The 72,089-nt window shown below is 37.9% G+C and overlaps 4 protein-coding genes and 1 long non-coding RNA gene across 5 annotated transcripts in view; all 5 read right to left on the bottom strand.

Annotated features, from left to right (window-relative positions):
• LOC139124462 (uncharacterized) overlaps nucleotides 1–3,217 on the bottom strand; it is a 3,853-nt gene extending 636 nt beyond the window's left edge. Inside the window, exons 1-3 of the mRNA XM_070690602.1 lie at nucleotides 3,105–3,217; nucleotides 1,326–1,433; nucleotides 1,008–1,121 (exon numbers count right to left, since the gene is read on the bottom strand). Of these exons, the coding sequence (XP_070546703.1) occupies nucleotides 1,008–1,121; nucleotides 1,326–1,433 (222 nt within the window). The 5' untranslated portion in view covers nucleotides 3,105–3,217. The remainder of the gene's footprint in view (nucleotides 1–1,007; nucleotides 1,122–1,325; nucleotides 1,434–3,104) is intronic.
• Nucleotides 3,218–3,716: 499 nt separating this feature from the next.
• LOC139125054 (uncharacterized) lies at nucleotides 3,717–6,505 on the bottom strand. The gene is made up of 4 exons (XR_011550136.1): nucleotides 6,471–6,505; nucleotides 5,369–5,468; nucleotides 4,764–4,853; nucleotides 3,717–3,815 (listed from the first exon to the last, which is right to left on the bottom strand). It is a non-coding gene; the product is annotated as an uncharacterized lncRNA (long non-coding RNA).
• Nucleotides 6,506–18,164: 11,659 nt separating this feature from the next.
• Nucleotides 18,165–25,458, bottom strand: LOC139124496 (death-associated protein kinase 1-like). The gene is made up of 6 exons (XM_070690634.1): nucleotides 25,235–25,458; nucleotides 24,107–24,254; nucleotides 22,863–23,005; nucleotides 22,138–22,320; nucleotides 19,561–21,406; nucleotides 18,165–19,487 (listed from the first exon to the last, which is right to left on the bottom strand). The coding sequence occupies exons 1-5, from the start codon at nucleotides 25,334–25,336 to the stop codon at nucleotides 20,162–20,164; spliced, it is 1,821 nt and encodes a 606-aa protein (XP_070546735.1). The 5' UTR covers nucleotides 25,337–25,458; the 3' UTR covers nucleotides 18,165–19,487; nucleotides 19,561–20,161.
• Nucleotides 25,459–27,354: 1,896 nt separating this feature from the next.
• Nucleotides 27,355–31,989, bottom strand: LOC139125087 (ankyrin repeat domain-containing protein 1-like). Its single transcript, XM_070691196.1, has 7 exons — nucleotides 31,945–31,989; nucleotides 31,792–31,860; nucleotides 30,896–31,150; nucleotides 30,092–30,190; nucleotides 29,366–29,464; nucleotides 28,601–28,723; nucleotides 27,355–27,414 (listed from the first exon to the last, which is right to left on the bottom strand). Exons 3-7 carry the CDS (start codon nucleotides 30,923–30,925, stop codon nucleotides 27,355–27,357), a joined length of 411 nt encoding a protein of 136 aa, XP_070547297.1. The 5' UTR covers nucleotides 30,926–31,150; nucleotides 31,792–31,860; nucleotides 31,945–31,989.
• Nucleotides 31,990–38,589: 6,600 nt separating this feature from the next.
• LOC139124422 (uncharacterized) lies at nucleotides 38,590–69,690 on the bottom strand. Its single transcript, XM_070690555.1, has 11 exons — nucleotides 69,294–69,690; nucleotides 66,969–67,091; nucleotides 60,159–60,369; nucleotides 52,032–52,244; nucleotides 50,112–50,234; nucleotides 48,257–48,463; nucleotides 44,623–44,911; nucleotides 43,055–43,217; nucleotides 42,028–42,238; nucleotides 40,580–40,757; nucleotides 38,590–40,048 (listed from the first exon to the last, which is right to left on the bottom strand). Exons 1-11 carry the CDS (start codon nucleotides 69,567–69,569, stop codon nucleotides 39,592–39,594), a joined length of 2,451 nt encoding a protein of 816 aa, XP_070546656.1. The 5' UTR covers nucleotides 69,570–69,690; the 3' UTR covers nucleotides 38,590–39,591.
• Nucleotides 69,691–72,089: the final 2,399 nt, after the last annotated feature.

Below are 72,089 nucleotides of genomic sequence, written 5' to 3'. Positions count from 1 at the left end.
GGTCACAGTCTACAGACTGGTGTCACTGATCGATGCTATCAGTAATTATGTTTCTGACAGGAACATTATGCTTATCTCAAAGCCTATCTCATCTGCCAAAAGACCCGTTTGAATGTATAGACAAGCCTTTGTCTAGTGCAACCTTGATTCATTAATTAGTGAGAATATATGACTTTCTACAAGATTACAATGTGAAAGCGATATAGCACATCAGAATACCTTAAATGTTTGCTGGTTTCTCATCCGTTAATTGGCAAATGAGTCCCAACAGCAGATATTTAGACCCTCAATATATTGTCATCCTCTCTAACCCTGCGTTATGTTTACTAGTCTATAAACTTACTGGAAAAATGCACTTTGATCTTCTTCTCTAAGTCTATAAAGTAAAATTATTACCCCTCAGTAATAAAGACAATAACGGCCATTTTGGATTCTTTAATATCATTAGATGAGTTGCATTATATATAGATCATGGCTCAAAGCCTTTTTGCCTTTACTGTTAAAAAGTATTTGTTTCTTATTTTAAATTTGTACAAGCTACACGCAGATACCATTAAGAGTTGATAAGAAATCTCGAAGAAAACACAAAAGGCTCGTCAAATAAAATGCTGCTATCATGTGTGATATGTACTGTTGATTTTCAGATCAAATACCATTTCCTGACAATTTTACCATGATTGTGTGGAGCTTTTTTACGAATTAATATTAACTTGAAACAATTTTATAGGTCTAAAAATAGGGAGGTTTTAACGGATGCCTACAGTGGAAATCTTAACTTTTTTCGTCACAGACTATTTCTGGACCATTCTATCATCTTTTTTAGTTTCTAAAGTTTCTTTTGATTTTAATAATTTTATAAAACACTGATGGGGCCCTGTACTTTATTTTGTTTAAAAACCCAAAGACATAATAAAGCTGGGTGCATGTATACTACAAAATTAGAAAAAAGAATAGACTTTTCTAGAATAATCCGGCGGTCAATGACTTTATTAATTATTTAAACTTACCTTTTGAAGAGATTTACCCAACGTTGTCTTGCCCACTTTAGCGTAACCACAGAGAAATAATTTGCACACATCTTGCTCTTCAACCTCTTGCAGCAAGGCTACATATTGCTGATTCTGTAGCAAGTAAAATGATAATACTAATTAAATATAATATAATTTCACACTGTTATGTTGAAAGTCTTCCTGAATGTAATCACTTGTTACAAAAGAATAATCAGATCCTGCAATATATAATGTTTCCGGGCCGAAGACACATGCATGCATGTAAAAAACTACAAAATCTGCACAAGGGCTTGCTATAGCCAAAACTTTAATTACCTTTCTGTATTCTCGAAATACGGACTTCAGCGTTTTCCTCTCTTCTTCAGTCATAAGTGTATCAGCATGAACACCATTGCCAACAGTTTCTTCAGGTAGTTCATTCATCTTGAAATGAAAAGGGTACTATGGTTTAATACATGAAGCAATATTTCAGGAGTTTAAACATTTGCAAAATAATCAAGAAATCATCGCGTTTTCGAGTTTCCTTGTTATATTGTTCTTCAGATCTATGCTAATTTGAACTAAGGCGTCCATTGACAAATAATAAATATAGCTTAAAGACTTAGAAGACGCAAATGTTTAGAGGTTATAACGACAGGCAAGGGCAGATATAAGACCTCTTGGGTAAAAATAGCATATTTGGCGTGAAATAATAGCCGAACGAAGTGATGTGATTATTTCACCAAAGTATGCTAATGCTTTCCTAATACTTATTATTTATATACCACAACACAATATTTTCCCTGTCTACTAGCGAAGTCATTATGAATTACAAAGTACCTACGATTGATAAAGAAATAGTAGTCAAGGCTCATTCGCATGCCATTATTCAAATGTGCAAACTTATTCACATCAGGAACATCTTTAACCACCTGTCCACTGAGATAATCCCTACGCAACGAATATCTTGCATTGGGATTTTACTTTTTACCCATGCATTGATCTACGGTCAGTGTTTTTCACAAATATATAACAAAGGTTGTGAGCATAATAATAACTTCGAATGAACAATTACAGAGAAAGTAAAACATTTCAAATTATACCACTGTGAATTGTAAATCAAGTGTATACAATTGTTCAGCGAGACAAAGGTATACAGCTGTTGTTGCAGATAAATCCAGGAAGCGGCTCTAGACGGCCATAGTGGTAACTAACTACATACAAACATACAGACAGACAGACAGACAGACAGACAGACAGACAGACAGACAGACATACATACATACATGCATGCATGCATGCATGCATGCATGCATGCATGCATGCATGCATGCATGCATGCATACATACATACATACATACATACATACATACATACATACATACATACATACATACATACATACATACATACATACATACATACATACATACATACATACATACATACATACATACATACATACATACATACATACATACATACATACATACTCAGATAAAAGGGCTAACTATAATATAAGGTTATTCCAAAAATACCGGGATTTATGTCCGAGTACATCGTGCAGTGGAGAATTTGTCCGAGACGCGTAGCGAAGCCTACGATGTACGAGGACAAAAATCCCGGTATTTTGGGAATAACCTTATTATACACCTTTTTAGACCAATTTCACCTCGAAAAAGTCAAAATTAAAGCTTTTTTGGCATGTCCGTCCTGCAATGCACTGAGCGATCGCAAGCAAACTGAGAACGCGACCGCTCAGCGCACAGAACGAAATTTCAAACCCACGCAGCGCAGTGTACGTGATGTAAATGGAGGTCAGCAGCATAATTTCACTGAAATTCACAGGTTTTTGATTCATCACTACTAACGTTGTGAAGTACTGAATGCTAAGAAGTATATATTTTTGTGAAAAATGTAAAATTTTATCTTCCTTTTCCCCTAGTTGACGTAAAGGTGTTTTGAAGTCAAAGGTCAAATAGCGTCCATTAACACCTAAGGTTATTGTACTCCGCGTCAAAATTATTGGACTCCGCGTCCTCTGACACCGAAACTTACTGTACAACGAAACTCCATTGACGCAGGTGTAAAGTAATCAATCTTATGTTACTTACATTGTTCCTTGCATTGATGTCGGCTCTGTGAGCTAGAAGAACTTTCACTATATCGACTTCACCATACAGGCATGCCGTATGCAAAGGGGTATTATCAAACTGTTGGTCATAGAAACATTTATCTGAAGTATCGTTCGGGAAAGAATCAAAGGTCTAAACATTTCTTTCTTTAAAAGCAAATATTGAGGCCCAATGACAAGGCGTCCCGAAAATTCAAACACTGTACTTCTATAGAGGTACTTTGGCGATTGATAAAAGTTAACACGTTCATCATAATGTACATCGTAAGATTTAATTGTGGCAGCTATGTTGACGTGATGCATCCAGATATCGTAAATGAAATGCCCTGTTTATAATTAAGAAATCGCACATGTGCAGTTCTGACGAAACAATCTCTTTAAGATTCGACAATACTGACGTCACTATCTCTTTGAATAACCATGATACCGTGTGATTGCTGGACAAATTAAATAAATGTTTGTAATTTATGACTGCGTTGATTCGGTACATGCATAGTACGTGGGAGGAGGGCGCATGCTTGTTCTGACGTGAGTTACGTCAAAACACTATGACTAGACGCAGTAACAATGACTTGAACATAAATACTATTACCATGTCTCTCGCATTGATATCTGCTTTTTCTTTTATTAAAACGTTGACGATATCGACATTTTTGGTCATGACTGCATGGTGGAGAGGTGTCCATCTTTGCTGTGTAAACAAAGAAACGAACAGAAAGATGAACAAATGAAATCCTTCGTACTGAAGAAAAAGTTCATAAATGAATGAGCATAATTGATAAATAAGGAAATAAATAAATAAATAAATATACAGATTTATCAATGGTTTACGTACGTATATCTGTCTGTTTGTCTTTCTGTCTGTCTGTCTGCCTGTCTGTATGTATGTTTGTAAGTAGGTATGCATGCGTGCATGTATGGATGCATGTATTTATGTATGTATGATGGTTGCTTTCTACAAAAAGTATCAGGGGCTTCTTTTGGAAACGTTTTTTGAAACTGTTTTGCGAAGAATGCCATTAATAGGTCTCCTGAAATGACGCAAACACAATATAAGTGGCGGTACAGCATCGATATGGGTAAAAATGTCACTGTTAAAGTAGAATGCGCCCCGGGGACAGATATTTTGACTCTAAAACTTAAACAATTCTTTTCTGATCTACCACTTGTGAGGTCTCATTTTAAAGCTCCAGCTTGGTGTAAGAACAATTTTCACCGTCTTAGTTTTTTGAAAATATTTCTCCATAGACAGACACACAGAGATGCCGGCCATTTTAAATTTCAAATATCGGTAAATCTTGGATATTTTGTTTCTCTACTACCAAAATTTCCACGGCGACCCGATTTTTGTCTTAATTTGAAAGAGAATGTTTGAAAATACGACAAGTTTTCAATAGTTGTTAAGGAAAGTTTGAGCAAAATTTCTAATCTTTCATTTTTGAGGCGTGAACTACTTTAACAAATGAAACAACTCCAAGTATGTTATAGTATTCTTCTTTTTCACATATTTGGTTATACTTATTAACTACTTTGAACAAATATAACATTTGGCAGACATGTGAGTTAGATCACTAAGTTACAAAAGAATTCAAATAATAAGGTCTGGAGTGAAATGTTACAAAAATGGCGTTCGTATTACCTTATCAACAACGTTGACGTCACTTCCTTCTTTTATCAGACTTTTCACTTTATCCACATTGCCGCTATTTACCGCTGAAAACAGATCCTGCTACAAAAAATGTGTCACCAATGTATAAGCAATATATGACTCTCTCTCTCTCTCTCTCTCTCTCTCTCTCTCTCTCTCTCTCTCTCTCTCTCTCTCTCTCTCTCTCTCTCTCTCTCTCATACACACAGAGCCTTAGTGTACTTGTCTGGAATTCACTTATTCGTGACGTCAAGTTTCACAGTACTAGCAGCTGAATCATTTATTTCCTCCAATCAGTTTTTACTTTTCACTACGGCGACAAGAATCAACACAACAAAAGCATTTAGTATGGTTTTGCAAACATCGTATATGCGACAAATTCCAAACTGATTTATAAGCCCCACGCAGATGTTTCACAGCAGGCATATCTTTTGAATGCAAAGGCTTTATGTTTGCACATGCAAATTTACTTTCTGATTGGTATGTGGCTTATCTCATTTCATTGTAATGGTCGGCCTTCCCAACAAATTCACAATATAGTTATGTGTAACGGGAGAGGGGTCGTTGGCTCAAATAAAGGTAGATGTTTCACTTACTTTGGCGCCGCTGTCTCCGCCCTCTGCCATTTTCGTCTCCAGGGAAACGGTTATGGAGCTCCTAGTAGCTGCACTCAGATTTTGACCTCTGACATTATTGCTGTTGTAACAAATAATATGTGTCACAAGTGAAGGGTTATAAATGAAACACCATTCATGTATTGCTCTGTCTGTACATGACCACAGTGTAACCTATCGGAATAGTAGCAAGTGACGATCGATCGTAACGCCGTCTGTATTACTATTGGCGATAAAGAAGCACTCAATTTTTTTCCCAAACTTGCTAGAGACAAACATTTTGAAATATTTGCACGTCCTTCATATCTTACAGAGTGAAGAATGTGACATTCATGCATGACCGCTGAAGCTGAAACGCTTACAAAAGGGACATTCAACGCACTTGAATTAATTTAACAGCAATCACGATTTTCACCATTTGATGTAAATAAAGAAAAACACCATAGTTAAAACTGAAAACAAAGTTTTGGGAGAATAAGTACGTGGAAATGAGTCGCCAGAGTGTGGTCGGAGGTACGGAGGCCAAAGCGAAGAAATAGATTCTAGGCTACAAAGTTATTGATGCCTGGATTGAGAAAGATGGTCGTTTTATGGCTTGATATGCGACGCTGGTCGCAATAATAATCGTGACTCAACTGCTTGTTTAAGTTCAGAGTACGCAGCTGTACATCCAAGTGCACATCTTCAGAGCAGTCCACTAGGCCTGAGAGACCGAGTAATACAGTTTGGTACATAGACATTTATGATCCGGAGAAAAGTATTAAACGGCTGAAGGTGTTTTGAAAGTCGAAGGCGATAGAGGTACAGCCGATGACCAAATTGAGTCGAGTTCCCCTCAAGCGGATTGTTAGTTTGTCACTCATACGTGTAGCCTTTAAGACCAATCGCTACCGGAATACGTGGTCTTTGAAATGCCCTTACCAAGCTCAATGGTATATACAGCCGCTTCCCTCGCATTGTCAACAAGGTAGCTATACCATCCAGTCAAGAGGAATGGTATTTTCAGGAATTCATAGAATTTCAATGAAGAAATGGCGTAGTAAGATAAAAATTCCGATGATTAGAACTACGTATACTCACTCACCTGTTAACTTCCTTGTGGTCACCGGCAGTCCAGTGTAGCCGCATGCGCATGCGCACGACGATTGCGGAACATGAAGTTCGTAAAATAGTCTGACAATGACAGGTGTGTCAAGTTCTATCATACATGCATGCTTTGGTTATGACTGTTTTCCTACAGACGCTCTGAAATTAGCAACGAAATCAACTTGAAATCGACCTTGCTTCCTCCAGGCTGTACTTATAAAAGTTGGTTGCTAAGGAGTGATGACAACCGTATCACTTCTTGATATTTATTCCGCTATTGGGCCATTCCACTGCAAAGGAGGGTTTATGGAGCACTTTTACAGCAAACAATTTAAATATTACGATGTCGACACAGATTTTCACAATTTGAAGAAGATTTAGTTTTAGTTTAAAATGACGGTGGATGTAAAACATAGGCGGGAGTCCACAAAATGGGTGTGTTTTCGTGTTTTAATACATAACCTCATCCCTGCGTGAAAGTTATGAGGCCGCCAAAATCGGGTCAAAATACTCGCGCCACGCTCAAACTCTTATCGAGTATGAACAGCTAGCTGAGAGCACAGAGCAAGCAGCTCTGCGACATCTATGAATGCACATACAATGGATATAATACCCGTACCAGTCAGTTTATCTCGAAGAATATTATACATGTTCCGAGACGTCAAGTATGCCGAATTTACCATCTCAGTAAGCGGATTAGTGAAAACATGAAGTGAGTACACTGTAAGCTGTAGTGTCGTAACTCGTTCGTGATTTTGTTGCTGTACGAATAAAAGTACATTTCAAAGGTATTTCCGTCGTCTGCTCGTGTATTTTCCCTTCCTGGCTTGCCTAAATAGAACTAAACTTCCTTTAACAACCGAAGCGAAGTTTGACTTTCCGTAGATGGCACATTGTATCTGAAACCCGCACCGCATCGGTGCCACCAGACACGATCATGACCTGTGAACTGACAGGTACAAATCGGAATATCATGTGCACCTTCAACCTTGTCTGTCGCGAGTATTTTCAGTGCGCTTGGATTTTCGTGGCTCATTTACGACTGTAAACGATGTAATTCACCGCCCAGATACTTTAAGCTCATCAACAGGAAACTTGTCGTAAACCGATTCTATCATGATGCTCTGTCAACCGATATCTTTACGTGTAATGATACTTCCATGGTGTAAATATTCAGCAGCGTAGACGACACGAAAACACTGCATCGTGCACCGCCACGGGACCGGCCGTGAATTGACAGGTGTCGGCAAAATTATACAAATTTTCAATACGTTTGTTTGTATGTTTTTGGAACAACTGTACCAGCGCCCAAGGGCAATGCCCATGAAGTGACTGCAAACAACAGAATTTTGACAATAATCATAATGACGTTTCGGATTGTCATTTGTCTTATTCGCTCAGCTGTACATATACCAACGAAGGTCATGCATACAGCGAGGGTCACGCGTCCACGTCGCTGTAATTAGTTCGGTTACAGTGAAAATATAATTCGTATTTTCACTAGTTAAAATATGGGCTCATATCAGTACCGTCTGAACAATAGAAGAATGGCAATACAGGCATAGCATGTATGATAAAATCCATACGAAGCTCAGAAGTAAAGAATAGCATTTGGTATTAGACAAATGCAGATTATCTTATTAAGTTGGAGACTGGGCTCTTGACAATGATTTGTAGAATAAGGGAAACACTTTACAAAGACATATCGGACACTTGGGAAAGATATCAAACGTTGCTTCTAATCACACGTTTACTTCCGATTGTCTTTACACCTGATGGAGCTTCTTTCCTTTTGTTTTGATCTTTGAACGGCTTTGGTTTTATATATTTTCTTCCTCCACAATGTGTCAACCGCTGTAATATAAAACACTGTATATGTACTTTTGTAAATCACGTGCATTGTTTAATATTACGTTGGTCTTTAACTGCTTGGCTTTTACATTGTAAAGGAAAACTATGATAGCTGTATCTATAGTTAGCATATAAATATACACAAATTTGTTTATAGAAAATAGGGTTTAAGAATGGAATACTTTGGTTCAAAATATGTCAATACACTTTACAGTGCTTTTTTTGCGAAAACAAAGCGAAAAAATTGAGCGATATGTGTCTCACTTCTTTCTCCTTTGTCTCCTTCAACATCAGTGGTTTGTCGTTTTCATTGTCGACCATTCCGAAAACCAGCAAGAACACCGCGTTTCCTGATCCAAGAAACATATTGTGTGTGACGTAAATTCAGTCTGTCCTGCAAAGTCCCACAGACTGAATTTCCCGGCTGATGGAATAGCTGCCCGACTGACGTCAATCCCTGGTGTTGGTACATACTGTCCGTTGCTTTTGATCTGTAAAATGATTACATTCAGTCATTTGATTATGTATTCCTCAGTAATCTCTGTCGACGTTTTTTGCTATTTTCATGTAATTTACTACGGAGAGAGTGATATCTCATTCACGGAATATTGTACCACAAGCTTGCGATTTGTGGATGGGCCTTTTACCATAGAATTTCAACAACTGAAGTTTCAGGCTATCGGATTAAGTTCCCTTTCAAAAGAATTTAAAGCAATCATCAACATCAATTGTCCTAAAGTCATACACATAAAGGACGAACTATGTGTACAAGCACACATAACACAGTCAAAATCGTGAAAGTGAACCTCTGGTAAAACCAGTGTAAAACAACCAAGAGGGGTGAGTGCTTCCTGCTATAGATGTGGCACCCACCATGTACTAAACAGTAAGTCAAAATAGGAAGTGGTCACAGTCTACAGACTGGTGTCACTGATCGATGCTATCAGTAATTATGTTTCTGACAGGAACATTATGCTTATCTCAAAGCCTATCTCATCTGCCAAAAGACCCGTTTGAATGTTTAGACAAGCCTTTGTCTAGTGCAACCTTGATTCATTAATTAGTGAGAATATATGACTTTCTACAAGATTACAATGTGAAAGCGATATAGCACATCAGAATACCTTAAATGTTTGCTGGTTTCTCATCCGTTAATGGCAAATGAGTCCCAACAGCAGATATTTAGACCCTCAATATATTGTCATCCTCTCTAACCCTGCGTTATGTTTACTAGTCTATAAACTTACTGGAAAAATGCACTTTGATCTTCTTCTCTAAGTCTATAAAGTAAAATTATTACCCCTCAGTAATAAAGACAATAACGGCCATTTTGGATTCTTTAATATCATTAGATGAGTTGCATTATATATAGATCATGGCTCAAAGCCTTTTTGCCTTTACTGTTAAAAGTATTTGTTTCTTATTTTAATATTTGTACAAGCTACACGCAGATACCATTAAGAGTTGATAAGAAATCTCGAAGAAAACACAAAAGGCTCGTCAAATAATGCTGCTATCATGTGTGATACGTACTGTTGATTTTCAGATCAAATACCATTTCCTGACAATTTTACCATGATTGTGTGGAGCTTTTTTACGAATTTAATATTAACTTGAAACAATTTTATAGGTCTAAAAATAGGGAGGTCTTAACGGATGCCTACAGTGGAAATCTTAACTTTTTTCGTCACAGACTATTTCTGGACCATTCTATCATCTTTTTTAGTTTGTAAAGTTTCTTTTGATTTTAATAATTTTTATAAAACACTGATGGGGCCCTGTACTTTATTTTGTTTAAAAACCCAAAGACATAATAAAGCTGGGTGCATGTATACTACAAATTAGAAAAAAGAATAGACTTTTCTAGAATAATCCGGCGGTCAATGACTTTATTAATTATTTAAACTTACCTTTTGAAGAGATTTACCCAACGTTGTCTTGCCCACTTTAGCGTAACCACAGAGAAATAATTTGCACACATCTTGCTCTTCAACCTCTTGCAGCAAGGCTACATATTGCTGATTCTGTAGCAAGTAAAATGATAATACTAATTAAATATAATATAATTTCACACTGTTATGTTGAAAGTCTTCCTGAATGTAATCACTTGTTACAAAAGAATAATCAGATCCTGCAATATATATAATGTTTCCGGGCCGAAGACACATGCATGCATGTAAAAAACTACAAAATCTGCACAAGGGCTTGCTATAGCCAAAACTTTAATTACCTTTCTGTATTCTCGAAATACGGTCTTCAGCGTTTTCCTCTCATCTTCAGTCATAAGTATATCAGCATAAACACCACTGCCAACGGTTTCTTCAGGTAGTTCATTCATCTTGAAATGAAAAGGGTACTATGGTTTAATACATGAAGCAATATTTCAGGAGTTTAAACATTTGCAAAATAATCAAGAAATCATCGCGTTTTCGAGTTTCCTTGTTATATTGTTCTTCAGATCTATGCTAATTTGAACTAAGGCGTCCATTGACAAATAATAAATATAGCTTAAAGACTTAGAAGACGCCAATGTCTAGAGGTTATAACGACAGGCATCGGCAGATATGACCTCTTGGGTAAAAACTAGCATATTTGGCGTGAAATAATAGCCGAACGAAGTGATGTGATTATTTCACCAAAGTATGCTAATGCTTTCCTAATACTTATTATTTATATACCACAACACAATATTTTCCCTGTCTACTAGCGAAGTCATTATGAATTACAAAGTACCTACGATTGATAAAGAAATAGTAGTCAAGGCTCATTCGCATGCCATTATTCAAATGTGCAAACTTATTCACATCAGGAACATCTTTAACCACCTGTCCACTGAGATAATCCCTACGCAACGAATATCTTGCATTGGGATTTTACTTTTTTACCCCTGCATTGATCGGAAAAATTCTTCGGTCAGTGTTTTTCATGAATGTATACAAAGGTGGTGAGCATAATAATAACTTCGAATGAACAATTACAGAGAAAGTAAAACATTTCAAATTATACCACTGTGAATTGTAAATCAAGTGTATACAATTGTTCAGCGAGACAAAGGTATACAGCTGTTGTTGCAGATAAATCCAGGAAGCGGCTCTAGACGGCCATAGTGTTAACTACAGACAGACAGACAGACAGACAGACAGACAGACAGACAGACAGACAGACATACATACATACATACATACATACATACATACATACATACATACATACATACATACATACATACATACATACATACATACATACATACATACATACATACATACATACATACATACATACATACATACATACATACATACATACAGACATACAGACATACATACAGACATACATACAGACATACATACATACATACATACATACATACATACATACATACATACATACATACATACATACATACATACATACATACATACATACATACATACATACATACATACATACATACATACTCAGATAAAAGGGCTAACTATAATATAAGGTTATTCCAAAAATACCGGGATTTATGTCCGAGTACATCGTGCAGTGGAGATATTGTCCGAGACGGGTAGCGAAGCGTACGATGTACGATGACAAAATCCCGGTATTTTGGGAATAACCTTATTATTATACAGCTTTATAGACCATTTCACCTCGAAAAAGTCAAAATTAAAGCTTTTTTGGCATGTCCGTCCTGCAATGCACTGAGCGATCGCAAGCAAACTGAGAACGCGACCGCTCAGCGCACAGAACGAAATTTCAAACCCACGCAGCGCAGTGTACGTGATGTAAATGGAGGTCAGCAGCATAATTTCACTGAAATTCACAGGTTTTTGATTCATCACTACTAACGTTGTGAAGTACTGAATGCTAAGAAGTATATATTTTTGTGAAAAATGTAAAATTTTATCTTCCTTTTCCCCTAGTTGACGTAAAGGTGTTTTGAAGTCAAAGGTCAAATAGCGTCCATTAACACCTAAGGTTATTGTACTCCGCGTCAAAATTATTTGACTCCGCGTCCTCTGATACCGAAACTTACTGTACAACGAAACTCCATTGACGCAGGTGTATAATAATAAATCTTATGTTACTTACATTGTTCCTTGCATGATGTCGGCTCTGTGAGCTAGAAGAACTTTCACTATATCGACTGCACCATACCGGCATGCCATATGCAAAGGGGTATTATCAAACTGTTGGTCATAACAACATTTATCTGAAGTATCGTTAGGGAAAGAATAAAAGTTCTAAACATTTCTTTCTCGTAAAAGCAAAATGTTCAGGCCTAATGATCTGGCCGTTCCGAAATTTCAAACACTAGTACTTCTATAGAGGTACTTTGGCGATTGATGAAAGTTAACACGTTTGTCATAATGTACATAAGATTTAAATGTTGCAGTATATGTTTATGTTGTTGTTTATGTTGACTTGATATTGTATATGTTGACTTGATGCATCTAGATATCGTACATGGAATGCCTCGTTCATAAACAAAGAAGTCGCACTGACGCAGTTCCGACGAAACTCTCTCTTTAAGATACAACAATACTGACGTCACTATCTCCTTGAATAATCATGATACCATGTGATTGCTGGACAAATTAAATAAATGTTTGTAATGTATGACTGCGTTGATTAGGTACATGCATGGTACGTGGGAGGAGGGCGCATGCGTGTTCTAACTTGAGTTACGTCAAAAATACTATGACTAGACACAGTAACAATGACCTGAACATAAATACTATTACCATGTCTCTCGCATTGATATATGCTTTTGCTTTTATTAAAACGTTGACGATATCGACATTTTTGGTCATGACTGCATGGTGGAGAGGTGTCCATCTTTGCTGTGTAAACAAAGAAGCGAACAGAAACATGAATAAATGAAATCCTTCGTACTGAAGAAAAAGTTCATAAATGAATGAGCATAATTGATAAATAAAGTAAATAAATAAATAAATATACAGATTTATCAATGGTTTACGGACATATATCTGTCTGTTTGTCTTTCTGTCTGTCTGTCTCTTTGAATGTCTGTATGTATGCATGCATGCATGCATGCATTTATGTATGTATGATGGTTGCTTTCTACAAAAAGTATCAGAGGCTTATTTTGGAAACGTTTTTTTAAACTGTTTTGCGAAAGAATGCCATTAGTATGTGTCCTGAAATGATTCAAACACAAGATAAAATGGAATGCGCCTAGGGAACAGATATTTGGACTCTAAAACTTTTCCAATTATTTTCTAATCTACAACTTATGGGGGCTCATTTTGAAGCTCTAGCTTGTTGTAAGAAAAATTTTCATGTTATTAGTTTTTTGAAAATCGAAAATTTTATATTTCTCCACAGAGATATACACAGAGATGCCGGCCATTTTGAATTTCAAATATCAGTAAATCTTTGATATTTTGTGTTCTACTATCAAACGTGATTTTGTTTTCTACTACACGGCGACCCGATTTGTCTCTTAATTTTGAAAGAGAATGGTTGAAATAGTTGTTAAGGAAAGTTGGAACAAAATTTCTAATCTTTCATTTTTGAGGGGTGAACTACTTTAACAAATGAAACAACTCCAAGTATGTTATAGTACATTCTTCTTTTTCACATATTTGGTTATACTTATTAACTACTTTGAACAAATGTAACATTTGCCAGACATATGAGAATTCAAATAAAAATGTCTGGAGTGAAATTTGACAAAAATGGCGTTCGTATTACCTTATCAACAACGTTGACGTCACTTCCTTCTTTTATCAGACTGTTCACTTTATCCACATTGCCGCTATTTACAGCTGAAAACAGATCCTGCTACAAAAAATGTGTCACCAATGTATAAGCAATATATGAGAAAGATGTAGAAAATAGGTATATATGAATGTTTCAAAGCTCTCTCTCTCTCTCTCTCTCTCTCTCTCTCTCTCTCTCTCTCTCTCTCTCTCTCTCTCTCTCTCTCTCTCATACACACAGCCTTAGTGTACTTGTCTGGCATTCATTTATTCGTGGCGTCAAGTTTCACAGTACTAGTAGCTCAATCATTTATTTCCTCCAATCAGTTTTTACTTTTCACTACGGCGACAAGAATCAACACAACAAAAGCATTCAGTAAGGCTTTGCAAACATCGTATATGCGACAAATTCCAAACTGATTTATAAGCCCTACGCAGATGTTTCACAGCAAGTATACCATTTGAATGCAAAGGCTTTATGTTCGCACATGCAAATTTATTTTCAGATTGGTATGTTGCTGATCTCATTTTATCGTAATATCACGTCCGCCTTTATAACAATTTCACCATATATTTATGTACAATGGGAGAGGGGTCGTTTACTCCAATAAAAGTAGACATTTCACTCACTTTGGTGTCGCTCCTTTTGCACTCTGCCATTTTCGTCTCCAGGGAAACGGTTATTGAGCTCGTAATAGTTGCGATCAGATTTTGACCTCTGACAATATTGCTGTTAGGACAAATAATATGTGTCACAAGTGAAGGGTTATAAATGAAATACCATTCATGTATTGCTCTGTCTGTACATGACCACAGTGAAACCTATCGATATAGTACCAAGCGACGATCGATCGTAACGCCGTCTGTATTGTTATTGGCGATAAAGGAGTACTCAATTTAGTTCCCCAAACTTGCTAGAGATAGAGATTTTGAAATATTCGCAGGTCAATCATATCTTACAGAGTAAAGAATGTGACATTCATACATGAATTAATTTAACAGCAATCACGATTTTCACCATTTGATGTAAATAAAGAAAAACACCATAGTTAAAACTGAAAACAAAGTTTTGGGAGAATAAGTACGTGGAAATGAGTCGCCAGAGTGTGGTCGGAGGTACGGAGGCCAAAGCGAATGAATAGATTCTAGGCTACAAAGTTATTGATGCCTGGATTGAGAAAGATGGTCGCAATAATAATCGTTACTCAACTACTTGTTTAAGTTCAGAGTACGCTGCTGTACGCCCCCAATGTAAATCTTCCGAGCAGTCCACTAGGCCTACCAGGCCGAGCAATACAGCTTGGTATACAGACATTTTTTGATCCGGAGAAAAGTATTTAGCGGCTGAAGGGGTTTTTGAAGTCGAAGGCGATAGAGTTTCTGCTGATGACCAAATTTAGTCGAGTTTTCCCTCAAGCGAATGGTTGGTTTGTCACTGATACGTGTAGCCTTTAAGACCAATTGCTACCGGAGTACGTTGTCTTTGAAATGCCCTTACCAAGCTCAATGGTATAGACAGCCGCTTTCCTCGCATTGTCAACAAGTTTGCTATACCATCAAGTCAAGAGGAACTGTATTTTCAAGAATTTATACAATTTTAATGAAGACATGGCGTAGTAAGATAAAAATTCCGATGATTAAAACTATTATACTCACCGGTTAACTTCTTCGTGGTTACCAGCAGTGCGTCCCAGTGCAGCATCCTGTAGTCCGCGCATGCGCACGACGATTGTGGGACATGGAGTTCGTAAAATATTCTGACAATGACAGATTTGTCAAGTTCTAGTCACGATATACAAACACAGTTCTGTTTCTCTCCATCCGTCTAGCTATCCATTAACCAATCCACCCGTCCATCCACCAATCCGTCCATCCATTCTATATACATCATACATTGCTTTTCAAAAGTTGGAATTTATTCACTAAAAATAACTCTGATAGCAGGTATGTCCATCATCGGAATGAAAATTTGCAACGTTGTCAGAATACTAGTATATGTTAGTATACAAAGGAAACTGAACTTGAACTGCAATGTACACTATCTGACGCACTTATCGATGTTGTGAATTATGTAAGAAAATATGCAAAATATGCCTTGCATATTTTCTTAAAACAAGAGTCCTGAATCCCTGGACCTCGCAACGGTTCTTGTTAACTTTGATCATGTTTACATGGATTCTGTAGTTTGCCTTGCTTTGTAACTTTTATCAAGCTGATTTGAGATGAAGCCCACAACAGCGTACAAATGAGAGTTGAATATACTGACCGGGTTGTTAAAGCGCCATCTACGACGACTGTGGAAACCCTAGTGACACCAATCTATCCTAGGCATATCCTTTAACCCACTGTGTCTGTTATGCGTGTTCTTTGCTTGTTTCGCCCGTTGTTATTTTACCATTTGTCTATATCGAGCGTTTGCCTTAGGTCGACACGCAAATTACGCAATAACACAGCTGTTCAAGAATACTAGTAACACACTGACTGTGTGTCTCCCCAAACCATTCTTGATATATGCTGTTTTGAAATTAGGTTCAGTTTATACAGCAAAGACGCGTTCAGACTATGTACACTATCTGACGCACAAGTACAATTTCAGACATAAAGTGTCCTTCAGCAATGTTCATCGATTGCTTTGTAAAAAGCATATTACTGGAGCCAGTATCACCTTCCGACCACTTCCTTACCTGTGTGACACAAGCCAATAGACGTTTATCCGGTTATCCAACAGTGCATCGCTGTGACTATACCAAACACCGTATCAACATATTGATTTTGAGTTGTACAACAGATTGCCTTACAAGAATTACATAAATCTGCAATTATGTCAAAAAATGCCTCGCGAGCTTCGTATCAGCCAGCCAAGAATATATATGTCAGGGTGTAAACTGCCTTAATGTTCTTTGAGAAACATGCCCGGTGACAGTATACCCTGTGGCTAAAAAGTTCTATGAGTAATGTACGCTTACTGTATGTACCGTACCGCGCATTGCATCATGGAACCGGTAAAATAACTATATATAGTGGTGCTCAACTTTTCCCTAATTTCCGTCAGTTGCCAACTTATTACCAAAAGCCACATTAGATTGTGTTCCGCCCCCCCCCCCCGCAGTGAAATCTCCCCCATCCACGAATGATAGAGTACCACTTATTTTTTTCTGAAAAAGTTTAAGCTCTCAAAAGTTGAGACCCTACAGCGATTATGGTAACACCAGTGAAGAAAATTCCTTCCTTGAAGAAATATTTAGTCGTTGTACTTTACTTCTAAAGTACCCTACAGATATACTTGTCAAAGGCTACCCTTACTATGATCGTTAACCTTAAACGAATGAAAGGACACACAATGACTGGAAGTAATTTGGAAGGATAGGATATTTTAGTAATGTTAGTTAAATCAGCAAATTTCAACTTATCTATTTCCCTGTTTTTGCAGATCGCTTGATTTTATGGGTAGTTTGCAGTTTTGCAACTTACAACTGTAGGGCACCTAACACTTTTGATAAACTTGAAAAATTTGAAAGATCCTGTTCTCCAAAGTTAGTTCAAATCATGTTACATGTTCTTCACAGCGATTTACAACAGCCATTCGTGTAATCATTTTCAATTAAGAGTAACAGACTGGGTATTGAATAGCATTTCAACTGCATTATGTATGTGATTTTTCGGAGCGCCTTTGCAATCGATGTGCATGAGGGCGCACTAACGTTCTGATTTTTAAGTACAATCAAGTACAGGTACCTTTGTCGGGAACTCGTTGATGGCGCCATTTCGTCACACATGACAACATTTAGCCCTTTGGCAATGTTTATGTTAAGGTAAATTAATGCTTGAGAAACAAGGAAAATTAGTCGCATGTATTTTCAGTCAAAAATACGTTTCGTAGATATGAGATACTTTCTTAAAATGGGAGTTTTCAAGTCGAACCTTTTTGCATCATATGCTTGTATGTATCTAACGGAAGACGGGACTTGACGTTCATCAAATTCACTCATGACATTTAAAGAAAGATTCATATGGTTGCACAGACGGACCTATGTCCCATCGTCCTTCCATTCCAAATCAGAAGCATTTCTCAGAAAAGTCAAATTTAAATTTTGATACAATATGTCACACAAACAAGAGCCGTAACTGTTCATCACGGAAGTCAAAAGACATATCCAAATATAATATTTATTTCTATAATTTTAATGACATTTTATAAAAATCCATTTCATCGATTAGCAGTTTCAAAAGAATTACATCATAACATCTAAAAATTCAGAAGAAAGAACATTTATCTGTAAACCAAGTAAATTTTACTTGAGTAATGAAACAATTATGGAAAGAAAGATTAGATATGGTTGTTTTTTTCTGCAAGGAAAACATGCAAATACATGACTGCTGAAACTACAGTCTTCATGCATAGTTTAGTCTGTACTTTATACACGCCGTTGTGCTGCAATGCTGGCCAGTAAATACTTAAAGAGAATTATGCAGATATATTGCCTTGAAATCGCTATTTAGTTAAATCTTAATATTTCAGATAAATTTCTCTATATCGACAAAAATTGTTTTCAAGAATGCGGTGATAGAATGATTCATGTTTACAGAGAGTCACAGTGGCATACCAGGGATGGTTACAAAACCTTCATCATTTCAATAACCCTTTACAGTTTTCAGCAAAAATTGTTACTTCATTTAAAAAAATACAACCTCTCTCTGTAACCTTTTTATTGGAGAATATACAACCAAATCTACCAAATGATATCTTTATCCAGCCATGCTTAAAGTGTGAAGTCAAACAAACATTTGAATACTTGCCACCATCTTTGAAATATTTCGGTCAGTTTTCATTTTCTGATTGACAGTATGTGGCCTGTGGGCAAGAACGACCAAAGGGCGAAAAAAGAAAGGAATTGGCATGTAAATTTTGTTCAAAGGTGTCTAGATATAGAATGCTCGCGAAGACATACATCAAGAGTGTAATCAAAAGACAGGTATATCCGGGAACGTAGGAATTAAGATGGACATTGATATGTGACTTCGGTATTGTGACAGTATATAGATGTCCGCTGACTGAAGATTTTGTATTTCTTGACATATCTGTTTCTTTGGAGTTATGTTTGGAATAATACTAAACGGCTGTAGAAAGAAGTGACCTTAGAAAACACATGAGGAAACAAATTGCTCGTTAAACCCAGTGGGACAATGTCATCCCTCATTGGCTTCTAAATTCTGAGAAGAGGTAGTGCTTTACTCATAATAGTGAGCCCTCAATGTTGTGGGAACAGATATGTTTCATGAGAGGGCAATGTAACCTTGCAAATGGCAATACGTGCCTGAGAGGGGGAGAGATTCTGATACGTCCTAGAATCCAAAAACGTTTGGCTGTTTTTCTTACAATTCCTGAGATATGCTGTGACAATGACAGTTTGTTTAAGTGATGGAGACATTAAGGAGAGTAAAGCTCCCTAGTGGCTTCAGCTTCTTGCACATAGGTATTTATATCCTCAGTTTTACTGCCATTGAACGTGACACAAGGACTGAAAGCCCAAGTTGGAGGCTGTCTCACGGGATCTTTGTTACTAAAAACAGAGTTGAGTCATCCGCAAATTAGGTTGAGATCATTCTCTGCATGTTGTGATACGCCATTGTTGTCGTTATGGTTCTTGTTTTGTAACTCTTGACACCACATCACAGAGCACAGGGTTCTTCTTTGATACCTGAGAAATAGCACACTGTAGATGGCGCTCATGCTTACCGTAACCAGCAGTAACACATCAGGTCGAAGGAAAATACTAAAAGAACCATGCAAAATTTTACACTTTACAGGAACTGTATAGCATTGCGCAGTTCTGCACATTGCACATATGACTTTCATACATATATAAACACATACGATTTGGCTTAAAATATTATCCCCAACTCAGCGAGGCACAAGAGATCACTTATAGGCTTGTTTTAGATAGAATGTATCCTATACGCCAGCGTTGTTCTGCACCCTCCTGTAAGCATCAACCTAGTCACTTTTTCAGTGTCATCCAATTAACTCTGTCCCCTTCAAACGCAGACATTGCTACTTTATAGCTCTATGGATATAGTTGAAAAGCAGCAATACTGTCATGGACACAAATATCCTACAGACCTAGGAGTCATCTTCACATTCTCGACGGATTCCAAGGCTTGCGAACATCTCAACAATGACTTCCACAGCATCATCTCTCTGCATGTCATCATGACTCAGAACCTTCACCAGGTTGCTGAAGTTACTCGCCAGTGTTTCCTTCTCTGTTTCTTTTTCCTCTCCAGGCGCTTCTGCGGAATGCTGTTCCTCTGCCCATTTACGAGACCATGTAGACAAGACATGTTGTGTGCCAGAGTGTGCCTTCTCTTCTAGACACTTAATTTCATCGTACTTCATACCCACTATCTGCGCCATACACCTGTAGTCGTTGCGTCGCTCCTGCTTTTGGTCCATGATGGCAGCAAATGTCTGTTTTGCACCTTCTGTCATCCACTTAATGTCAGCTTTGTAGCCAAAATTTCTGAGGAGTGTTGTATCACATCCAACGCATAAGAGGTCTTCAGCTTTCTCTTCCTCGCCGAACTGTCCATCATATACCCTCCTTGAGTGTTCCTCGGCCTCGATGATGGTTTCAATCTTGCAGTACCTGATTTTGTCATGGTCGTCATGATTCTTAAGTGACCGTGAGCTAAGAATGTGGTGATCGACATTGGTACCAGGACATGAGATATCCAACACATCCTCAATGGTATTCATGAGTTTGTCAAGCAGGTTATGACAGGCTTTTGTGTCTTCTCTTCCCTCTCCTCGTACACAGATGTGAATTGCTCTCCAGCCTTTCGGCATGTACACCAGACCTTCCACCTCGTCACAAACTTTGATACCATTCTTCCACATGTCACTTGGAGTGCGTCGTATTTCGTCAAATGTGTGATACAACCTCGTCTGTAGTCTTGGAAACAGTCCAGGCGAGAAGCTATCTGTGTCGTCATGACATTCAATTCTTCTTCCGTAGTAGATTTCTTTGGACGATTCCTTTTGCCATTTGTTTGAAGGCATGCAGTCATCGAGCATACCTGTAATGACGTACTTCTTCTCCATGCTTCCAGACCTGTGAGTACTATCATTATGAACTTTATAAAGAATCTCAAATTTCTCTAGAAGTCTGAAAACTCTATCGACATCCCAGTCTTCTTTGAATATCTGCTTAATTTCGTCATGTGAATAGAACTTCTTCCTCTCCAGTGTCTTTGCAAACTTTGCAAACGAATGTGTTGCAAGCAAGGGTCCAAATACCTCACTGCAGAGCCACTGTGGCCGCAGCACAATATCGTCATCACAATCGGAGTATTTCATGTACAGTATCTGTTATGGGAGTGAAGAAGTTTGAGGATGATGAAGATATTCACTATTGAGATATGTTGTAGTAAACATGGCCCCTTGAACACACATGTGTCTGAGGGGCTGCGCAAAAAAGACACATGCTACAAATGTGAACAACACAAGAAAGACCTAATCGAATAATATAAAATTATGTTCTTTGTGGCACATTTTGCCAAGTGACAATTTATTGCTTAAGTCACAATGCGTCTCTGGGAAGGTATTGTGATTCCCAAATTTTACAATATTGTTCTGATGATCTTCCCCCTGTTTGGCTTCATTTTCTAGCTCCTTGACCACATTAAAATCTCTACTCTCTTATTTTTTGTAAAATCGAACATTTATTTGAATAACAAACCCTGACATTTACTATTGATTTTGAATGTAAGTGTTTGAATGCTCCCACAACAACGAACGTTTGGGCGAAATTTTAAATCTGTCACTTACGAGGCACACACTTCCTTGATGAATATTTTGGAAATAAACAAATGCCATGCTCAGAAATATTTAACGACAAACTATTGAATATTAATTGCTATGGGATTGACAATTTTGCAAAACCAAATCTCGGAATAGTTTTAAGCACCTCAACTAATAGTAATAGTGGTAGCCCATTAATAAATAATATTCCTGATTCCGATTCCAGCTGCACAACAATTGCAAGATTAAAGTAACGATGACTTTGTTGTACATAGCACATAAACAGTTCAATGTACCTCTCCCATATCATGCAAGTAGCTCGTCGCCATCCTGATCATTTCTTCTCCTACGAACGGATGCAGCTTGGACATTTCATGCCTGTAGTCATTCCAGGATATCACAGGAAATGATGTATTCTTTGTCCAAGCTTCCACATGCTTTAATATCTCTGCACAAAGCTTTGGTACCTTCTTTTTTGGCTGTGGTAAGGACAATGGGCATCTATTGTTAAGTCATCTATTCCTTATCGACATTCAATGTTTCCTGTACAGTTGCCTTAAATTGGTTGCAGATGCCTTCAACTCTCCATATCACATGATTGCAGTGCACATAAGTCTCAAATGTACATTTTTCACCATGTTATAATTTCAGGGCCATATAAGATCAGTCAATCCTAAATTTGAATTTCCTTTTACATTATATGTATTCACAGTCTCCGTTTGACTTTGTCAATACTTGTCATTGGTTTTGTTCATTCTTCCCCATTTGAAGTGTGGGCCCCTGAATGGATTTTTTATTACAGTTGGTCCCATTTAAAGATAAATAGAGTGCAGTATTAAATATTTTATGCACGACAAAACCCAAAAGGGAATTTGCTGGCTTTAAAACGATAAATATAGTGCAAAGGAAACCTGACTATATCTTTTGGCTGTCGGGGTTAACCAAATATTGACAAATTCCATGGACAATCTCCTTATGTAAACAGTTACATTTTCGAAGGGATATTACAAAAGTTTAGTACCTGATGCACGCATTGTCTCAGTCTTTCTATGTTTGCATGGCCTGAGGCTCGGCAGTCCAGCAGGAATGCTCTGTCGTGTATATTCAAATACTTTCCAAACATCTTCTGCATTGATTGAACAATAGAGCTGAGTACTCTATCGGCTGTATCGGGATAAAAGATAGCTATCAACTTCCGTATATGCAATTCGATGAAGTCATTGAAAATACAGAAACAAAAGACATTTCATCTCATAATTTATTTGATTACTGATACCATTGTTCGATTCATAAGCCGTCAACAGAACCAATTGCTCTAATAGTCGTATAGGTATTAAGGTCAGACGCCCCTCGGGGACAGAGATAAACACCTCCAGTTTTATAGGGCTTTTGTAGTATGCCAGTTCTTTGGGCTTAATATGACGCTTACTGAAGAAAATTGTGTTCACAATCCTCATTGAGTACTTGTCAAAATTCAGTTTCGCCCACAAAGTTAATATAGAGATAGCAGCCACACTGAATGTCAATAATTGGTTAATTTTAGAGTATTTATTTCTCTTGTATCAATCTTTGCATGGCAAACCTAATTTTAATTACTTCTTCGTTATTAAAGAGGCCGTTTAAAGTTTCTCGGAAGAGATTTTGAGCAAAATTCTAGTCTATTTAGTTTCTAAGTGTATACGGTGCGATGAACTATAACCTATATCACCGGTATGGTTGAACGACTGAGTATAAACATATCAGGGAATACTTAATTTTCTGCATGGCCATTTGCGTTTCCACCAACTGAAAATTCTGGTTTTACTGTAGCCCTAACAGTGATTTGCATTATTTACAGTCTGAATAGACAATGTGGAACAGAACACCTTTATGCCAACGAAATACCTTCAATATAAACTTGGTAAGATTTAAAGTCAGGGCACGAATTTAATTCTGCGCGGTTGCCATGTTACTCTTGTCAAAATGGGTAATTGGGTAGAGAGCTAGACCAATAGATGTGTAACCAAATATGCCATCCAAACATCACGCTCTTCGAATTTCAGTTGACGTTTTAATAATATGGAAGGTCACCACGTTTCATTAGCACCAACACTTGCACATGAAATTCTAGAACAACCGAAAACGCGATAGCATTGGATTTCAATAAACACAATAAATAGGTTTGTGTCAATGTACCGTCGTTAAAATATAAGCAGTGATGTGTGAGCAAAAATAGGACTGATACGATTCCCATAAACCGATCTGTGTATGACAAACAAATCTCACCTTCGGTCATGTACGCTTTATGTATTATATCTGCCCTGCTCACTACCAGAATGACTGTTGGCCTACCACCCTCTGTGAACGGGGACGTGCCGTCTACGAGTGGGTTGACTTCATGGGTTGCTTTTATGAAACTCAACCAATGAGTTATCTAGGGACATAGGAATGAAGAAACATTTAATTTTCCCCAAAGGGACAGAGTAAATTAGCTGTTTGAAACATTTTTAATAAGAATAAAAACATATTCAAGGCTACAATTTTATATTTTCTCATTTTCGATTGTTATCTAAAACAATGGAAGGACAACATTTCGCATAATGTTGACAAGTAACTGGGAGTTCACACGCATAAAACTCGGGAAAAAATGAGCAATATATTCGGTTCTAAGCAAATGCAGGTAATGTTCGTAACTTCAATACTGGACGTTTAAACTTTATTTGGGAAGTGAAATATGGAACAATACGTTAACGCGATTGGAACTAATTTGAGATAATTGGATTTTCATATTTTTTCAAATTTTCAAAAGAGTTAGGTGCCAGATAGTTGAATGTTCCAATAATACAAATTACTCATAGAAACAAGTGTGTAATGTACAAGAAAAGCAGATGAGATTATATTTGTATATTAAATCAGCAATTACTTCACCATCCAATTATCCGAAATTTGTTCCAATCGTGTTCTTTACATAGAAATCAAATGTGATGGAAAATTAAACATTGGTGCCAAACAAGCTTTGTCCTTAAATTGTCTTTTCATTTAACGGAAATGACTTTCGTATGTTTTTGATGCTTGAGTTTTATTATCAACATTTATTCTGTGTATCCTCATATAATATTTCCGTGTTCTACTGTGTCAACCTGCAGCATTCCATAACACTGGGTACATACTAACTTAACTCTCATTCATTTTATAATATTATATTGGTCTTTAGCGGACGTATTTGCTTGCATGTTAAATTGTCAAGAATAAGCATTATATCTGCACCTGCAATAGACATGTTAAAATACTCTCTTTCGTTTGTAGAAAATAGGGTTTGCAGAATATAATACTTATATTTACAATTCGTCGTAATACATAACAATGCTTGCTTATCGAATTCATATCGGAAAAACCGAACAATGGGTATCTTACTTCTTTCTCCTTTGTCTCCCTCAACGTCAACGGTTTGTCATTTTCATTGTCGACCATTCCGAAAACCAGCAAGAACACCGCGTTTCCTGATCCTAGAAACATATTGTGTGTCACGTAAAATTCAGTCTGCCCTGCAAAGTCCCACAGACTGAATTTCCCAGCTGATGGAATACATGCTCGCCTTACGTCAATCCCTGGTGTTGGTACATATTGACCGTCGCTTTTGATCTGCAAAATGAGTACATTTTATAGTTCAGACATTCTATTCCTTTGCAATACCGGTCCACTTTTGATGCTTTTTCAGTTAAATTTACTACGGACAGAGTGACGTCTAACTCAGGGAATGTTGCATACCATAAGCTTATGGTCTGTGGGTGTACCTTTTGCTCTTACAATTTCAACAACATCATTTTGAGATCTATTCGAAAGAGTTTTTTGTCGTGTTCCGTTCTTGACTGCAATAAAAATTATTATTAAAAACAGTTACGGGTCCTGGTACTTTAGTTTCCTTTAAAGCAAATAAAAGACGTCAAAAAGCTGCCTGCAGTGCACTTCAAATTAAAATATTAGACTTTTAGAATGATCAAGTGGTCACTTACTTTTGGCAACTGATTCTTCAAACATACCTTTTGAAGGGATTTACCCACGTTGTCTTGCCTACTTTGGCGTAACCACAGAGAAATAATATGCATAAATCGTGCTCTTCAACCCCTTGCAGCAAGGCTACATATTGCTGATTTTGTAGCAGGTAAATGATAACACTAAAAGTGTAATATTTACCAAGTACTTTAAGCGTGACATAATGTTATAATTTAATTTATTCAAAGGACAATATTGCAAGTCGAAAATGCCTAGTTACAAATGAAGAATATTCTTGTACGTGTACCTCGGATAGTGCATTATATAATGTTTCAGTAACGAAGAAAGATCGAAACATGTAGAAACTACATAAATCTGCACAGGGACATGTGAAACAGCCAAAAATTTAATTACCTTTTCTGTATTCTCTAAATAAGGACTTGATCAGTTTCCTCTCTTCTTCAGTAATCATTATATCAGCATGAACACCACTGCCAACGGTGTTTTCAGGTAGTTTATTCATCTTGTATAGGCAAAGGGTAAAAGAATTAGATACATGAAAAGAATCTTGTAGGAGTAAAAAGTTTACAATGTTGTTCTTCGGATCTTTGCTAATTTGAAAGGGCATACGTTGACAAATATGTTAAATAAAGCTGAAAGACAGAGAAGTCGTCAATGTTTCGAGGTAATAAATGACAAGCAAGGTCAAATACAAGACCTCTTAGGTAAAACTTAGCTTATTTGGTGGGACAGAATAGCCGAAGGGATGTGATTATTACCCCATGCTTATTCTTTCCCAAGAGTCTTATAACTGCAAACAAATACATGAGAGAACCATTACCATATGATAAAAATAAACAGAAGTGGACAATGCTGTTTTCTCAGACGCAGAGTTGGGACATTGGTTAAAGAGCCTCGACACAAACTTTGACAGAATTTGTCAGTACACGGCTTGCTCACGTGTGCAGAGTTAACTCCATGCGATAAGGTAACGCTACGAATCGATTAAAATATGACGGATTAAAGTCATCGAACTTGAAGAATTTACTTGAGAAATGTTGTTATTGTTATTGTTGTTGTTGTTGTTGTTGTTGTTGTTGTGTTGTTGTGTTGCATAACAGTCGCTACTTGTACAAGCTCTATTGATGAGTTCATCAAGCTGCACCAGACTAAAACTTAATAATAAAATCAACTTTAAGCCCTAGACCTGTCTGAGATGATGGCACGTCGAGCTCTCAAACTCGAGTTCCAAATTTGCACGAGCTTCCAACTGTTGCGCATATTTTGACGTTGCAAATATACACCCTTGGTCTAGCCAATCAAATGGCTATATTCGACCAAAGCAAATTGTGACGACATTTCTCTTATTTTGTCATTTATATACCTCTAGACGATTTTCTCTGTTTGACTCAACACACGATTTTAAGCAACATATTCTTCGAACTTGCAGGAACATCTACACACATCTACGTCGCATCAGCTTTATTAGGAAGTACTTATCACAAGATGCCTGCAAAAAACTTGTCCACTCCACCATCTCCTCACAACTTGACTATTTCAATGCACTCTTGTTTGGTCTGCCACAAGCGTACATTTGTCATCTGCAAAGAGCACAGAACTCAGCTGCTATAGACTCATCACACAGACAAGGAAACGAAATCACATCACCCCTATCCTGATGCACCTCCATTGGCTTCCAGTAAAATACAGAATACAGTACAAAATATTACTTCTCGTATACAAATCGCTCCATGGACTTGCCCCCAAATATCTTTCTGAACTCATCAATATTAACTGTCCTCCCAGATTACTGCGCTAAAGTCACGGCCTCACACTTAAAGTACCAAGAACTAGACTCAAATCCTATGGAGATCGCTCCTTCAGTTATGCCGCTGCAATCCTATGGAACCAGCTACCAATCACTATCCGTACTGCTCCCAGTATCACTATTTTCAAATCCAGACTCAAAACACTACTTTTCCAGAAAGCGTATAAGTGATTTCCACTCATTGTTCAGCGCCAGTGAGCACTTTATTATAGTGGATACCAGGCGCTATACAAATTATACTTATTATTATTATTATTACTAGCTAAGCCATTGTGAATTACTGACTACGATGGATTTAGAATATAGAAAAGTCAAGATTCCTGTCCATACTACTCAAGTATTGCAAACCTATTCACAATATAGCCAGGACCTTCTCTAACCAACTGTCTTGCTCTCTGAGAGAACCCTAAACAATGAAAATCTTGCAAACTTATTTTAATTTTTTTTCTGTATAGATCGGACAAAATCTACAGGCAGTGTTTCTCATAAATGTTTACAAAGGTTTGGAGCACAAATTCGAATGATCAATTATAGAGAAAATAAAGCGTAAGCTTATATTAAGTTCAATAAGTCTTCAAAGAGACATACAGACAGAAAGACAGGCATACAGACAGACAAATACATACATACATACATACATACATACATACATACATACATACATACATACATACATACATACATACATACATACATACATACATACATACATACATACATACATACATACATACATACATACATACATACATACATACATACATACATTCATACATACATACATACATACATACATACATACATACATACATACATACATACATACATACATACATACATACATACATACAACATACATACATACATACATACATACATACATACATACATACATACATACATACATACATACATACATACATACATACATACATACATACATAGACAAAAAAGCTAACTATAATCAATCTTATGTTACTCACATTGTTCCTTGCATTGATGTCAGGTCTGTTAGTAAGAAGAACTCTCACTATGTCGACTTCACCATACTGGCATGCCGTATGCAAAGGGGTGTTATCAAACTGTTGGTTACAGAAACATCTAGTTGCTATCTGAAGTCTCGAATCGTCGTTCTAAACTTTCTTTCTCGTAAAAACAAAATTAATGTAGTGGCCAATGATCTGGCCATCACGCACAATCAAATATTAGCATTGATCTACGTTGTCAAAAAATTGCGGTCGTCGAAAATTGCGCTCCAAGGTCGTATGGGACTTGTACGATGAACTTATACACCGCATTTTAGGTATTCTGGCAATTGATGAAAGTTACTTATTTGCCATTATGTGCATTGCAACATTAAGGTGTTGCAGTTATGTTGACATGATGAATTTAGATATCGCACATTAAATGCATTGACTGTAAACAAGAAAGTCGCACAGGCGCAGTTTCGACGAAACCCTTCTTTCACTTTTCAAAAATACTAACGTCACTTTCTCCTTGAATATTTATGACAATGTTTTATTGCTAGACAAATTAAATAAAACTTTGTCATTATGGCTGTGTTGCATTGATTTGGCACATGCATGATACGTGGGAGGGGTGTCCATGCCTACTTTACCCGTGTTATAACCTGAGTTACTTCAAAAATACTTTCACTAGAGGCTGCAACAATTACTTAATATTAGAAATACTCTGACCATTTTAGACAAGAATTATCATATTACCATATCCCTGGCATTGATATCTGCTTTTGCTTTTATTAAAACGTTGACGATATCGACATGTTTGGCCGCAACCGCATGGTGGAGAGGTGTCCACCTTATCTGTGTGAACCAATAAACGAACATACAAAATAAATAAAATCCTTCCATTCATAAATGAACGAACAACATAATACACAAATATGCAAATTTATAAATCATGTATGTATGTATGTATGTATGTATGTATGTATGTATGTATGTATGTATGTATGTATGTATGTATGTATGTATGTATGTATGTATGTATGTATGTATGTATGTATGTATGTATGTATGTATGTATGTATGTATGTATGTATGTATGTATGTATGTATGTATGTATGTATGTAGGCATGTAGGCATGTATGTAGGCATGTAGGCATGTATTTATTCATGTAGGCATGTATCTATGAAACTATGCATATTTTTTTCATATTATTTACGAAAGAATGTCTTAGGTATCCTGAAATGACGCAAACACAATAAAGTCGGGTACAACACTGGTTTGGATGAATAATGCTACTATTAAAAATTGGAACAAATTTGGTATGTGATATTGTACATTCTTTTTCACATGCTATTTCTTTTTAGTTATTTACTCTATTTTTCCAACTAGTTACAATTGACAGCCATAGGGTTAAATCGCTTAGTCACGCAATAATTCAAATAAGGCCTAGAATGAAAGGTGACAAAGATGGTGCTCTTGCCTTATCAACAACGTTGACGTCAATTCCTCCTCCTAGCAGACTGTTCACTTTTTCCACGTTACCGCTATCTACCGCTGAAAACAGATCCTGTTCGAGTTCCTAAAAAATGTTACGATGGGCAATGTATATTAGTATAGACGTACAAAAGAGGATATATGAATCTTTCAAAACTCTCTCTCTCTCTCTCTCTCTCTCTCTCTCTCTCTCTCTCTCTCTCTCTCTCTCTCTCTCACACACACACACACACACACACACACACAAATACACACAGCATGTCTGTACGTGTCTCTCATATTCAACGCTGGAATTTATTAGTCACGTTAAGCTTCACAGTAGCTGAACTATTTCCTTCAATGAATTTTTGATATTCAGTACGGCAAAAAGAATCAATACAACTCAAGCATTCAGTAAAGCTGAGCAAATATCGGTAACGTGGACAAATTCCAAATTGATTTATAAGCCACACACAGGTGAGGTGAATAATAGTAAGCATACCTTTTGAGTGCAAAGGTTTTATTTTTAGCACATGCAGATGTCTTTTCTGTCATGTACGTGGTTGTCATTATGTCGAAATGTCATGTCCGCCATAAATCACTACACAGCCATGTGTAATGCCAGGGTAGCCTACTGGGGCAGCTGCCCCTCCCCCGCCCCTGGAATTTTCCACACTGTCAGTATGTAAATTATCCAAACCCTTCCTAATAGTCCTAAGCTAGGTTCTGCCACCCCATAGGCAATTTGGCCAGGCTACGGCCCTGAAGGGAAGAGGGGTTGTTGGCCCCAAGGAAAACAAGTTTTACTCACTTTGGTCCGGCTCACTTTACCTTCCGCCATTTTCGTCTCCCGGGAACGTTTGTGGTGCTCGATATAGTAGCGGAGCTCAGATTTTGAACTCTGACATTATTGCTGCTATGACGAATAATATGTGTCACAAATGAAGGGTTATGAATGAGACACCATTCATGTATTGCTCTGTTTGTACATGACCATAGTGTAACCTATCGAGTTGCACCGAGCGACGATCGATACTAACGCCGTCTGTATTGCTATCCGCTCTCCCTGGCGATAAAGAAATGCCTTTGATTAAACTTGTTCTGAAAAGACAAAACTTTGAAATATTCGCAGGGCTTTCAGGTCTTACAGAGCAATAAATTTGAAATTCACGCTTGACAGCTTAATCTGAAATGCTTTCGAAAGGCATTCAACAACTTGAATTAATCAAATAGCAATCACGAGTTACACTGTGTGATTCACAAGGGGAAAAGAAAGCACCATAACAAATGTAAACAAAGTGCTTTGAGCTAGTTACTAGTACCTGGATTGAGAAGAGTGGTCGTTTTTAAAGGCTTGATATGAGGCGTTAATCGCAATAGAATCATATATGTATCTCGTGCCTGCTAAAATCCCCTGTTAACTTGAGTTCAGAGTACGTGGCTGTATTGGAATTTGGCACAAATGTACATTTTCAGTGCAGTCTCTTACTATGTCGAGCAATACAGTTCGGTCTAGAGTGACATTTGGTCCGGAGAAAAGTATTAAAAGGTTGAAGGGGTTTGAGAGTCAAAGGCGATATAGTTAGGCCACTGATAATGACCAAATTGAGTCGAGTTTCCCTCAAGCCAATGGTTGGTTTGTCACTCATACGTGTAGCCTGTAAGACCAATCGCTACCAGGATACATAGTGTTAGAAATGCCCTTACCAAGCTCAACGGTGTGTACAGCCGTTTCCGTTGTCCACGAAGACAGTGACCATCCGGTCAAGGGGAATTCTATTTCAGAAATACATACAATTTCAATGAAGACATGGCGTGGTAAGATAAAATTCCGATAATTAAAACTGTTCGTATACTCACTCTGTTCACTTCCTTGTCGTCACCCGCCGTGTGTCCCACTCCCAGTGCAGCTGTCTGTAGTTCACGCATGCGCACGACCAATGAGGAACATGAAGTTCGTAAAATAGTCTGACAATGACAGGTGTGTCAAGTTCTAATCACTGTAATATAAATACGATATACAAACACAGTTCTGTTTCTGTCCATCCGTCTAGCTATCCATTAACCACTCAAACCGTCCATCCACCCATCCGTCCTTCCATATATACATCACACATTGTTTTTCAAAAGTTGGAATTTATTCACTAAAATAAAACTGATAGCAGGTATGTCCATCATCGGAATGAAAATTCGTTACTTCGTCAGAATACTAGTATATATTAGTATACAAAGGAACCTGAAGTTGAACTTCAGACTGCAATGTACAGTATCTGACGCACTTATCGATGTGGTGAATGGTGTAAGAACACATGGTAAATATCCCATGTAAATTTTCTTAAAACAACAGTCTTAAATCCAACAGGTCTTGTGTTAACATTGATCGTGTTGACTTGGATTCTGTATTTAGCCGTAAGTTTTATCAAGCTGATTTGAGATGAAGCCGACAACAGCGTACAAATGAGAGTTCAATTTACTGATCGGGTTGTTAGAGCGCCATCTACGACGACAGTGGAAACCCTAGTGGTACCAATCTATCCCGGGTATATCCTTGGGCGTTTCCGATATCCACTGTGTCTGTTATGCGTGTTCTTTTGTCTGTTTCGCCCCGTTGTTATTTTACCATTTGTCTACATTGAGCGTATGCCGTAGGTCGGCACGCAAATTACGCAATAACACTGCTGTTCAAGAATACTAGTAACACACTGACTGTGTGTCTCCCCAAACCATTTTTGACATATGCTGTTTTGAAAGTAGGTTCCGTTATACAGCGAAGACGCGTTCAGACCATGTTGTGACAAGTACAGACAATTGACAAGTAGAGACAGATGGTAATTTTCAGACATAAAAGCAAAAATGTCATAATATCATGTCATATATGGAAAGTTTGGGAAGTGAAGTAAATAGATAAAACAGCTAGGCCCTATCTTTGGGATCATATGTCTGCCGACAAACGTTTAACGAAAGCAAATGATCATGAAAATGAATGTTTTCATTTTATTTGAAAGAGACAAACAACAGAATAAACCGGCATCATTAGCTTGTATGCTAAATAAACCAGAGACAGGAGATTTGTTGATTTTCGTGTATTAATGGCGAAAGTGAAGGCCAGAAATAGTCGTTGACAGTTCGAAACTCGCTGACAACCAAACACTCGTGCAAGGGTTTCAGTCTTGTAAACTGGACGATTGGATTTTTACATGTAATTTTGCCGGTGCTAAATTTCTCTACTTTGAATATGGCGATCTCCAGTAGCACGTGTATGCTATAAGACGACGACTTAGGCCAAATAGAAAATGTGAGCGCTTATGCTAGTGTTTTTCGAATTTTTAAAAATCACCTATGATTTTGCCAAATTTTGCTGTTTTTTGGTGGGTCACATCAAAATAAAGATAAAAATTCCCACCCAACCTTACAGGGAATACGTTAATGCAAACACATATTTTTCCTGACCTAAGATAGGAGACACAGGAAGTCTGGTATTGTTGGTGTCGTTCATATAACTTAAAAAACCCACACATTTTGGTTTTTTTATTTGTTGGTTTCAATGTTGTTGCCGTTGCAGTGAAATTTACTGTCCTCGTCCATAGTCGTCTCCGGCGACTTCAAGTTGTGCCGAGGATTTTTCCCGTGCCATGTCTCGTATCGTAAATCGGCCTTGAACAGGGTGTTATTAGCTCACGGGTTCACACACGTGGGCTAACGTCGCAGCGCTGTCTGTCCGTGTGTCTGTCTGCCTGTCTGTTGACCAAACTTGGTATGTATATCAAAGATACTGTAATTTAACAACATTGAAAGTCATTAAGCATTTTAACTTCAGTCACTTCCTAATTTGCATATTTAATGAACATTCCTAATTGGGGATATATATCTGAATTGATTTGACCAAAGTTGATAAAACTTGCTACATATATTAAAGCTACTATGATACAACATTACTGAAAGTTGTTAAGCATTTTTACTTCAGCCAGTTCCTAATTTGCATATTTAATGAATTTCCAAATTAAAGATATATATCTGAATTAACTTGATAGCTGTTTTTGAAACTTGCTAAGTAAATTAAAGTTACTATGATATAACATTATTGAAAGTCAAATGAATTTTTTACTTCAGCTAATTCCCACTTTGCATATTACATAAATTTTCCTAATTTGGGGTATATATCTGAATTGACTCGATCAAAATTGATGAAACTTGCTATCCGTATTTGCTATGTACATTAAAAGCACTATAATGCAATATTATTGAAAGTTATTAAGCATTTTAACTCCAGCCAATTCCTAATTTGCATATTTAATGAACTTTGTTAATTAGGGATATATCTGAATTGACTTGATCAAAGTTGACAAAACTTGCTACATATATTGAAAATACTATGATACACCATAATTGAAAATTGTTAAGCATTTTTTATTTCAGCCAATTCCTAATTTGCATATTTAATGAACCTTGCTATTAGGGATACATACTGGGATTTACTTCGATCAAAGTTGGCAAAACATGCTATGTACGTTGATGGTTATACCAGGTTAAAACAATTGAAAGTCATTTCAAATTTTCATGTCAGCTAATTTATAATTTGCATATCTAATGAGTTGTCACAGTTTGGCATATATGGCTTGAAGGTAATTACACTTGCTATATAAAGTGGTGATACAATGACAGCAGTCAATGAAATTCAATATTTTTATTTCATATACTTCATGACCTTTTAGAATTAATCTGTGGTGAATATTGTTAATTATGTTGATAATAATACCTTCAATAAAGTTGCAAACATGTGGCAAAGGTTCGAATATCCATATAACTGCAATATACAATAAAACACTTGAGCATTTTCAGTTCATATCTGGTTTTTGTGTAGGGAAGTGCCATGATACGAGGCAGGTTAAGTTCTATTCCTAGCGTGGGTATTGGGAGTGCGAGTTCGGACTTAGAAAGCGCATGGAAGAACGAGCAAGAGCGTAGGAAGTCCACCATACAAATTTCAGTTAATCTCGCGCCAAAAATGAAAAGGAGAACAATCAACAAGAATTACAAGTAAGTAAGTAAGCGTCCTTAAATTTTCTTAACAATTAAATATGACGTCACCGCACCTATCAGAGTCGGGCAAAAAATCGGCCGGTAGGGGGCGCTTGTCACTTTCATTACACCTAATATAAGCTAAAACCCATGGCAACTTTACTGTTGATTAAGCCCACTTGAAACAGTCAGAAATTCTGCTTCTATGAAGACAAAACAGACCCTGTCTGGGGTTGTAAATGAGAGCTAATGATTGGCACGCTGTGTTAAAAATTGAGATCACTTGACACTTTCCATTCATTAAAGCCTCTACGCGATATTTAGTTTATTGAGACAGCACATTTTTATGAAATCACTACTATAGCATCAGACAAACTTGTGTGTCCCGTTCAGACAGTGTGCCTTGGAAAATCAACTGCACTGATTTTCATACTAAGTTGTTTTCATACTAAGTTGTCTGAACAATACCTTTACATGGACCAGTGCATGGTAATATTACACTGTATCTCAATCTTGAACACACGGTGCCAATCGTAAACTCTCATTTACAACCCCATATGAAGCTAGGTTTGCATTTGTAGAAACATAATTTCTGACTGCATCAAAGGGCTTATTTAATCAACAGTAAAGTGGCCAAGGGTGTATTCATTTATGCCAACTAATCAATTAAAATTGTTTGGCAATCCTATGATAACGATCATTATCTATGAGGATATTCTACAAGACTAAAATTGCGACCTTTATACAATTTCTTATGCGGGATTTAGTTGGGTAGACAGTTTATTGTAGATTCTGGGCAGACTTGCAGCGATTTGAAAGCTGTTGTCCAATTAGTTGGTAGAATCTTACCGTTATAATTGAATAATACAAATAAACTCCCCAAGTTGCTGTAAATAGTGACGATTAACCAATCAGATATAACCTTGCAAACACGATGCAAGTCAGCCGTAGCTTTTACGGTTATTTCATGGTCTACCCCTTGTATGGGTTCATTTTGAAGCCAGTGGAGATAATATACTTTTAACGGCTTCATTTTGAATTTTAAGATATCGGTAAACTGAAGATAATCTGTTACCAAAGTACAAAATTTTGCGCGTTGATTCACTACTTTATTCTTTATGTTAATTGTTGAACATTTCTTAACGGAAAAGGTTGAACAAAAGTTTGAGTCTTTCAATTTAGAGACGCACACGACCTCGATTAGGAAGGGTATTTGGCGTGCAGGGTTCTTCATTTTGAGAGACTGACAAGATATTTGAAATTACAACTGTAAGACTGTAATATTTCAGCATATATGTTCTAAAACTAGTAAATTTTCCGTTCCAAAAGGCAATGTTGAAATATTGAGTATTTGTCTTGCCAATGCTACGCATGCGTTGTTATTACCAGTAAAACCCTGTTTCATTCCTTTCAGTCACAAGAACTACATTCCTTTCAGTCACAAGAACTACAACATGTAAGTAAGCGGCAGAAGTTGCAACTGAAAAATGACCTGAGGGTAGCGCTGCCCTCACGGCAGTTCCGAGAGGAGTAAACATGTGCACCACATCCTATGACGTCACTGAGGAACCAGGGGCGCGTTCGATTAGTACGATCATGATCGTGATTGTCCAATCATGATTGTGATCTTGCGTTTGAACACGCCCAATAACAATCACGATTGACAATCACAGCAATCATGCCCCAGGGCGTGATTGGTGTGATTACAAGATGGCGGACAACATAGCCACCGGTGCTGAAAGCTGAAACGGCGGTAATTTTAAAGTTTGAAAGAGTAAAATTTGATTTTTAAAGCAATATTTTTAAGCGAATTTAGTCGCAAGATGCCGGTTTAATCGCCTCTGCTATTAAAAAATAAAATACTTTTATTTACAAAGAAATTTGAAAAAAAATGTTTATTTATTCCGAACACAGGGCAGGCTAGGTAGGCGCACTACCAAGTATAGGAGTGCATGCAGTAGGTACAATAACCTATTCCACACGAAGATTTGATGGAAACGTTTAGCGATAAACTTGTAGGCATCTGCAGAAATGCGTCAACAATAATCGTGATAGCCAGTTTTGTTTACAACCTCGATTTCGAAAATGGTGTCACATATATCATAATCTTGATCGCGCAAATCGAACGCGCCCTGTATGTCTGCCCTTAGGGCAGCTGAGATATTGCTGCCCTCAGGGCAGAATGGCAGATAAGATAGGAAATATATGTCTGCTTTGAGGGCAGCTCTGATATATTGCTGCCCTCAGGGCAGATGAGTAGATATACACTATGCGATACTTTAAGGATAGGAAATGTATGTCTGCCCTGAGGGCACCTCAGATATATTGCTGCTCTCAGGGCAGATTTGATATACACTATGCAATGTTGTAAGGATAGTAAATGTATGTCTGCCCTGGGGGCAGCTCAGACATAATGCTGCCCTCAGGGCAGACATAAATTTCCTACCCTTAAAATCTGGATAGTGTATATCTACCAATCTGCCCTGAGGGAAGCAATATATATTTGCCCTTAGAGCAGACATACATTTCTCATCTTTACATCGTTGCATAATTGTATATCTACCAATCTGCCCTGAGAGCAACAATACATCAGAGCTGCCCTCAGGGCAGACATACATTTTCTTTGCTCACACATCATTGCATAATTGTATATTTATTGTATATCTATACATCTGCTCTGAGAATAGCAATATATCTGAGCTGCCCTCAGGGCAGACATACATTTTCTATGCTCACACATCATTGCATAATTGTATATATTGTATATCTATTGTATATCTATCAATCTGCCCTGAGGGCAGCAAAATATCAGAGCTGCCCTCAGGGCAGACATTTCTATCCTTAAAGTTTTGCATAGTGTAATACAACCTATCTGCCTTGAGGGCAGCAATATATCAGAACTGCCCTCAGGGCAGACGTACATTTCCTATCCTATCTGCCAATCTCCCCTGAGGGCAGCAATATATCTGAGCTGCCCTCAGAGGAGACACACAGTTCCTCAGTGACGTCATTGAATGTTATGCACATGTTTACTCTGCTCTGAGCTGCCCTGTGGGCAGCGCTGCCCTCAGGTGATATTTCAGTTGCAACTTCTGCCGCCTGCTAAGTTACAATTAAACATGACGTCACTGCAACGATCAGAGTCCGAAGAAATCGGCCTGTAGGAGGCGTTTGTCACTTAATTACATCTCATATACACCCATGGCCACTTTACTGTTGATTAAGCCTACTTGATACAGTCAGAAATGCACCGACTTGTGAATTTAGCCCACACTCAACTTCATTTTAATCGGCAACATTTGACATTGCTAAGGCTGTATTGACACGCTGGATACAAGCGAGTTTAGGAGCAGATCATGAGTCGATGCATTACTGACAACACCCAACACGAACCGGTTTTTCGATGAAGAATGCCCAATAAACTGTAAAAATACTCTTTGATCAGAGATTCGGCAGTGAATTATAACATTCTGAACACGCTACACCTGTGTTGTTAATGGTCTTTATTTAGTAGTATTAAGACTTCGGCCCAGTATACCTTACACTTACTTGTGAAGTACAATAAATGACTCGAAATGATAGTACTACATACATATATTTGCGTGAACATTTTACATATCTGACACCTGTGTATCATTATCGAGGTGACAGTTTAGTGATATCATCTGATACAAAAAGTGATTTAAAAATATCTTAGTTTACATTTCCCTTAACAACATTAAACTAGATTAAAACTTGTTGCCGTACCTCTACCAGTAAATCCCGTGTGACTGTGTACATATATCAAATACAAATATAAATATAAATATATGTCAATACAAACATATATCAAATACAGTTTAGCTAATACCAAAGATTAAAAAATGTTTTAGGTACAAAAATAGTTCAAAGATTTTTTGTTGTTTACGATAATACTGATCAATCTGTGATATTTCATTCGTACTGACATAACATAATTTATTATTTAATTGAAACGAAATCAGCGACCCTGGTGATGAAATCTGACATGCGGTTTGGAAAGATATAAAATTTACAAAAATCAGCGACTATGAAAGATTATTGCTTAGAGCAAATATGCTGAAGTAAATAACGGCTGCATAGTGACTAGCGACGCCAGTTTTCATGATTTCTGGTCACTCTAGATATGATGATTTTCTTTTCATAATAATGATTTCCTACTTTAACAACAGAGTAAAGTGTAACCACTTCGTTATCCACGGATGTAATATGATACTTTGCTTGCAACGAGGTTGAGGTACGCATATTTTGTAAGGAGTATTACATTGATTAGCTCTCAAATATCCGTTGATGCATATTAATAAACCCAAATTTTAAAAATTAACAAACGTCTTCGAAACGGTGATCTATGTGTTAAAAATACTTTGTCTCCGCTAATACATTCAATGAAAAAATGGCTTGGTCGGAAGATTCATTATCAGTTTCAGGTGAAGTTTTAGAGAGAGTCTAATACGTTTTCTAATACGTAGTCTAATACGGTTTGAGTTCGATTTGTTGGTCTGAAATAATGACCGCACCGTCTGCTCCAGTTTCGACGGAATCCATGTCCGTTTGAACTCCCGCTGTTGACATGTTCCTCCCAGTCTCGTACGCGCCATTGGAATATCCCGCGTGAACGATGGCGCGCTTTCGACGAGATTCTCGCGGCTCAGTGGCGATGGTGTAAATCTCGTTGACTACCGGCACGACTATGAGAAAGATGGCGGCAATCCAAGCCCAAATCTGTGATGCCAAGATCCAGGCAGAAAACTGACTAAAATCCATGACTTGTAAGGCGATCATACCAGCAGGCCAAGCTATGATTATTATCAGCGTTAACAATATGGCTGTGAAGATTGCAATCTTTCGAGCTGTCTTGAATTTCCCTTCCATCGACTCCAAGGTCGGGCGGTTGTTTAACATCTTGACATCATGTACACTCAATTCCCTGATTCACAAGAAAGGAGATTTGTTTTAATTATATGCTACTCAACGTGCTCAAGTGAAAGTGCCAACATTCTAAAAGACAAAATGTTCTAAGGAGCAACAATGACAAAAGAAGGCATATATTTTCTTTCTCTAGTAGTCCAGGAACTTTCTAAATGTAGCAAATTTTAGTTTTCCCGCTTATAGCAAGGTTGTCGACAAATTTAATTTTGTGAGGTTATGACCGCTGTTGTAAACTTAAAGCTCAGGGGCTGTCTGCTGCGGAAACGCTTGACTTTGAGAGAGAGAGAGAGAGAGAGAGAGAGAGAGAGAGAGAGAGAGAGAGAGAGAGAGAGAGAGAGAGAGAGGCTATTGTATGTATGGATATTCCTGTATGTGTATCGGTATGTATCGATTTGTTTGTAAGTAGATGTGTGTAGGTGTGTGTATTTGTAAGTCGGTGTGTAGGTAGGTATGTAAATAGGTGCATACTAAATAGGTTATCTACTTATGTATCTTTGTACTTATCATTCGATCAGCAACACTTCCATACCTGGCATACAGCTCTGCCCATGGCACAAGTGGATTGTCAATGTCTAGAGTTTTCTCCCACGTTTCCTTCCTCTCAGTCGCTGTGAGGTTGTAATTCGTCGCCCAGGTGACAATGAAAGTGATAATGGCACCGCTGCCAATGGCAACACAGTTTCCAACCAACATACTGACTTCTTTCCCTGAAAGATTATGGATCCCTGATTTGTATATTTCTTTGTATTTTTGAGGTTATCCTTTTATCATTCTAATCCACCCTAAAACGTAGCGACCACTACCCCTATTTATGTCACATACGACAGTGAAAGTTAGTCGATACTTGTTCGAAGTCAGCATTCTTTAAGACGTGGAGTTTTCTAAGTGCTTAAGAAAGGTTTTATGTAAATGAAATCAAAATTGGCAAGATTTTCTTTGAACACTAATCCTCGCCGGAATCGCATTCTTCGTGCTTCTAGTGCGCATGAGCGTGCGTTCTGTGCGCCTAAGTTGTGAAGAGATTTTGTTTTTTCAAATATGCACCATCGTCCTAAATATGTAGTACATGATTTTGGGTAATTGCCTATTGTTTTATGGTGCGTACATTATTTTCATACTGCAAATCCTCGGCTACCATATAAATACCTATCTTGAATATGTTGGTGCACACTTTATATTAAAATGTAGACCAAAAATAATGACGCGGAATTGATCGGTCGGAGACAAAGGTAAATGATCGGGGCGCGGATTGCCGAAGAAACTTCAGAACGCAGAACGGTCCTTAACTGCCTTCAGAAAACAGCAGGACGAAAATATGAAATTTTGACACAGACTCCTTGTATTTGATTGCGTCAAAATTAAAATGGCCACTTTCTCGATGACAAAAACATTGATGGTTAACAATAAAGTAGTGAGTTAACCCAAGTTTGATTGGCATTCTGCCAACAGGTTTTCAGCAGAGAAACGGGACAAATTAATTAGTATTTTAATTTCACAACAATACATCATAATGCTCCGACATCCAGTAGACGAGTCATTTGAGTCCATTGTTATTAATATTCTAACTTCGACGCCAAATTTATTTTCAGTGAAATATCATCTATAAAATTATATCAATTTTTCCAAATGATCAATAATTATATCGTTATATTTTAGCTTATATTTTTAGGTACAGATAATGTATGATGTATGATCCTTTTTTATAGATTTCAGTAACAAACACACACAGACAGACACACATAGACAGACACACAAATGTGTACTTTATGAATATTCAATTGAAATAAAGTCCAACAGAAGTACCTTGACATTGAGACCATTCTCAACGTTGCAGATTTCAATAAAGGTGATACTTATGAAAAGGCCAGACTGTCTCACACAAGGAACGTAGAGTGACCGTCGAGACAAGGTACTATACGTCAAACGGCAACCTGCACGCTAAGTAAATAAGAGTATTTGGACAGGACAATCTCTCACCTGTATTTTCCAGGAACATGTCACCACGAAGCCCGCCCTCATAAGTCGAAGCGACGGCGATCCAGCTGATGATGCCAAGTACTGTCCCGCTGACCGCGCCAGACACCATTGCAGGGCCGGTGAGACGTGACCAGAATATGCTGAGTGCAATAGGAACCACTGCAGAGCCGATCAACACACCCATGAATAGATAAACCCAGCCAAGACTAACCTAGGAATGAAATGTTTTAGGGAATATCAGCCATTTTGGTGACCCAGCATGACCTCTAACAATGTACGTCCATTATCATATATACATCAACAAGTTTGAACATTTTCTTGAAAGCAAGTGCAATCAAATCTACCGATGGTGTAACAAATTGTCAATGAATCTACACTCCAAAATTTGCATTTTTCCCTTGGGAAATAATTTCGAAATTTGAATACTAAATTGCATAAAAACTTCCCGAACGTAAGGTCACCTAAGTTCGTGAAAGTTGTCTATTGTTACATACTTCTATCTGATCACCCTTCGTGTGCTGGTATCATAAAATTATCACAAACGCAGCATTACAGTTTGACTTCATTATCATGTAATGTTGACTCAGCTAAAATGATATCACAATCAACAACTCTTGTATTGCCTTCAGTGGCTTTTTCAAAGTCAGGAGAATTCAACGGAAGAGAGATGTCCTTCATCTCAGCCTAACATGGTAAAACCACCAACCCAGCCCTAAATTCGCTGCACATATTCATTTACTTTCCAAGTTAGGCGCATGGCCATGTCGAGCAATGAGTTGATGACGCATGCGCGGCTTGCATGCTGGGTCAGGTAAGAGGTCAAAGGGCAAAGCAGAAATGAAGGCATAAATGGTTTCCACCGATCTAACCCATTGAATAAAGACACATTGAATAACAAGCAACACGAATATGTTTACGCCTGAGTTATACACAACGCTAAGCCTCTATCAATTTACAGCCACTACTCTGCTTGATAGCGATCTCTGGTATCCTGCTTGTATTACGATCCAAGAATCAGTACTGATACCTGTAAGGCTTGCAGGATCAATATCAAAGGCACAATGGTGATGGACACCCATAAGATGCACCAGTTCTTCTTGTGTATAAGCATGTCCAAATACATTCTGTAGGAACCGTGCATACTGCAGGAAAATGCTGGTTTGATTCCACGAACTGTATCAAGTCTTGCTCTAATAAATAAATAGATAAATAAATAAATAAATAAATTGGCATATAGATATAATATATATATATAAACAGAGTGATATATATATATATATATATATATATATATATATATATATATATATATATATATATATATACACAAAAAACAAACAGAGTGATATTTTGATTGATCAATAGAAATAATTTTTCCAGTTTGAATTGTACCGTCTTTGCTGACAATGCCCTGCGCAATGGAATCTTTATGGCAGTGTGACGAGCTTACCGTAGCTTTTTATGACTCTGCTCAGATACATTCTGGACATTATTTTGAAGATATGCCGTTCATCAAAGAAGATGTAACTTTGGAATGGTGAATATAGGACAGACAAATATATGGCTCACACCAATCATTGACTGATTGTCTAGACGTGCGGCAAGGTATGTTCAAGAATTCGACTTTAAACCACTGCCACCGGGACTGCCTATTACACATATAGCGACGAATCGTAAATTCATATCACGAATTAGAATACAACAAAAGCGATCAGCGTGATGTTTTAAAAATGACATAGACATCCGACGTTGAAAATAGAAATATCAGACTCCTCTTGAATTGAATTGAAAGTATCAAATTATTTTTGGTGATCTTCTCATTAGATGGTTTATTTGTGTGCAAAAGAGTGACTTTGCATCACTCCTCTCTGATATGGTTGAAGTAAGAAATGTCTGCCGTTCCGTGTCAATTAGAAGGAAAAAGGTTACAGTAAAATAGCAATGTCTTACTGCCTTTAAAAATAGCAATTTATATCTTAAGTGAACCCAGTGTCCCCTTTATAACGGAATCAATCAAGCGCTTCTCGGCATGATTTAAATTACCATAAATGAACTGAAAATGCTTACGTGTTTCATTATCTATTGCAGTTGTGTGTAAATTTAAACTTTGGCCACATGTTTGCAACTTTACTGTAAGTGTTATGATCAACATCATGGCAATATTCACTACAGATGAATTCTATTGTCATTAAGTATACAAATATGATGAAAAATTAAATGCTAAATTTCTTTGACTGCTGTTACTGTATCATCATCTTATATGGCAAGTTAAAGTTAAACTTAGCCGAGGTGGCATAAAGTTGGAATTTGGCAATCACTATTTGGTGTCCCCAGTCTCTTCTCGTTTTGTCATGGGTCCCTGGCATGGGGGAATGAGTATGTGGAGGATTTGCCGGTATCTTCTTGTTTGTCTTGCCCATTTGGTGGGTCATTCGCCAAAACCAGAAATGATTTCAAAATGCCAGCGAAACCCAGAGTTGCGTGTTGACATTAACTCTTTAACTCGAGAGTGCTGCCAACTTTTAACAGTGATCACCCTATCCACTCAGAATGAGGCATCAAAACTATAGGCTCCAGAGTCACAACGAGGCTTACCTGTCGTCGTCTGCGCATTGCTTGCAATATGCCATGCTGTAACAATTACACTGTTCCCGGATGTCAGCCACACGACCACGCTGTTTGTCACAGAGAATACAACTACTGCTGTCGGTCACCCGACGGTAAGGTCTCCAATGGAGTTGATACAGGTCATACACCAGTATTGAGGTCACTGCCATGACCTCGGCTGATCCCGTTGACGTCACGGCCATCAAAATCATCAACGTCATCAAAAAGGCGCCACTTCTGCCCATCAAGGATTGCGCAATGGTAGGCGGTATCAGACCTGTCACAACGCACCACACATACGCGGAGTTATTTATTATAGTATCCGCGCAAGAGTGTAATATTATGTGAATACAAAATACGCCATGTGTGTATTGCCTAACCCTAACCCTAAATGTGCCTTAACCCTAGCTTGCCATTGACCCTATACATGAGCCCTAGCCCTAACTTGTTGCTTCGACGCTTATATCGCTAAATGTGCCCCACAAAGTCAATGACGAATCTCAGAGACGCGCATACCAGCTATCTGAAGTTGTTGGCACAAGGCGAGCATGCGCGACTGGAAAGTCGGAAAAACTTTTCACGTATTTCTACTCCGAATACTAAGTATCTTAAATACGATTTTAGCCTTTCTGTCGGAAGCTATAATTGACTGATTTTAGTATTCTAACGATTTTGCCTTCCTTCAATTTATCAACCCCTCGGAAAATCATGATTTGGAGAACCTATGGATAACTCAATTATGGGATTCTGTTCAAGAACCGAACGGAAATTAATAAAGATGGTTAGTTTGAATTCAAAAAAGAATAAAAGTGAGTCATTTAAAAGTCTCCGGCGGATTTCTACAGGTAAAACAAAGATAAAACGCAGATTAAGGGAGCCAAAGTAAAGGTTTAGGTTATACAGGGATCTCGTGTCTGTTGCCTAAAAAGTGGTAAAGGTGCATAAGTTTTGCTCGTTTCATGAAGAGACGGCAGAAAGACTAAGTTTTTACTAGGACCCTACCTCAAACTAGCTCTTCCTAACTTTAAGTCTGAAAGATCCGTCGCTCGAGGGCGCTATCCACATACAGAGGAGGGGAGAGTATAGAGTCTACAACGGTTACTCTACCGCACGGTGGGTTAGAGTAACTGTGAGTCTACCTAACTTTAAGACTTCCAAATTAGGGTCCGTTGACTTCTATTATATATAAAGTCTTGCCCAGCTGACAAATTATTTTTTACCCACAATACATTTAAATAACCCGTATATTACCGCCTCAGCCTAAGGTAAAGGCAACGCGTCTGATTTCTGATCTTTTGTCACGTACAGAATGCCCCACAGCAGCTCATAGTTTCTGGCGTTTGTCAGTCTCTATGAACAGTTATGCATGGTAAAGTAGTTGACTGCCCAGGGCCATCGTCGGGGTATATTTTATACAATTCATTGGCTTTACGACAATAAATGTTCACAGTTTCTTCGAATTCAATGACGTCATAACAAATATTAACACGTAGCGGAGGCTTGACTAATTTGACCTTGACTCGATTTCGAACGCTAAAATCAACGGAGGCCTGTTGAAAGTTTTTAGAGATTTTTAACTTTTAATGTTGAATGACATTCGCGTGGAATTCTCCAGGCGAGGTGTTCCATGGCGTTTTAAATTTAGGTTAGGAAGAGTGTGATCTCCGATAGTCTGGCATGTGGTTCGGTTAAGGTAATATGTGCCTCGAAAGTGAAAGACTCAAACTTTTGCTCAAATTTTGCGCAATGAATCTTTCAACCATTAACTTTCAAAATCAAGAATAAAATCGGGCGTCACCGTGCAAATTTTGGGACTAGAGCAACAAATTACTCAAGATTTACATATATTTAGAATTCAAAATGGCCGGCATCCCTGTGTTAATGCTATGGAGAAAAAAACATTTCTAATTTCGAAAAAACTAAGAAAGTGACAAGTTTTCTTACATCAAGAACTTCAAAGTGAGCCCCACAAGCGGTAGATCAGAAAGTATTGTAAAAATTTGAGGTTAGAACATCTGTCCCAGAGGCGATTTCGACATTAAAGGCCAAATAACTGTATCTTTTAGCATTACTTTAAATTTGTGATTTTACTTCCAAACTAAAACAAGTTCGTTGGAATGTACTCACTAAGGGGTGTTTATACAAGTACAATAAACTGTCCGCTGGGATTGCATGTGCAATTTTAAGCAAGATAGATAATAAACGTTTGCCAAAACGAAAAATGGCGCCCTCATGCAAATAAAGCAGACACGCTTTACGTTTTGCACACATGCATCGGAATTTTCACAGAAACAACAGAGTAGTCCCATGTAATGCATAGTGCTGAATGTTTCCCACTGGGACACCATATGCTTTGTTTTCTTCGTAATATTACCAGTTTTTGAGATGGCGGGAATTCAAAATAACAATTAAAATTTAAATTTAACTGTCCAATCTTTCAGTAATAAAGTGCTATATTCTTTGAAAAGAACCAGACAAAATAGAAAGCCTTTTTCAGGTCAACAAATTTCAAGAGTTACAGCCACAGCCATTCTTAACAACACTTTTCTTCACAACACTTTTCTAGTGCTTGTTGATCAGACTAATGTAGCGCCTGTTGAATAAATCAATTTTTAACAGTCTTGAAAATCGAACATTAGGTGGCACCCCCTTTTTGGTCAACACATGTCGGTCATTTTGAGTGCCAATCATCTTTAAATCTTGTTAATTTGTTTCTCTGAAAGTACTGCTCTTTGACTCTTAGTTTTCTTTTTTTTGGTCATTGAAGACAAAGTTTCTTTGAACAAATTTTGAGCTTATAGATTAAAAACTTTTTGTCTCGAGATGCATGTTACTTTAACTGCACTAAATTATTATTGCAATTTCTCTTGCTGTGATCGGTAAGATAATAATCTGTAGTAGGTTTGACGGTATTTCAGAGTTAACCTTACTGCAACCGGCAGAGTTCTTTATCATATTTAAAAAACACGATTGGAACTAATTTGGGATAATTGGATCTTCATATTTTTCAAATTTCTCAAAAGTGTTTGGTGCCCTACAGCTGAATGTTGCAATATTACAACTTACTCATAAAAACAAGTGTGTAACTTAAAAAGAAAAGTAGATGAGGTTACATTTGCAGATTAAATCGACATTACTTCACCATCCACTTATCCCAAATTAGTTCCATCGTGTTAAAAACGGTTTCTTTTTCGAATACCTGGATTCACCATGAGAGCATAGTAAAAGGTTTGATGTTTAATTTCATATATTATAAATTCATACAGGGCTTTCAGTGACAAGGCCTAAGGATTACCACATCCTAGCTTCTTCCAGTTCAAAACAGACCATGTATACAGACTATAGCGGTGGTTGGTTTCATGTTTGGCAATCAACCATTTGAGTGCTGTACTTTTTTCCGCCAAAATTTTATGAAGTTCTTTGAGTTTTTCACTGAACGGATATCACTTTTTATTGGCCACAGTTTTTGATCGAAACTTTGGAAAAAATCTGAAAAAGAAATTGTCTGGGTAACGATTTATTACGGTGACAAAAATTGACAGTGGCGCTCAAAGGGTTAATCTATGTCACGAGACTTCTTTCATGGGTGGTGTTCTGCTGACGAGAATCAAGACTCACTTACCTGCGTCGACGTCAGCATCGCTCAGCAATTCTTCCCCGTTGGCTGTACTGAGCGCCACGTAAGCCAGCCCCAAGGTGGTGGCGAAAGTGAAAGGCACGGCAAACCAGGCGAGGCCACCGGTGATAAAACCCCAAACACCCTGGCGGGGCTTCGCCGCCACACTACTCTGCCAGTAAGACTGGTCAACGAAGACAGTTCCGAAGTTCCCTTAAATAATATGAAAAAAAAACAGATACGAAAAGAAACTAAACAAATAGAACTAAATAAATAAATAAAGAAATAAATACATGTAAATAAATAAATAAATAAATAAATAAATAAATAAATAAATAAATAAATAAATTAGATCGACGCATTGGTTTGAGCGCTGTAACTTTTTTCCCGCCAAAAATTTAGTGAAACATTTTACCAATTTTTATGAATTTGTCAGTACTTTTTGTAATTTCGGATCAAATGGAAATCACATTTCATCGGGTAGTTTTTTCTCAAGATTTTGGCAAAAATCTGACAAAATGACTGCCGTTTATTTAAGAAGGGGACAAAAATCGACTTTGGTGCTCAAAGGGTTAATGAAGACGACTGTATAGGTATAGACGATCGATGGATGGGTCTTATCAATCAACCAATCAGTCAAAGTTATAGATTGATCAATGCATCGAAATATCGACTAATGGCTGACAAATTTATTAAGATACATACTCGATACAGACATCGAGTAATTGACCAATAGCAATCAACCTTCAGGGGAAACTTTTGCTTAAACTTTCCTTAATGAAACTTTCAGAATTCTCTTACTAAATCAAAAATAAAAATCGGGGGTCACTGTGCAAATTTTGGTACGAGAGAAACAAAATAACCCAAGATTTAAAATTCAAAATAGCCGCCATCCCTGTATTAACTCTATGGGGAAAAATAAAATTTTCGATTTTCGAAAAACTAAGATGGTTAAAAGTTTTCTTATGTCAAGAGCTTTAAAATGAACCCCCACAAGTGGTATATCAGAAAAGAATTGTAAATATTTTGAGAGTCCGAATATCTGTCCCTGAGGCGCGTTCCACCTTAACACAGAGTCTTCGCCATGGTTTAAACAATGATACAACTTCAATGGTCACTATCCATGTAAAATAGCATGTCGAACGCAAGACTTATCTCAGCTACTTCACATTTTCTCAACAGCATCCAAGGTAGTTGGATGCATGTATTAAATCTGAGTTGTCTTGGTAACGAACGCCTAACGGAATCAGACTAGGGTTCAACACACTTCATCCTGACAGAGAGATAATGATCCAATCTGATCGAATACGTCGGTCCAGCGGCAATTCGAATCGATGTGATGTGATATTTTATTTATATATGTGTAAGTATAACCGGCTGCTATTGCAAATTGCATCTAATTCGTTCCTTGCAAAACGCCGAATTCTGGCTTTAAATAGCTTTTGTCAAGTGCCGAGGATGATACATGTTATTGCAATGCATTCTGGTTAAAAGTCGACTTCTCATCACAGCAAGAGTTTGAGATAGTGATTCCATAAATACTTCAAACACTAATATAACCACGACTGTGGCAAAAAGTTCGTCTGTTCGTGAAAATAGCTAAACTTATGCATCTTCTCATTTTTTCAGGCAATTCTGGAATGATATTCCTAAAATTTACTGTCGCTTCTGTAGTCTTGTGTGTTTTACCTGTGCAAATCGACCATATTGAAAATCGTCTGCTTACGATTTATTGATCACTTGGATTGCAGAATCGTATTTGAGGTACCGAGAATTCAACAGCGGTTAGAGAGTCCCACACTTCAGCTTGAAAAACTTCGCGCCAAAAGTCTGATATTTATGATGAGGCAAGGACACTTACCGACAAGGTTAATGACACCGAACATCAAGCCACCACTCGACAGAAACGTCAAATAGCTGTTGTCTTTGTTTTCATCCGGGCCGACTGCGCAGTTCAACAATTCAAACACTCTCTCTGCAGAACCTGAGGGAAAGATAAAATGTGAATATGGTCTATTATAAATTCATAAACTATCCCTTGTCTCCGGGGGCGGGGGTACAGTAAACAATGACCAAACGAAATTACGTTAGGATAGTATCTAGAATGGACTTGAAGATCAAACTGTGTGCCACAAGTTCAGTTTGATTTCCATTATTATTTGATCGATGACCGTCGACAGTCTTTATGCGAATGATTAATTCTTAAAAGTATCACAACAATGCGATTATTGTCATAAGCTTTATGTTTTTGGTTTTTTTGGGGGGGTGAAGTTTATGGGTTGACTTGCCCCGAGTCTTTGCATATAGATATCAAGACAGAGTAGATTGAAAGCAAGTTGAATCACTGTAATCTGACAGGCTGTTTTGTAGCTCGTGGATGGAAGGCGATGGCCCAGCCAGTAACCGCTGCCGAGAAAAGCCAAGCGACTGCGCAAGTCCAGTTCATGGGGTCAAACAAGACTCCTTAACTCGGCCAAAAACATCATCCTTGTTTTCATTTGGAATAAGAGCACTATTCATTGGGTTGAACATTTTCATTCTTTGAAGAAACAACGCGTGCGTAAATGTGTCTATGGATCATCAGCGTCCCAAATAAATAATGTTAAGGTTTACACGACTTGCAAAGTAATTGCAATCGTTTGGTGGAATGGACAATTCTTCAAGAGCGCAGTGCATGCCCCGGAAGTGAAAATGTCTAGCGTTTGCTCAAACTTCCCTGAAGGTATCTTCAAACCTCTCTCGTATATAATAAAGAATTAAGATTAGAGAGAACTATGCAAACCTAGGCACGGGGAAACAATAACCGATATTATACATTTGAATTCTTGCGTTTCCCCATAGGAAGGTAATATGCACCTCGGAAGTGAAAGACATAAACTTTTGCTCAAACTTTCCAGAACGAATCTCTCAGCCATTCTCTTTCGAAAACAAGAATAAAAATCGGGGGTCACCGTGAAAATTTTGGTACTAGAGAATAAAAATAATCAAAGATTTACCGATATTAGAAATGAGCGCCATCACTATGTTAACTCCATGGAAAAAAGTAAAATTTTCCAATATTATTTCAAAAACCTAAGCTGGTGTAAAGTTTTCTTATACCAAGAGCTTTAAAACGAAGTCCCACAAGAGGTATATCAGAAAAGAATTGCAAAAGTTAGAGAGTCCAAATATCCGTCCCCGAGGCGCGATCTAACTTAACTCAATAGGAGAACTTGATTTCCCCTTTTCACCGTAACAAGACGGCATCGCAAGCAGCGTACCGGCAGAGTATTGTACAAAATTTGGGAATCTGAAAATCTGTTCACGAGTCACACATCTGCCGTTAAAGGTAGAATGCACATCGGGGACAGATAATCGGACTCGCAAACTTTTACAACGTTCAGTTGGCCTCCACTCGTGGGGGGCTTATTATGAAGATAATAGAGGAAATAAAGTTTTCACCAGCTTAGTTTTGTTAAAACTGAAAATTTGATTTCCGTCACAGAGAGAAGACAGGGATGGTATCCCTCTTTAACTTCAAATATCAATAAATATTAGGTAATGTGTTTCTCTAGTATGAAACTTTGCTCGGTGATCCCCGAGTTTTATTCTTAGTTTGCTGTCATTAACCTGTTCGCCCCCACTTCTCTGTAGACAGCTCCAAGATTACCCTTGATAACAATTGGTTTGGGTAAAACTATGGTGCTGAAAGGGTTAAAAAACAACAATTACTAACAAACAGGCCCTAAAAATACTCGATTATCAATCAAAGGAAACACAATGCGTCACCATTCGATCTTACCCAGTGGGTTGTCTTCATCATCCGGGCTATTGTAAATCTTGATGACGAAGATCAAAGTGATGATGAAAATCAGCGCGGTGTTGAAGTAGGACACGTAGAAAGTACCGCCGAGACCTCCAATATACGAATATCCCCCGATGACGGCGGCTAGAATCATGGCAGCCAATTCGACGCTAAGTCCGTCAACCAACGATGTCAAGACCGCTGCTCCACCTAATATGATGGCATTAAACCAGAACAAAGTGAAATGTGACGATTTATGTATCACGAGTCAACAGTGCTTGAAATTTACGTTATTAATGAAATTTATAACACGCATGTCATATATAGGATGCCTTTTTATCTTCAGGCGTTGAAACTGATGTCAATAAGTGCATCGTTGCCTTGTCAATTTCAATTATTCATTTATCGTAAAGAGGCAATTCAGTCCCAAGACGTCAATTGAAACATTTGACTGACACGGACAACTGATATTCAAACCGTATTCCTTTGTTTGTTTCACAAAACAGTCTTTAGGTCACAGGAATTCACCACAAAGCAGAAGATTTCACAATACCATTGTTGTCAATTTTTTAGGCCGAAAATTTAATTTCTCATTCTTTCCGAAAGTTCAACAATGCATCAAGGATTTATCATCCTACATTTCTGACCTAATGTCAGTGTGCCATCACAGAACTTAAGTTTCATATGATCTCAAAAAATGGATCACGGTGACCCCTATGAGCGAAGCTGAACCGAATTACCGAAATGCATTGCTTACTTCTACCAGGGTGCGACGACGTGCGACGGCTGACAAGGCTGTGCCGGCGGGAACTGAATGACCTTGACATCTACACTGCGATATATGAGTGTATATATTGTCACAATTCGCATACTTTTTTCAGCATTACAGTTCATACACGATTGTTCATAATTGTTCTAAACTGCAAAGGACATTTTGTCGTCCGAAAACACACTTTTCTTGCATTTATTTTTCAAGAATTTGTTGGTGAAGTCCCTCGGGTCTCAGGCAACCTTCACTCCCACAAACAAAAGTGAGTGACAGTGACGATAAAAGTACGGGAATCGTGAAATTCTTTACGCCAGAATCAAAATCGTAACTATGAGAGTGACTCGAATGACCTTCCAATGAACGTTCATTGCCATTATGCTCACTGGAGTCGAGTCAAATGTAAAGAAAACGTTTTTTGCACCGGACTCATACATTTTTCTATGTCATTTCAATAGCTAGGCATTTAGAAAATTTGCTTTACTTGACAAAGTCACGTGAATGGATGGATGCGCTTCTAACTTTAGCAAAGTTCTGAAAGAACGGCTCCTCCAGGCACTCAATTTTCTGTGCGGCTACAATAAACCCTCCTCAATGAATCCTCTCTTTGAAAGACATTCTGTTTGACTGATGTACAATGGTGTCTGATTTAACGACGCGGCTCTTCATACAATTGGACTCGGTTCGTTGCCTATGTGGGTTTTCCGTTCTTTGAGCGTTGCAAAAATGGCCGACACTCTTTCAATAATCTCTCCTAAAACCCTTCAATCGTAGTGTTGCGAAAGCGCGGGTTCTAAAATGTGGATCTCGTTCCCTAATAAAACACCAAAAGCCGGTCTCCTAACTCGGAAGAAACATGCTACTACATTCACAGAATGTCGGCATTTTATAAAATTCAAAGTCCTGCCGGGTAAATATTTGGGAAATTGAAATCAAAATTTATGATAGTCGTCTGTAAAATGTCCAAATAACCTCGCATATATTAAGTTGCTCAGACGATTCGAAGAGTAGAAGAATAGTTCATAGGATAAGAGCAAGAGATTTTATTTTGCAATGATGCAAGTACTCAATATACAAATCACACCTTCCCTCTCTGATGAACTTGGTCACGTTTGAAGACCAAAATTAATGCGTATGTGTCGGGAAAAGTTGACATTAACCTTGGTAAAAAGTCCGTGATTTAATTCTCTGTTTGGCTTTTTTGTGCAATCTTCCTCTTTTCAGCCGAATGCTTGCGGCAAATGCGATGTGCTAAAGTTCGTACTAATGTGGGTATAGCCAGCTGTAATGAGCCAAGCCCTTTCTTCGCCCGACTTGTGAACAAAGGCATGCGTTGAGCAGCATTTGCCAAGGTAGTACATACCTTCAATTCATTGAACTGAAATATTGTCACGTTAAATTCAACGAGATATATGGTAGTTTGCAGTAAACAATATCGTTAAAGTAGGGCATGGAGAGTGCAATGTCAGTCATTTCCATTGACCTGCATCATCGTGATTGTCACTTCCCTTGAACTTTCACAAAAGACTCGGTATGAGCAGTCACTTCGAAAATTCGTTTCAAACCGTTGAGTCACCATGCTGTAGATGGCACAGCAACTGACACAAAGACAAGCTTCTTTGCAAAGAACCCATGGAAAAAATGCTGAATCTGCAATTTTTATTGGTGTTTTTACCTCGCGTGCGCATGCGCGCAGCGAGGTTATGTCGCAGCGATGTCTGTCTGTCTGTCCGTCTGTGTGTCTGTCTGTCTGTCTGTCTGTCTGTCTGTCTGTTGGTCCATTTTCTCAAAAACGGCTGAACGTATTTCAGTCAAATTTGGTAGACATCTTCAGAATTCAAATGGCTAGAACTGAAAAGGTTTTGGTGGGCGTGGCTTGGATATTAATGAAGTTATGAAAGTTTTAAATTTTCTGTTACGCCGCGTATGACAAGTGAAAACAATCGACTGTTGAGGGCGCTGTGAAATGTGCTTGTCCAGGTTGGCTACAGCTGGATAGCTCTGGTTTCAACCACGGTCCCTCCGTGTTTCAACCTCGTATTGAACATTAAAAATATGATATTTTATTACTCATTCAACTCACTATTCAAGATAAAATATCGTTTAGCAAATTAGCTTCATCCTTGGTAATTGATTGTTTCCCTCGCTGCTCGATCGCCAGAAATGAGTACATACGTTCTTAGCCCTGCGTACGATGCTGTGTGTTCCGCTACAGCTATTAATAGCCCCGCTCACCACAGCCCTGCAAAGACCCGTACGTAGAGTTGGTGACTTCAAATCCATTTTTGGACTTGACGTAAAAAGCCAAATTACTGCCGAAATTCAGCGTTCTTGGGCCCAAGTCGTATCCCTGCCTACCGCAGCTACTCGATCGCTTCCAAAAATGCCAGTCTTTATTCTTTTTTCGTAAATAACCGTCGATGTCGGCAACTCTCTCGCTAGCCCTGCGTACGTACGCAGTGTACACTGTGCATTCGCTGTGTGCGTTCCTAACACACAGCGTACACTGCGTACGTAATACGTTCTCTACCTAGCCTCATGGCATGGAAGTGCTGATGAATAATAACTTTGGGTCAAAGGTATTGAAGTGTCCAATCAGGTTCGTGCACAGAGTCCAAGGCCATGACCTACTTCATGTACTGCTGCACTAAAACATTTTACACAAAGTGATTTCTGAATTCAGTCACTCGGCCGCGCTGATCGCTAATCTTGAGTTTTGACTGTTGATGTCGTCGTGTCGACGTTTGACTTTAAGAATCGTGTGGGTTACTCTGGACATAGCGAACCAAAAGCTAGATTATCGAAGGTTAGCGTCATAATATTTGATCAATGCATTTTTCTCTGAGAATGAGATGTAGAGTGACACTTTTCAATCTTGTGTGTGTGTCAGCGAATTTATATTCCGGCATGGTTCCGCTGAGATCAGCATAATATTATGGCGACGTATTGACAGTCTGTGTCTTTTAAGTTGCTTTTCAAGATTGTATTAGCTACAGAACCAACAATGACAAATTTTTCATGAGATTTCCATGTTGGCATTGATGTTAAATCAGGAGCAGTAGGCTAGCTCCTGCCATGCTCCTGCGTACAATAGGTCTGCGTTTCCCGGCGGTACGGTGGTAGGCCGACGGCTTGTACCACACTGTCCACAGGACAGCACGTGGTAGAGGCCGTGTGCACAACCTGTACGCAGAGCTTCGAATACACTAGACAGAGTTCGTGTTTCCGTAAATTAGGCATTGAACTTGACAATATAGGCAATAACCAGAATCATCGACCATCGCCTGACAAGTGCACCATAGTCAGCTGTACATGAGTTGCGTGGCGTGGTGAGCAGGTTCCCATGGGTATTTATTTTTTGAAACGCGTACTTCAAAGGTCACGAACTCATTTTGCTGCTACACGGCGCGGCACAGATGATTGTATCGTTTTTGGGCGCATTGAGATACTGTGAAGTAGGTCAACTCGTTCTACATGGCAATTATATGTGAAATATGCAGAATTTATACGCAAACGCGACCTCTGCCAGTTAAGAGCCTGCTCAGCCATTTGCACTTGCATCGACAGATATTGTTGGATCATAATTTTTCAAATGGTTTCTTTTCTTTTTTTCATTGCGTAATACAGTGGGGATAATGTCAAATTTAGATAGATTGGATTAATTTCGGGAATAAAAACAATGTAATGTCATAAAAGCCAATACCCCAAGAAGTACTTTACAAAATGTGCACGCGAGGCAATTCAGTTCATATCTGGTTGATGAGTATATGTTCCTACACTTCCGCACTGCTCTCGTTCAGCAGTTAGGAAAGTTCATTAAATATGTAAATAGCAAATAAGGATTTAGCTGAATTGAAAATGCTCACTGACTTTCAATAATGTTGTATAATAGCATTTTCAATATATGTAGCAAGTTTCATCATTTTTGGTCGAGTCCATTCAGATAAATATCCTTAATTAGAAAAGTTCATTAAATATGCACATAAGGAATTGGCTGAAGTAAAACTCCTTAATGACTTTCAGTAATGTTGTATCATAGTATCTTCAATGTACGTGGCACGTTTTATGAACTTTGATGAAGTCAATTCGGATATACATCTCAAATTAGGATAGTTAATTAAATATGCATATAAGGAATTAGCTGAAGTAAAAAACGCTTAATGACTTCCAATAATGCTATATCATTGTGACTTTAACGTACATAGCAAGTTTCATCAATTTTAGTCAAGTCAATTCAAATATATATCCCTAGTTCCAAAAGTTCATTAAATATGCAAATTAGGAGTTTGATGAAGTGAAAATGCTTAATGACTTTCAAGAATGTTGTATCATAGTATCTTCAATATATGTAGCAAGTTTCATCGACTTTGGTCAAGTCAATTCATATATATATATATATATATATATATATATATATATATATATATATATATATATATATATATATAATATATATGGTCAAGTCAATTCATATATATATATATATATATATATATATATATATATATATATATATATATATATATCCCTAATCAGGAAAGTTAATTAAATAGGCAAATTAGAAATCGGCTGAAGTAAAAGTGCTTAATGACTGTCAGTAATGTTATATCATGTTTTGTCAATTTTGATCCTGTCAATTCAGTTATATCCCTAATTAGAAAAGTTCATTAATTATGCAAATTAGCATTTATCTTTTATGATACTCCTTAATATCTTTCACGGCTGATATATCTAGTATCTTGGTTTGATCAACATTTGTAGCAAATTTCATCAAATTATGTGCAGTCGTTCTCAATATATTTCAGTTTTTTTCTAATATCATTAATTATGCAAATGAGCAACAATTAGGCAAGCCACACCCACCAAAAACTTATCAGTTCTTGCCATTTGCAAGACAGACAGACAGACACACACACACACACAGACACACTGACATCGCTGCGACATTAGCCCACGTGGATGAACACGTTAGCTAAAAACTATAATGAATTACAAAATGTTCCATATGGTGCATTTGAACAAAACAATATGAGCATATGAAGGCCCTTGAAAACGTTTATACTTTAAATACGATTTTTACGTACTTAAACAGCTATAACAGAAGCCAAGAGAATGAAAAAATACAATATACTTGGTTTAATACCGCTCTTTATCGACTTGCCAGATGAGAGAGTGATAATGTCAGGCAGGCAAAGGGCTTTAATCTCAGAAATAGTTCCTCACCAAGCATAAGCATGGCTGTTACCATAACTTTCGTCATCAGGGCAAACGCACACATTGTTCCAGCCAAATAAAGGTTATTTTAGGATATTTTCAGCAGAAAATGTATTCTATTGTTTCGCTGATCATCGCATAGATCATTCAACTTGCATCGCTTTGATGACTGCGGTTTTCTAATCAACCTCAAATAGAACAAGAAACTAAACGGCTGCCACGTTATGTCATCATTCAGTACATGATTGCTACGTAAATACTGGTGGATCGTTGGTATCTACGGTAAAGGTCATCGCATATTTTCTTTGTTGAATATAGAACCATACATAGTCCTGTTAAAACCCTCATAATTACAATATCCGAATTGGACTTTGGAGTCACGTCAAAATAAAAGTAGCGACTATTAAATATAAGTTTTCATTTGTGAAAGTTCAAGGGAAGTGACAATCACGATGATGCAGGTCAATTGAAATGACTGACATTGCACTCTCCATGCCCTACTTTGACGATATTGTTTACTGCAAACGACCATACATCTTGTTGAATTTAACGTGACAATATTTCAGTTCAATAGATTGAAGGTATGTACGCCCTTGGCAAAATGCCACTGATCGCGTGTCTTTGTTCACAAGTTGAGCGCAGAAGCGGCCTGGGTCACTACAGCTAGTTATACCCACCATTATTACAACGCTTACAGGCAAGCCTTGCCACTTCGATGCCTCGTATGCATGTTTTTTAAACACACTAAACGTTTTCATGTCATTAACAGGAAGGAACCTAATGACTGGATTGTTTGTAACAGGATAAACAACAGAAAACCGACACCGAAATATATGTGACATGTAAGCCTTGAGATAGATTACTATCACCAGTCTGGGGTGCAAATTAATGTCTTTACGACCAGACCAGTCATTAATTTCGTTCCTGTTAATGATATGAAAATGTTTAGTGTGTGTAAAAAACATGCATACCAGGCATCGAAGTGGCAAGGCTTGCCTGTAAGCGTTGTAATTGATCTAAACTCTATATAGGGAAGATTTTAGCCCAATAGAAAATATCCAAACAAAGTGGCACCATTACCCATGACAGGTCGACCATGGCCACATTACGGATAACGGCAAGGGTTTCTGTTCTTTTGAAATTTAAAAAAAAACACCAGGCGAACTGTAGCTGCAGATAACTGACAATTTTTAGAGGCTGGACCAAAATTTGGTGAGAGTGAAAGACGGTGTCTGTCACCCCATTTTTTAGTATTTCCAGAGTCAGCAACAACATAAGTAAAATGTGGTACAGTGGTAGGCTTTGCCAGTAACCCGATTATGCAAACACTTGCTTTTCACCCTGTAACATGTTACAAATTTTGACACTATGACTTTTGACCTGGGTCAAAGGCCATAAAGGTCTAAAACCGGGTCCTAAAATAACGAGATTTTAGGTCTAAAATGGGCCCTTGATTTTTCTGTGAGGCCGCACACCCCTACCACTTCTCTGAATAAGTGCCCCCCCCCTACCTGCACGTCCGTACTGCTCGTTCAGCAACCCAGTCGGTTCTTCCGACATCCGAAAGGCATTTTGTAAAGACATTTGTAAAATGAGAGTTTTGCAAATCTAAACCGAAAGGAAATAGCCACAGTGAAGCTTCAGTCTCGATCGGCACCGCATTTTCAGGTGACAGACATTTGTCGGAAAGCAACGCGTGCTGCATGAAATCCGAGAGCAAGATATATCATGCACGTCACATGAGAAACGTATCCATTGCTCTTTTCACATCATTCGTGTATCCAGAAAAGTATAACGTGTAAGAAAAATTTAAACTCTTTCTTTGTATACATTCACTGGTATAATCATTGATTATATACTTTATTCTTTATCCTGCCAAGTTCATATTTTATGGTTAAAACTAATAAAGTACAGCATGTCTTATATGGTGCATTTTAACAAAACAATATGAACGTATGAAGGCCCTTGAAAACGTATATACTATAAGTACGGTTTTTATGGACAAGAGCTGCTATAACAGACCAAGCAAAGTGGATGAAAAATACGATATAGTTGATTTGATACCGCTCTTTACTGATTTGGAAGATAGGCAAGTGATACTATCTGGCAGGGAAAGGGTTTTAAACTTGAAAATTGCTACTCACCAAGCATAAGCATGGCTGTTACAATAATGTTGGTCAGTAGGGCAAACGCACAGAATACCGAATGTGTTTTTAATCCAAATCTGGCATGCGTCACCTGAAGAAATGTCTTGGCGCCGGGAGCTCGGATCTTGAGTTGGATGGACAGGATGGCAAACAGAATGATCTGGACAGTGGCGCCCGCTGCGTACCAGAGCGGACCACTCACTCCATACTGAAAGTGAACAGGTGTGACGAGTAAATACGAGTGTTCCATAAATTGTAGAATACGGTTAGTAACCCTCAATAATGAACAAAGAAATATGTTAATATATTCGTCCTCTTGGAACAGTGTTCTGAGATATCTTCAAGGACAATTTTGTCTGGAAACAAGCTGGGACCAATTAATTGCAAGAAGCTATAGGGAGTTTCCCGATACTGCTGGAGTCTAAATAAAGCTTTCTGTTTAAGTTGTGTTGTAATTGCGGTGTATGGTTGTTGAATTCCAATAATATCTAGGGCAAGTCGATCCAATAATAATAGTCATCATCATCATCATCATCATCATCATCATCATCATCATCATCATCATCATCATCACAATCACCATCATCACCATCATCATTATCATCATCATCATCATCATCATCATCATCATCATCATCATCATCATCATGATCATCATCATCACAATCACCATCATCATCATCATCATCATCATCATCATCATCATCATCATCATCATCATCATTACAATTACGATCATCACCATCATCATCATCATCATCATTATCATCATGATCATCATCATCACAATCACCATCATCATCATCATCATCATCATCATCATCATCATCATCATCATCATTACAATTACGATCATCATCATCATCATCATCATCATCATCATCATCATCATCATCATCATCATCATCATCACAATCACCATCATCATCATCATCATCATCGTCATCATCATTACAATTACGATCATCACCATCATCATCATCATTATCATCATGATCATCATCATCACAATCACCATCATCATCATCATCATCATCATCATCATCATCATCATCATTACAATTACGATCATCATCATCATCATCATCATCATCATCTCAACATCATTATCATAATCATCATTATTAGAGCTATTTTCGTATAGTGTCATAAAAATTCAGCCTCAGCCGATCAAATGCGAACCCAAAACCTACATAACCTATTAGTCAGGTGGCTTAGCAACAAAAAACAGCAAGATCGTTACACGGATGACAAAAGTGCCAAATTTGGTACAGAGGTTCACATACATGTGTAGATCAAAATTAGCTATTGCTCCAAAAATTTGGGCCACCGGAAAGGCTTGATGACGTCATAAATTCAAAATGGCCGCCATTATATTGCTTAAAAATGGTAAAATACGGTTTATTCGGCCAATTTTCAATATTTTTTTGAATAAACTACACAAACATTCTAAATTATTACGCAAATCAATTATTATGACGTCATAATCCAAAATGGCCGACCAAATTCAAAATGTCCGCCGTAACATTGTCTAAAATGTTAAAGCACTGTTAATTAAGCCTGTTTCAGCATTTTATCGCCTGAACTGAAATTAACACCCCAAATTACAGACAAAACATATAATTGATGCAAATTAATTATTGTGATGACGTCATAAAACCAAAATGGCAACCGAAAGTTATAAAATGGCCGATTATGAAGTTAACTATGCTTGGTACAATAGCCCATTTACGTGACAAAATGATAGTTTCAAGGTAATGTACAATTTGTATTAATATTCCATAAACTCAAAATAAAAGATAAATGTACCAAAACTTAGCCGATAAGTTCAACACAAGTAAAAACTCTTATGAGATTATTTATTATTAAACAATGATCTGTGTTTGAAAAATCGAATCGATATAAAAGGAAATGAAGGCAACTTCACACACTGGTTCAACCTTGTTTATGATACAGTATAATGATTAAATCAATGTGGTTTCGTGATAGGGAAACATGGTGAGAAACCAGTGAATCGATAGTGCTTTGACCCTGGTAATGTGACCTTAGTCCAAGAGAAAAGGTTTTATGATGGTGATTCCTCCTAGCGGCGTTTCGGGCCAAAGTGGGACCCCTTCTTCAGTCACTTGAATGGTCTTGTATTCCAACATGCTTAGTTTGATGGTAGCCATCAAGTAGAGATGCTAAGATCATTATGTTGTGGTCTGATTGTTGCGTGAATTGTTGCTCAGACCGTTCATTTGTACTCTCCTTGTGTTTGAATTTTGCTTAAAGGAGGATATCCTGTATGTTTTTCTTCCTTTCATACGTTATTACAGGTTTTCTGGAAAACCATGGCCAGCGTTTAATCGCCCTTCATTATTTTCCAGTTTCTTATCACATTGTTTGATTCGGCTTCTTTTGATGAGGTTGTGCTGACAAGTTTTTTTCATTACTCTTATTTTTGTTGATGAAGGATAGCTGACATTTTGTTACATTAACTTCTTTTCGATACAAGCTATGTCTTTTTTTCAATCTCGTTGTTGAAGTTTTTGCGTCGAGAAATTGACCTTTTTATGAAGTCCATATTGTTGTTGCATGTGCGAACATATCTGAGTAATTCACCTTTCTTTAATGAATCATTTGAAGATTGGTGGCAGATAATATCGTCAGATGGTTTGGTGTGGGTTTTGCAGTCGAGCATCTCTCTCAGTTGCGTCTCTGACATTTGAAGACCACAAGGTCAGGGTATGAGATTTTGTCGATAGAATGTTCAATTATGAATTCCCAAGTTGAACGTAGGGTACATGGTGTTGCATTCCTCGACAAATGTTCGAATGTTATAGGTTTATATTCTGTTCCTGAGTAAATCGTTAAACGTTTCCATACGATTATTTGACCGGATTGGGATTTAACATAACTTTCTCCGTTTCATGGTATGTGATATCAGCTGTTTTTAGTGAGGCTATGCTGCATCCATAGATATGTTTGTAATTTTCTCAGTTGAATTAAAATATGTTGCGTTTCAGAATAATCGGCAGTAAGGCTTTCATGTACGTTGTTAGTTGGTTTTTGTATCGTATCAGTTGGCTGGTACTGTTTCAGAGTCCAACGCTACGATCGCTGCATTTATGGCTTCATTTTTGGCATGTTTTTCTACATCGATACAACGTCTAATGTTACCAGAATAGAGTTTGCTTGTATTTTATTGATTCTAACTAGTTAATGAAGTTTTTGTGTCCCTGACATATGTAAGTCGTCTTTGCGTGATTGGTTTTATGACAAAGTCTAGAAATTCCGAGATTTGGTTTATTGGGCTCGAGCAGCCATTTCTATCGAGACTTTGGATGATGATTGTTCCTTCTGCTTGGGTTCTGTGTATGTTTGGCAGGAGATACCATCGTGGTGTACAAATTATTTTACTTATGGGAATGGGGAAACTGTAAATCACCTCGTCAAGGATCTTCGTGTCGCAGATAAATGATTTCATATACAATATCCAACGTATAGTTAATGTTGCCAAGTGTTGCCTAACTTTCTTTAATGTCATTTGTCGTATTCACAATTGCTATGCCTCTTCCTTTATTGATGGGTTTTATTGCGATTTGTTTGTTTTCAGTCAGATTGTTCAGAGCAATCTTTTCTATTAGAGTTATGTTCTTTCTGTTGTGGGTTGCGAATAGAATTTCCTCTATCGATCTAAGTTGCTTCGAGACAGTTTTACAATTTTGGGTTTTCCGCTGTTAGTAGTGTCGACATTGGACTTATCTTAGAACAGATGTCTGATTGATTGATTGATCGTTTGTTTCTCATGATATTGCACAATCTTATGATGCGAATAAATTTGTTTATATCTGATTGGACAATTTTTCTGTATAGGCACTTTGGAATGGAAATAAATTTCAAGCCTTTGCTTAATGCTTTGATTTCAACATTTGGTAAGGTTTGATTTGCAAGATTTTTGATGAATCTGTGAATCTTTCTGAGTTCTTGTTTTTGTTTAATCTTCGAATTTCTGTTTATGTACTTCGCTTCCTGGCGTTTTTTATGTTTTTGGTTTCCAAACAGCAAAACGATGCCAAACACGAAAGGCAAAGACGCTTTTCATAAAATTCACGAAAGCTGCAAAAAAAGCAAGGCAAGCTACCTTCAAAAGGCAAAAAAGTATTCTCTTTGTTCATATAACTCTGACGAAACGGTCTTTTTAGGCCAGCACATCCTCCGAAAAGAGAAATACTGTAGTACAAAATTATGTGTCTGTCACCACACATCGAGATATAAATAACAGAAAATTCAACAAACGAAAAAGGCTTCTCAAACAAAGGAAGCAAAAGACCCAAATCACAAACATAAAACCTTTTTTCGGGGACCAAGGTCACATGACCAAGGTCAAGGCATGATTTATTCACCGGTTTCTTGCCATGTTTTTTGTTATCATGAAATCACACTACTATAATTGATCTACTCACTATATCGTAACACTTTCAAAGGTAGAACCGATGCGTAAAGTTGCCCTCATTTCCTTTACATTGATTCAGTTTTTCAGACAGAGGCCATTGTTAAATAATCAATAATTTCATAATAGTTTTGTAACTTGTGTTGAGGTTATTGGCTGAGTTTTGGTACATTTATCATTTATTTTGAGTTCATGGATCATCAAGACAAATTGTACATTACCTTTGAACTATCATTTTGTCACATAAATGGGTCATTGTACTAAGCAAAGTGAACGTCATAATAGGACATTTTGTAATTTTCAGTTGCCATTTTGGTTTTATGACGTCATCACAATAATTAATTTTCATCAATTATAGGTGTCCGTAATTTGAGGTGTTAATTTCAGCTCAGGCACTAAAATGCTGGACACAGACTTAATTAAGAGTATTTGAACATTATCACACGATATTATGGGGGATATTTTGAATTTGGTCGGCCATTTTGGCTTTATGACGTCATCACAATAATTGATTTGCATCAATGTTATGTTGTATTTGTAATTTGGGATGTTTCTGTCAGTTTATTCAAAAAAATATTGAAAACTGCCTGAATTAGCCGTATTTTATCATTTTTAAGCAATATAACGGCGGCCATTTTGAATTTATGACGTCATCGAGCCTTTCCGCTGGCCCAAATTTTTGGAGCAATAGCTAATTTTGATCTACACATATATGCGAACCTCTGTACCAAATTTGGCACTTTTGTCATCCGTGTAACGATATTTTTGTTAAGCCACCTGACTATATTATCAAGCAAAGAATTCAAGGATCGAAGCCACTCGGCTACATCCTCGCTTTTAATATAATGCGGAATAGTCTGGAACATTACTTTGAATGCAGCAAACTTGTTGAAGATACCCATCGTGTGATTTCCTCCAAACAAAACGCGGAGATTTTGGACATGGCATTCTGTTTACGCGAGACATTAGTGTGAATGGACTGGTCAGTTACAGGCCAGGGCGATCTTTTCTACCGTGAAGATCTTATGATCGAACCTGGTGAGTTCGTGAGGTTTAAGATACCGAACTCACCGTCAGGTGCTACGGTATGAGGAAACGGTGCCCTTAGTTACAAACAAACATGGAGTCTACGTAAATTCTCGTTAGGTCTCGCGCAGTCTGGTTCCCTGACCCATTTCCCCGGTAGAGGGCGTGGGGAAATATAGGGTCAGGTACCGGCTAATGTAAACATGGACGCTATTGGGTTAAAATAAAACAAGCTGTGATTGGATGAAAGTAACACTTGTAACTTTTTCTCATCTTTCTTGGGTTTCTCACTTTCAGGCTCACTTGACACCAACTTCTTGTTTGTACCACAAAAGCCGTGGAGGTAGAAAGAAAGACTTTCTACCTCCATGATTTAGCCACTGTGATTTAGCACACCTCTTAACACTTTAGAACGTCGACATGATGCCTTGCATTTTTCACGAAATTCGGACACCATTCTATCCATCGAAATCAATCGTCGTTCACAGTTCCAACAAAGTTTGCTTTCAATTAGCTGTGATATCGCAGCAGTACTTGTGGCGTGTATCGAACGTGCTCGGGTCATTGGGGTCACGCCACAGTCGGCGATGACCTCAATGACCCTAGCGCGTTCGATACACGCAACAAGTACTGCTGCGATATCACAGCCAGCCTTCAATCACCTCTATTTCCCCGTACTTCTGGATTAATCCTTTCAGTTTATGTTTCCCGTCTCATGTGCCAATGTTTTTTGGTTCGGATACCTGTGTTCGAACATAATTCTGATCCAGTCGAATTTTGACCGGCGTTTTCATGGTAGCAGCCATATTTGTTGTAGCATGTTCTGTCAGGTGACTAACCTCCGCCATCTTGAACAAAATTCTGTTCAAGATGGCTACCCGGTACCTGACCCTATATTTCCCCACGCCCTCTACCGGGGAAATGGTCAGGGAACCAGACTAGGTCTCGCGCAGCTGATGACCTTTGTGAACCTCGTTCTCGTCTCCCATCATGAATAATTAACAGGATAATCTTCGAGTTTAATTTTTTTAAATGAAATTATTTTAGAGCAGTAAAAAGGAAAGTGGATATTATAATTCAATATCTCTATTTCGTGAAGATCATTTATAAATCGGCGGTATTTTAACGATGTACGATCTCAACAGAGTTAATTAGCCGTTATGCCAACCCTACTTATTATCACGTGATTTTGATTTTTTTCTCTTCACGTTTCATTAGTTTCCCTTTCATAAGTTTCCTCGATTTTCTGTTTCCTCGATGGATCATTAAGCTGCGCTGTTCGTATTATAGAAAAAAAACAGTGCGCATGATCCCTGACCTTGATATGCAAATGAATGAATAATCACCTTGGAAGCCACGGTTGACGACTGCAGCAGAGTGGCCGCCCATGTCCACTTAGATACTATGGTAGTTGCAGTAAGGCCGACAGAAACTTTCCCACCAGCGTCGAAAAAGGAGTCAAGATTCTCCTAAAACAGAAGATATGAGAAAACAACAAGAATTAGGAGTGTGCCTGGCATAGATTTTGTAAAGAATGTTCTAATGTCATACAACAGCAAAAAAATGGGGACAGTACAACATTAAAAGGTGTATGCCATGATAACAAGTGACGCACCCATTTCAAACAATGCGTAAGATCTTTTTCATTCGATATCATTGTTCTTAGCAGATGTGATGCCGTCTACCATATCATGAAATTAACAAAATTTAATTTGAATATGTCCATTGTTCTGGAAATTAACAGTGGCTAATTTTAATCTCTATAATTGAGGCCTCTGAAACTTTTTTTCTGCCAGCCCGCATTTCTCTAGGTTTAAAATATTTATCAGAAACAACTTTCTACACTTCCAGAAGTACAATACGAATTTTACGAAATTTGCACTTTGATTATGCTCGAAAGACATACTATAAATCTTTATTACACTGTCAAACATTTGAACTTGAACAAATTCAATGACATTTCAGCTCATGGGCTGTTAATTCCATTTGTTTGCTAGTATTCTACTTGACAACTGGTCGGCGTATTTTGTTTTTTGCTCCCTGCATTATTCACTATAGCTATGGGTTTGATTTTGACAAAAAGTCCCTAACAATGGGTCTGTTTTTGACAATACACATGGGTAGACGTTTTTAACCTAGGCAGCACACCCCGTATGAAAATATTGGGAGCAACCCCTTCCCCGAGGCTAGGTTAGGTTATATACTCGTTTATTTTATTTACTCCGATTAGTAAGAGCGTGAAGAAAGGAAAATGAACTGATAGAGAAAACAGTGAGAAAAATTCAATGATAGTAATAACGTCTTCTCCGCCTGTGTTCCCAGCTTGCTCGCGATCGCTCGGTGCAGTGCGCGATGGGCATCCCAACAACGCGTTAATGTCGACTTTTTTCCAGGTAAAATTGGACTAAAAATGTGTATAATAATAAGGTTATTCAAAAATACCGGGATCTATGTACCTGCGTACGCGTCGACAGTACCTCCGCTGCACGATGTACTAAGGCATAAATCTCGGTATTTTGTGAACAACCTCATATTACTTTGGAAGTAGCAGAAAGCAGCCGCACTTTACGAAAAAGAACAAAACGGTAAATACATCATTGGGTACAGCTAATTGAGCACCAACATAAATGAACGATTGTTAAACAAATCGACAACTACGGTATGAAAGTACGCCTTTAAGGTAGTATGCGCCTCGAAAGTGAAAGACTTAAACTTTTGCTCAAACTTTCCTTAAGGAATCTTTCAACCATTCCCTTTCAAAGGGGTCACCGTGCAAATTGGTACTAGAGAAACAAATAACTCGAGATTTACCGATATTTTAAATTCAAAATGGCTGCCATCCCTGTATTAACTCTATGGTGAAAAATAAAATTTTCGAATTTCGAAAAGTTAAGCCGATGAAAAGGTTTCCTACACCAAGAGCTTTAAAATGAACCCCCACAAGCGGTAGATCAGGAAAGAATTGTGACAGTTTGAGAGTCCGAATATCTGTACCCGAGGCACGTTCTTCGACAAGAATTAAATGTATCGGTTATTTGGTTTCTTGTTTGCTTTTCAGTGTTACAGTAGTTTCAGCTCACGTGATACAGCCTCATGCTGTGATTGGATAAAGAAGGAAGAATACTGCAAAATTAGTGAAAACCAACGTGTCATTAACCTAATGACACGTTGGTTTTCAGTGGTCTGAATGAGTAGGCTGCAAAACACGTAATCCTATCGGTTATTGAGTTTCCGTTGAAGTCGAAATGGCCTGGTAATTTGAAGCATGGATGTTGAATTGGAAAAATAAAATTAGCGTCTAATTCCTTTGGTATATACTTATGACACACTGCAAGGGTCACACCCAGGTGACGCCGACGCAAATTTTCAATTCTTGGACTGCTGCCAACCGAAGCAATTAATTTTGACTATCGAACAATATTCAAAGGGACCCGAGAATGAATTTGTAGAAGAATTCCATATTTCAATACGTCAAAGCAGAGTCCGTTTGCCCCAATCTAAAATCTTCGCTCTAAACCCATCAATTGCTAACAAATATTTCAATAGGCTCTTTTTAACTTACATTCACATTTGGTATCGCCAGAAATCTGTCTGATAAACCAAAGAATGTTGGAGAATCAAGTATCTCAGTAGAAGCCGCAAACAGAATGTAACAAAAAAAGCATGTTTACCTTGTCTTTGAAGACCTTTTTTCTTATAAGACTAAACACCTCGGCAATAAGGGCGGCGAACACTCCAAAGCCAACAATCAAACCTACAGCTTCGGCTAAGGTCAGTGTTTCTCCCGTGTGGCTGTAGACCAACTGCAGTGTATCATTTTGCAACTCGGCCACGCACTGGCTGGAGTTTTTACACAGCACACTCGGTAGGAACATGAAACACACGGTGAGTAAAGTTGCCTTGCCGTTTAGACTGCCGGCGGTGATGGGCCACCATCTGAGAGCCATCTTTCCTCTCAGTAATAGGTTGTGTGTTCCCTGCAAGGAAAAGCGATACAGCCGGTGCGACACCAGTTAAGCTTAGGGTGTGACAGATGCGCGTCTGAATGAAAAAGTGAAAGACTCTCCCATGAAACGCAATGCATGCCGGGAGTATGTTCGCTTGGCAATGTACTTTGGTCATCCACAGGTGCGTACATTGCAACGAATGAGTTATGACCGTGACCGCGGCAACCATCGGCGCGCGTGAATAAGAAACAAGAATGTGAAGTATTCTACCGTTTCCAACAATGAGGATTTCTGTCTATGGTCTCCAAACCATGCCAAAATCACTACTTTCCATGTTACTGTTCTGAAGTTCAATTCCACAACTCAACGTTCAAATTCTGCATTTAATATTATACTCCTTGTCCATAGCTCTTCTAAAGGTGTCCTTTGATTTGTGATCGTCTCTGTACCGTTCCTATGTGTATTTTTCACGATTTGAATCATTCTGTTTCTGCAAGTTGACGGAGCTGGAACTCAGTTCGACGGGGTGAACCTAGATACCCGTAATTTCATACACACGGAGAGTACGCAGTGAGCTAGCCCCGCATACGATGCTGAGAGTTCACGGTGCGTTCTACGCCCTCCCGTTTTTATGATTAATTTGTAATAATGGAACATTCAGCTATACGGCACCTAACACTTTTGAGAAATTTGAAAAATATGAAAATCCAATTATCCCAAATTAGTTCCAATCGTGTTAAAAGTTTGTACTTGACGTAATTTGAGTTATTATTCATAACGCTCTGCTTTAGCATCGAGCACTGAGTACGCAGTTCCATTCCAGTGGTTAACTAAACCTTTTCCGCCACTGTCATATCTCGGTAGCCTTTCTTTCACTCTATTGTCATCTTTTGCGCTACTGTCATGTCTCGAGACAGGTCGCTTTTTTCACTCTATTGTCAATGGTGAAATAAGGGCAATCGAGCGAAAGGCGGTCCAAGGTTAAAACCTCCAAGCCGTCGGAAAGGCGTTCATTGGAGCCCATCATTGAAAGGCTAGATATTACAATGACATTACCCCAGTTGGGGATGGTCATGGGCATAAAATTTGGGTCAAGACAAACTCTCTAAAGTTAGCGACCGGAAACGAACTCATTTTCGCCTTTAAGATGCGATCAACGATTGGATATCTGTACAGACGATATTTGACATCCACTGAAAGGTCTGCTGTCTGACTTCACCGCATGTACGGTATGTCTGAGATAAAGTTATAAAGTGACCTGACAATTATTTCACCAGAGATGAAATATTTTGAACCATTTTAATAGTTTTTTTTTCCTTAAAGGGCGGAGGTCGTCAGATCGGCGCTCAAAGGTCGCTTGGGACCCCTACGACCGATAAAAACCTTGTATCCAAGCTACGTTGGCAATTGATGAAAGTTAATTAAAACATGTTTGTCTCAATGTACATCGTACAATTTAAATGTCGCAGCTATTTTGACTATACATAGTGCATGAAATACATTGTTTGTAAACAAGAAAGTTGCACATGCGCAGCTCCGACAACCACTTTCCTTTAAACCGTGGTCTGAACATGTCAGCGTATTGCATTTGGCTTCGCTGCTTCTCTGCCTGTAACACATGTATCTGTAAAGGGGAACATATGCAAAAAAGGAGCGATATTCGATGATCGATAATCAGACATGAAATCCGTTCGTTCTCTGGCTGCTTACATTCATACAGATCTGTATTGGCGTCCGCGAGAAATCGCTTTGGGTTGTAGCTGCGCTTGCGCCGCGGTGATACCCTAAGTTTGCACGTTTCAAACGTTCGGGGACTGACATTGAATAGCCAATCACACGCGCCGCTACTTCTGTCACTTCCCTCCCCCGCTGACCACCCGCTCCTGTTGTAAGAAGTCGCGGTTTCATGTCAAAAGCAGTGGTCCCCGGGCCGTTGGCAATCGCACTTAAAGATACACAGAAGATCGTTTTTGACGCAAAGAGGAAAACGTGTGAATTCGGAGATGTGTTGGCAGCCATCTATGCTGTTTATAGAATAAACTTATGCCGTTTTGTGAATGAAATCCGTCTCCGAACACGGCGATAGGTGCGTATAGCGGCCATTCCGTCTTTCTAATTTTCTTACGCACACCACACAGCGACAGTCGCGCAACGATTCATAAATGACTGTGTGTATAGGCCATAAAATTAGACAAGAACTCAAATCTATTTTGGGATAGGGGTCAAGGCAGAACACATTGTCCTTTAACGTATTTTCCCATTGACTAAAGTAATTTGAATGCTGCAGTAGCTTGACGGTTCCCATTGTCGTAAACACCTACAATCAGTTCGGTTTCAAGCCTAATCATAGTACAGACATGTCAATTTTTATCTTGAAAGAGACTCTCAACTATTATAAAAACCATAATACCCCTGTGTTTGTTACTTTCATGGACTTCTCTGAAGCCTTTTATTACATTAGACATGACATTTTATTTGAAAAACTATCAACTAGAGACGTACACCCATATCTGATTAGAT

The sequence above is a fragment of the Ptychodera flava genome (assembly GCF_041260155.1).
Source record: "Ptychodera flava strain L36383 chromosome 23 unlocalized genomic scaffold, AS_Pfla_20210202 Scaffold_24__1_contigs__length_23054250_pilon, whole genome shotgun sequence".
Lineage (NCBI taxonomy): Eukaryota > Metazoa > Hemichordata > Enteropneusta > Ptychoderidae > Ptychodera > Ptychodera flava.
The sequence above is the reverse complement of the archived record's forward strand: the minus strand, read 5'-3'. Positions and strand labels throughout refer to the sequence as shown.

Bases quoted from the DNA above. Each gene is read 5' to 3' on its own strand.
- LOC139124422 (XM_070690555.1), bottom strand. From the start codon at position 69,569: ATGGCTCTCAGATGGTGGCCCATCACCGCCGGCAGTCTAAACGGCAAG. The intron at 40,758-42,027 runs GTGAGAGATTGT...ATAATCTTTCAG, and splicing joins CATGTTCCTGGAAAATACAG to GGAAAGAAGTCAGTATGTTG. The intron at 40,049-40,579 runs GTATGGAAGTGT...CTTGTGAATCAG, and splicing joins TGGGCAGAGCTGTATGCCAG to GGAATTGAGTGTACATGATG.
- LOC139125087 (XM_070691196.1), bottom strand. From the start codon at position 30,925: ATGGCGGAAGGTAAAGTGAGCCGGACCAAA. The intron at 29,465-30,091 runs GCAAGAGCACCA...TGGTTCACACAG, and splicing joins ACGTCAACGTTGTTGATAAG to ATAAGGTGGACACCTCTCCA. The intron at 27,415-28,600 runs GTTAGCTTTTTT...TGCTCTTTGCAG, and splicing joins GTAACATAAGATTGATTATA to ATGACAAATGTACGCTTGTG.
- LOC139124496 (XM_070690634.1), bottom strand. From the start codon at position 25,336: ATGTTTCTAGGATCAGGAAACGCGGTGTTCTTGCTGGTTTTCGGAATG. The intron at 22,321-22,862 runs GTACTAAACTTT...TCCTTACCACAG, and splicing joins TGAGACAATGCGTGCATCAG to CCAAAAAAGAAGGTACCAAA. The intron at 21,407-22,137 runs GTACATTGAACT...CTCCCATAACAG, and splicing joins ACTTGCATGATATGGGAGAG to ATACTGTACATGAAATACTC.